Genomic DNA, 69,370 nt, shown 5'->3' with positions numbered 1-69,370 from the left:
GCCTCCTCGCTCAGCTCCGTGAGCTCCGTGGCCTCATCCGTGAGCAGCAGGCCCAGCCACACGGGACTAGTAAGCAGCCCCCTCCCCGCCCTGTGCGATACTCAGGCCCCCACAGACTCCCAGGCCCCAGGGGCGAGAGGCGGAACAGGACCGGGTGGGCTGGGCAGCTCCGGGGGGCAGGCGAGTGGCTTCCCAGCCACCACCGGTGACAGGAGCAGGGATGGGCCTTTCCTCCGGTGCTCAGGGCTCGTCTCCGGCCCCAGGCTGCCGTAGCGATGAAGTGGGGAAGCTGAAGGGGGCGTCGGAGGGTCAGAGCGGGACCCAGGGACTCTGGGGAACGCTTGGCGCTTGGCGTTGCTTGTTTGCTCTCTCCGTCCCTCCCTGCTCCCTCCTGTCCCTCTGCACCCCTGTCGACACAGAGGGGCCTTGACTTCTGTCCATTGCGGGGCCGCAAGTCAAAGCTGGGGCCTCGTGGCTTCTCCCCTCACGTCTCTCTGAGTCCTAAACACTAAAGTGTGTCCGACTGTGCAAGGGTGTCCTGAGATATTGTCCACAGGGAAACGGGCCCACGATGGAGACGTGTCCCGGGGGGCTGGCTTTGCTGGGGGCTGCGCTTCCTGCCGCCCCCTCTGCTCCCTGCATTGACCCTCGATGCGGAAGAGGAGGGAGTGAGTGTGTGTGCAACGGAAGATACAAAACAGGTGACACGGGAACGGGAGCCAGGAGGCCGCGCGCCGTGGGCACAGGCCTGGGGCCAGTCCTGTCTTGCTTGACCACCACCAGGTTTCCCTGTCCTGCCTCCATCCTCACGTCCGACTCCTCCTTCCCCTCGCCTCGCCATTCAGGAGGGGAGCAGACTCAGAAGCCCCTCGCCTTCCCTCGCGAGCCAGCCCGTTTGTGGAATTCGGTTTTCTTTTTCTGCTTGACTGTGGGCCACACCCTGCAGTGCTTGAAGGGGCCGTTTGCAGTGCTGGGGTTGAGCCGGGGCCTCCCACATCCGAGCAAGAGCCCCACGCCTGAGCCGTATCTCCAGCCTCCCCCCGCTGTCTTGTTTTGTTCTGTTTTGGGGTCACACCTGGCAGAGCCCAGGGCTTTCTCCCGCCTCTGTGCTCGGGATTATTCCTGGCGGGCCTCCGGGATTGAGCCTGGGCAGCGCTGGGGCTTCGCTCTCCAGCTCTTTGGCCCCTGCCTTGCATATCTTTACGCAGGGTGGAGCTCACTCCTACACTGCACATCACCGTTAGCACATATGACAGGAATATAGAATGAGTCTGTGTGGCTTCATGGAAGTATACACCCACAACGTAATTCCATACGTGCACACACAAGCGTTCACACACACACAGGCACTCATACATGTACACGTAGTGCATACCGTATATACACAGGCTGATGGGTGTATACACACAGGCACGTACCTGCATAGACAGAACGCGCGCACGCACACAGCTGTGTGTAGACATGCCCACAGGAACGTACGTGCACGCATACATACATGCACACAGGTCCGTGCGTGCCCTGGGGGAGCCTCCCGGTTCGCGTGTTGGCTGAGTTGCTCTTCTGAGGTACCAGGCTCCCACAGAGGGTCCGGCCTTGCTGGCATGGAGCCTGGGGCCTCACACACCATGCGCAGGGCAGAGGCTTTGGCATCAACATCCTGAGTTCAGCTCGTGGCCCCGACCTTGCCCAGCCCCTCAGCACCGCCTCCCCCCATACCAGGGGTGCTGCTTTCTCCCTGCTCCGGCGCCTGAACCTCGCAGTCTCGTCTCCACGGTTGGCTGAAAGAAGCCGTTCGCTCCCGTGCTCGTTTCCTCAGGGAGCTGTCTCGGGCCCAGGAAGCGCGTGCGTCCAGCCGGCCCCACCCGCTCAGGCCAGGAGGCTCGGGGAACACCGCCGCCCACCTTTCCTAGTTTATTTTTGCTCTTTGGTTTTGGGGCTCACCTGGCAGTGCTCAGGGACTCCAGGCGTGGTGCTTGGGGGCTGCTCCCGGTGGAGGGGGTTTGAGCCCAGGTCTTGGTGGAGACCCCCAAGGCTGTCAAGCTCTTCCCAGCCACCCCTTGAAATCAGAGTTGACTGCAGTTCCCGGCAGCACTGCACATGGCTGGGCCCGAGAGCTCGTGTGCTCCTAGAAATTTTATTTATTTATTATTTGGTTTTGGGGCCACACTCAGGGGTGCTCAGGGCTTATTCCTGGCTCTCTGCTCTTGGGGTCACTCCTGACAGTGCTGGATCTTGAACCTCTGAAAGCACCTTCCATCCCCCAAAAAAGAAATCTCTTTGGCCCTGGGGAGAGCATTTAATCTGACCAATATACTTTAAGTGTATTGGGGAGTCACGGCCAGATCCTTACGCAGAGGCAAGGATGACCCGCTCCCCGGACAGAACCAGGTAGCTCGAGAGTTCGCAGCAGGCAAAGCAGCAGTGGACAGCCTGGGCCCTGCTGGGCCTGTCAGTCAGCAGGCAATTGGCAGCAGCTCAGATGATGCAGGGAAGCGGCAAGAGCAGGGCGATGGGTCAGGCGTGGCCGGGCAGAAGGAGCAGACGTCCTCGGCCACCCCCGCCCCAGCGCCCGCCACCGTGTGCCTGAAGAATGAAGACCAGGTCCCGCTGTGTCCCCGCCTGCAGGGGCCGTTGTGCCGCAAGGAAACTGGTCTGCAGAGCGACCATGAGTGACCACGAGCCCAGGACAGAACGGACAGGACCCCCGGTCCCCGCGGCCCTCCAGCCCACTCCCCTCCCCTCCTCACTGTCTTTGCCTCTTCTCTCCTTCCCTTTGTGCTTGGTCTTCCCCTGAGCTGCCCTTGCTGTCCTGCTCGCTGGGCGTGAGCCCTCACACATGCTCACCCACCACTTGTTCCTTTTTTTCCTGGATTTTGGGCCACACCCCAGCAATGCTCAGGACTTACTCCGGGCTCTGCACTCAGGAGTCACTCCTGGTGGGCTCGGGACCCTATGGGGTGGGTACCTGGGATCCAGTTCGGGCAGCGGCGTGCAAGGCCAGCGCCTTCCCCGCAACTTTACCATTCTAGCCTCTCATCCCCCCTTTCGAAGGCAGATGGCACAGGGGTCTTTTATGGGGTCACACCCAGTGACCCTCAGGGGCACGGGGCCATTCCCAGAGACAAGAGTCTCTGGTTACTGCTATTCAGGCCTGGGGCGGGTGCTGGGGAGAGCGAGGTGAGCTGGAAGGAAGAGGAAGAGAGAAGGGCCAGGCTGCCCTGGGAGACCCTGACGGACCTGCAAGGCTGAAGATGCTGGAGCCGGCCTCAAGCTCATGCCAAGGGCTCAGCCTTAAGGAAGCTCAGGCCAGAGCGGGCTGTGGAGGGGGCTGCCTCCGGCTCTGCAGAAGAGTCTCTGGATTCCCACGAGGCCCGAGGTCAGTGGAGCCCAGGTCCCGTCCAAGGACCTTCGGGAAGGTTTCAAGACGCTTCTGCTGAGAGTCGCTGGCCCATATGCACGGATGCAGCGCTGCTCCATCTGCTTTGCTGAGGATAGCCGTGTGCATGCCCGCGTCCGCCACCCCCACCCCCTTCACGTCTCTTTTTCCTTTGCAGTTGCCAGAAACCTCCTCTCGCTATGCCTGCAAGATCTCCAGCACAACCGCCCTCCAGGAGGCGCTGAAGGAGAAGCAGCAGCACATTGAGCAGCTGCTGGCCGAGCGAGACCTGGAGCGGGTGGAGGTGGCCAAGGCCACGAGCCATGTGGGGGAGATAGAGCAGGAGCTGGCCCTGGCTGGGACGGGCACGACCAGGTGACGTCTGTGCAGACGGCAGTGCCGGGGCCAAGAGACGCTTGCGGCAAATGCTGGGCGCGACCTTGGTGCAGGCGGTGCAGGGAGAGGCCGTGGGTCCCCGTCTGCCGTCGTTGCGGTGGCATCCGGCGCGTGGTTTGATCGCATGCACCTTCTGCTCACCCCGTGGGGGTTCAGGGAGCGCCGAGTTATCCCCGCTGGTGCTTTCGTGGTGTGGTTCCCCCCCGGCCTTCCAGAAACGCTGCGGCTTAGGTGGGAGACGTGTTCAGCATGCCGCGGTGGCAGGTGGCGGTGCCAGCCCACAGAGGGCTGTCGGGGGTGGGCGAGGACACTCACGCGCAGTTGCCTCCACAGCACGTCCTGGAGCTGGAGGCCAAGATGGACGAGCTGCGGGCCATGCTGGAAGCGACCGACTGGGAGAAGGTGGAGCTGCTGAACCAGCTGGAGGAGGAGAAGAGGTGAGGCCGTGCCAGGAGCTGGGGGGCTGCCTCGGGTGGGGTGCTCCTGGCCTTCCAGGGCTGTGAGAACCACAAACTAGCGGGTGCCCAGTCCTGAGAGTGGCCTCATTGGGGGGGATGGGGGGAGCTCACTGGAGCCCAGCCACCCCCGGCCCTCCCTGCTGTGTCCACGTGGCCTGGTGTTCAGGAGACCTGTGCTGGCTGGCCGGGAACTGTCGTATCCCAGTGGGGCCCTGTGGGAGTCCCTGGGGTTAAGTCCTGGGCGGGAGGAAACCCGCAGCACCCATGGGGCACGGCAGCAGACAGGCAGGGCTCAGGCCAGGCTGCAGACAGACGGACACGGGGTGCCGGCCAAGACGGTCTTCTCAGATGGGCTCCCGGCAGTGTGGTGCCCAGGGGCACTGCCAGTGCCCGGCTCAGCCCCTCAGCTCCACATGCCGAACTCGCCACGTCCCCTGGGAGCCCCTCCTGCCCCCCCGCCCTGGCCCCGAGTCATTTGCTGCTTCTCCCCCAGGGGCTCAGTTGTTGTCCCGATGTGGGGACAGGCGCTGGCTGGGAGGGACTGGCACGCGCACCTGGTCAGTCTCTAACCACCTCTGTTAGCTGCGAGGCAGAAAAGGCTGATATGGCACTGCGCCTGGCGTTGGCTCGACAGAGCTTCCTCCTGTAGCCTGCGGGTCCTACCCAGTGCTCGCAGCCGAGGGGACTCGCTGACTTTTTTTTTTTTCTTTTTGGGTCAATCCAGCGATGCTCCCTGCCTCGGCACTCAGGAATTACTCCTGGCATTGCCCAGGGGACCATAATGGGATGCTGGGAATTGAACCCGGGACGGCCACGTGCCAAGACAAATGCCCTGTCCGCTGTACTCTCGCTCTGGCCCTCGCTGACTCTCTCAGCCCTCCTGTGTGTGGAGGCGGGGGCTGGGTCAGGCGCGCATCTAGAGGATGGTGGCCCTCATGGGGGGCAGCAGTGACGCCCCTCACAACTCTCCCTCTCCCCCACAGGAAAGTGGAGGACCTCCAGTTCCGAGTCGAAGAGGAGTCCATCACCAAAGGCGACCTGGAGGTAAAGCCCGGGCAGGTCCCAGAGGCTTGCAGGGTGCAGGCAAGGATGCGGGGTGGCCTGGCCGACCCCGCCGGGACCACTTCTGCTGGAGACTCAGAATCAGACAGGGATACCAGGGGTCATGCACCTGGCAGGGCCCGGCGGAGGCACCTCTGCTCCTTGGGGCCGGAGGCTGCTGTTGATGAGCGTTTTCCTCTCGTTCTGACAGTTGGGTCTACGCCTTTGCCTCAGCTTTGATTTTCAGTCGAGCAGCACAAATCAAATCCTTTAGAACCCCAGTTTATTGGAAGGTATTCCTTAAAACAAGAAAAAGCAAACAGTCAGTTTGCAAAAGAATAATTTCTATTTCTGCTTCTTTTCCTTCCTGTTTTAAGTTCATGGAAATTTTGTTTTCCCACCAGAAGGAGGTGAAGGCCCTGCAGGCGGCCTCCGAGAAGCTCGCCAAGGAGAACGAGGGGCTGAGAACTAAGCTGGACCATGCCAACGAGGAAAACACGGACGTGATCGCCCCGTGGAAGTCCAAGCTGGAGACGGCCATCGCCCCGCACCAACAGGCCATGGGCGAGCCGAAGGCGTCCGTGAGCCGGGGCGTGGGCGCCGAGGCGGCCGAGCTGGCCGAGCTCAAGATGCAGATGGAGAGGCTGCAGTTCGAGTACCAGCAGGAGGTAGAGAACTCGAAGGCCCAGCAGGTGGCTGAGCGTGCAGCGCACGCCTTTGAGCTGCAGACGCTCAGGTCGCGGCTGGTCAGGACAGCCCAGGAGCAGAAGAACAGCCTGGAGGCCGCGCGGGCCAAGCTCGACCAGACCGAGGACCAGCACCTGGTGGAGATGGAGGACGCCCTGAACAAGCTGCAGGAGGCCGAGACGAAGGTAACGCACCTGGAGGGGTTGCGGGCCATGTGTAGGCAGCAAGCCCAGGCCCTGGCCGACGCCACGGCGCAGCTGGAGGCCACCCAGCAGAAGCTCTTGCAGCTCGATGGGCTCCGAAAGGCCAGTTCCGAGGTCAATTGGGAATGGAGAAGCTCAGGCAGCAGCTCCAGGTGGCTGAGCAGCAGATTCAGGAGTTAGAGAATGCAAAGCGGGCCGAGAGTGGCAGGTTGGTACCCGGGTGCCCTCGCCCACTTCCACGCTCGCTCCCTGCATGCTGTGTGTCTGTCTGCTCGCCGCCGTGTTCCGGCTTGGTGCTGACAGGTCTCCCGGTCACGTCCCGTGCGGTTCCCTCTGATGGGACTGAGAACGTGTCGGCACGATTCTGGGACTGTCATTGGTCCCCAGCACCCAGATGCCGTGCAAGCCTTGGCCCCGGCTAATTGGGCCCGTCTGGGGTCTTTCTGAAACTGAGAACTCTTCACAAGGCCAGTGAGAAAACAAGATAGGAGCCCCCAAAGCAAACCTCTGCCCCCCCCCCCCCTTGGGCCCCCTGCGTACTCGCCGAGTCCGCCCAGACCCTTGGGCTCGAGTCTGGCCGCAGGGTTCTTTCCCTGACCTTGCTGACCACCTGCTCGTGTGACTGGCTTTGCCAACCTCTCCCCGAGGCGCCTCAGTTTCCAGCTGGTGCTCAATGCCTCTGAGCCTCTGAGCTCCCTCAGGGCTGGTGACGTGGCCCATCTTGGTATTTCTCATTGCCGGCCCCTCCCTGCCTGCAGCACAAGCCCCTGCCCAGCCCTGCAGAGATTTCATCCCTTTCAGCCTCTAAGGGGTGCTTGGGCCAAGTCCGCCTTCCAGCATGGCCTCCTGCTGGCCACGGACATGGACTCTCATGGTAGCCCTGACCCTGGGGAAGGACAAGACAGTGAGATCTGGGCCAAGCCGAGGAAGCTGCAGTTCTCACCCAGGAGCCCCTTGGAAAAATGCCCTTTAACTCCTATAGGATTGTGGTGGCAGGACGCACCCTCCCAGCCGCCCCCCACCGACCCCCATGGCGCTGTGCGCTTTGTTGAAGAAACTTCTCTGTTGGCCAAGATGGAAGGGCTGTGGGATTTGTAGACAGGACTGACAGACATAACAGAAGGACCCAGAGACCCCCGGGAGTTCCTCTCAGGACTCAGGACTCCTTAGCTGACATTCCAGAAACAAACAGAATCAATTCCTAGGACACAGCAGGGCATAGTTGAACCACTTGTTCGCATCAAGATGTAACAAACGTCACGTTCTGCTGTCTAGTGGATTAGAGGTTCTTCAATTTAAATTTCATATTGAAACCCCTCAAACTTTTAAAGTCACAGACAAGAAACTACAAGAAAGTAAATCTTGGGGGCCAGAGTGATAGTACAGTGGGAAGGGCATTTGCCTTGCACACGGCCTACGTGAGTTCGATCTCCAGCATCCCATAGGGTCACTGTCATTGTCACTGTCCTCCCTTTGTTCATCAATTAGCTCAAGCGGGCCAAAAAAAAAAAAAAAGATAACATTTTCTTCCCTCCCTTCCCTCCCTTTCCCTTTCTTCCCTGTTTCCTCCCTCCCTCCTTCGTATCCTTAGCCTCCCTCCTCCCTTGCTTACGTCCTTCTTCCTCGCCAAGCCATGCTCTCGGCTCTGGGGTCCTCCCGCCCAGCAGTAGTGGGTCTTTCAGCTTGTGGACCGATCTCAGGCTCGCCCAGTGGTGCTGCAGTTCCAACTCGGGCCTGGTGTGTACTCCAGCCCTTTGTGCCGTCTCCCCGCCCCTGGAAAGTCAGTCTTTCTCATAGGCTTTCTTATTTTCTGGTCACTCCAAATGTAGGTCTAGAAAACGCCTCTGTTTGAGCCGTTTTCAGTAACCACTAGACAGTCATCACCAGAACTGACGGCGCCAAGGCCTTGGCTTTGAGAACTTCAGGCAATCGCACTCACCTCACGCCTCTGTTTTTCGGGGTTGTGTTGGGTCATGGGCTTCTCATACGTGCTTTCTGTTTTGTTTTCCCCTTCCTGTTCCTGTTCGTCCCCTTGGTCCATTCACTCCATCCTTGTCTCTCTGGTAGGCCGAGAGCCTGGCCGAGGAGCTGCAGGGGAAGGAGCTAGCGCTTCGTAGTCTTCAGGAGAACTTGAACGAAGTCAGTCGAGTGAAGGAGGCTTTGGAGAAAGAGCTTCGGAGTTTGGTGAGTACCAGGGGAGTCGGACGCTGATCTTTACATTGCTGAGGGCAAAGCGAAGCCTCCTCAGGCGAGCTCGGCCCTATCGCCTCTGAGGCTCACATTGTGTGTGTGTATGTGCTGGTGAGCAGAGTCGCCGTGTGTGTGCGGGTATGTTTGTGTGTTTGTGTGTTTGTGTGCATTGTATGCGTTGTGTGTGTGTGTGCGCGCGCGTGTGTGCTGGGGGCAGGCAGGGGGCCCACAGCTGATGGTGGCCCCCGGCTCCCCGCAGGGGGAGAAGGTGGACGTGAGCCGCAGCCAGTCCCAGGCTCTGCAGGCCGAGCACGCCAAGCCCACCACGGAGAGCCAGGCGCAGCACGAGGAGGCGCTGCAGGCCCTGCAGAAGCTGCTGCTGCAGGCGGAGGAGAAGCTGCAGGCGGTGCAGGCGGAGAACGGGAGCCTGCTGCGGGAGGTGGCCAAGCTGAAGACGCAAGCCGACAAGGCCAAGGTGTGTGGGCGCAGGGCCGCCGTCTCGGGGTCGGGCTCTGTTGGGGGCCTCGGCCTGCAGCCTCAGACACTTCCTCCGTCCGTCGGCGCCTGTGAGAGCCAGAAGGGGGTTGCTCCCAGGGCGCCCGGCAGAGCACATAGAAGCCCAGGGACCCCAGCTTGGGTTGTCTGTTTTGTTTTTAGCTTGCTCAGTAAGTTCAGGCCTTCGTGTTTTCACTTGACTGCTCAAAGGCATTTTTTCATGTATCAAAGAAATGTTAAGGTTCGAAGCTCAGTGGGGAGAAATAAAGCGGCTGGAACTAGTGCAGTGAGAGGGCACTTGCTGTGCACGTGACCCACCGGGGGATCCCCAGCATCCCCCATGGTCCCCCAAGCACCCAGGAGGAAGCCGTGACCTCTGCCGGGTGTGAACCCCAAAACAAGAAGGAAAATAATGTACACACACATATATGTGTGTACATACATAACATGTACATATGTGTACATCTTTATATCCATATAATAAGTGTATTTTAATTCATATGTACATATTTTGATACATTTTCAGTTTTACACACTTGGTCCCATGTATAGTTTATACATATATGTGTATGCCTATACATATATGTGCTTGTATGTATATGTGTGTGTATACATATCTATAAGCCAGTGGAAAGAAAACGGAACCGAGCTTACATCAGAGGAAACCAGGGCTGCTGAGCGGCGGCCATGGCCCGCGTGTGTGTTGGTGCCCGGCCTCTTTCCACCACGCACCAGAGCCAGGGCTACGTCTCCTCCCTGGACCACCTGCACGGCCCAGTTCTGTGGCCAGCAGCCTCGTGTGCATGCTCAGGTCAGTCCCATTCCAGTAACCTGACCGTCAGCGGTCAGCTGCCCAGCGCAGCGCACGCCAGTAGCCTGCTGCGGCTCATGGCTGCTGAGCTGGACAGAGAAGATAGCCCTTGCTGCAGAAAGTTCTGGAAAGTACATGGCGGTTAAACTATGGTGTGCATTGAGACTCAGAAACGAAGACGCACAACCCGTTGCTGACGGGCAGGGAGAGCAGGTGAGGGAGACTCTGGCCCGTGTGCGGCCACTCCTCCTGGAGCCCCTGGGCCCCTCCCAAATTTCTGCAAACACTGCCCTCCCATTGTTCATCGATTTGCTCGAGCGGGCCCACTAATGTCTCCATTTTGAGACTTGTTGTTACTGTGTTTGGCAAGCAAAACCTGTTGGCTTCAGTCTCCAAAGCTTGGTGGATTAGTCTGGATTTTCTATAAAGTGTAAAACTTTTGGGACTAAGTCCATTTCCTGCCTCTGTTTGTCCCTGTGAAAGTCGTTTTGCAAGCAATGGTTGCTTTTCCCTTCCCCTCCTGCACAAAGTTCAACAACAAAATACTTTTTGTAGTTCTTTGAATTGTACTGGAAACTAGTTTTTTAATGCATCCCTTCTATGACAGAGTGATGGATTTTGTAATGGAATAATTGAAGTGGGGGGAAAAATCTTATGCCCCAATGTCAAGATCCAACTGTACTTAAAACTTCCGGGGAGCTGTCAGGAATAATTTCAGACGGCATTTCAAAAATAAAATGGCTGATAGTAGAATGGGTAGTGCTGCCTTGTACTTGGCCAACCCGGGTTGATCCCCAGCATCCCGTATGGTCCTCCGGCCCTGCCAGCAGTGATCCCTGAGCACAGAACCCTGAGCGAGACCCGAACACCACCAGGTGTGGGGCCCCCATCCACAAAATAGGCAGGTAGATATGTTGACCCTGTGAAGCTAACTGCGTTTGAGCCTCTCCATCCTGCGAGTGTGTGTGTGTGTGTGTGCGTGTGTGTGCGTTTGTGTGCGCGCACGTGTTTGTGTGTTTGTGTGTGCATGCACGTATGCACGCGTGTGCAGGTAAGACTACTCTGCCATTTTCATTTCTGGTGTTTAGGCCACATTAAGTGCTTGGCTTGCTTGTGCCTGCTTGATCTCATTCTTGTTTCCGTTCTTGCCCGCTTTTGTTTCTGTAGTCATTAACTTACCTAATAACATCAGAGGAAATTGAGCTGATGTCGGAGGATCGCAGGGCCCTGAGGTCAGAGAATCAATTACTGGCGAAGGAGAAGCTCTCTCTGAAGTCAGAGAGAGAGTCATTGCTATTGAAGTTGAAGGAAGCGGAGGCCAAAAACTCTTCGCTGCGGGAAGAGCAGAGGAAGCTCTGGCTGTTGAACCAAGCGATTCTTTTCGATAAAGAGAAGGTCATCGAGGCCAGGCGGGCCGCAGAGAAGCTCTGGCAGGAGGAGCAGCTCGGCCGAGAAGCCCTCGAGGCAGAGAAAGAGAAAGTGCTGGAAGAAGCCAGGGCGGTGCAGGAGGAGCTCCAGAGGGTGGGCGCGGAGAACGACACCCTGCAGGTCGCCAAGGTGGGGCTGCAGGCCCTGGTGGAGGAGCTGCAGATGAGCAAGAGCAGCCTGGTGGCTGAGTGTAAGAAGGGCCTGGAGGAGAGGGGCCAGCTGGAGGAGCATGTCAAGAAGCTGGTTCTGGAGAACCTATCCCTGGCCAAGGACAAGGACAACATCATCCAGAAGCTGCAGTGCTCCTATCATGAGCTGGCTTGGGATCAGAAGTCGCTGGCGCAAGAGATCGAGGAGCTCACGGCCGAGAAAGAGTCGGCCCTCGAGAAGCAGTTGGAGCTCGACAGCCTGTGCCTGGCCCTGAAGCTGGAGCGTGACGGCCTGGCTCAGAGGAACAAGGAGCTGCAGCTCGAGAAGGACCTGCTGCGCCAGGAGCAGGAGAAGCTGGGCGCCAGCCTGGAGGCGGCGCTGCAGGCCAAGGAGCTGCTGGGCACCGAGGCCAGCTGCCTGCGCACGCAGCTGGACGAGGCCACCAAGACCGTGCACAAGGCCGAGCTGGAGGCGCTGCAGCAGGAGCTCCAGGGGCTGGCGGCCAGCCAGGGCGCCCTCGAGGCGGCGCTGCAGGAGGCCAGGGACGCAGCCCGCAGCCTGGAGAAGACACACGCCAGCGTGCTGCAGGCCAAGGAGGCGCTCGACGCCGAGCGGCAGGAGGAGTGCCGGCGGCTGGCGGAGGACAGGCTCGCGGCACAGCAGGCCCTGGTGCAGGAGCGGGAGGCCCGCGCCCAGGAGACCCAGGCGGCCGCCCACAAGGCCAGCCAGCTGCGAGGCCGCCTGGTGCTGCTGGAGCAGGAGGTGGAGGAGCTGCGGGCGCGTGCCCAGGGGCTGCAGGCCGAGCACCTGGACCTGCTGGAGGAGAAGGCGCGGTCAGAAGAGAAGGTGGCCGAGATCCTGCGGGAGAAGGAGCAGCTGGCCGGCAGTTACTTCCTCCTCCAGAAGGAGGTCAGTCGGCTGGCCCAGACCAGCAGCCACGTCTCGGCCAACCTCCTGGAGGCCCAGAAGGAGAACCGCATACTGAGGAAGGACAAGATCAGGCTCACCTTCAAGATCAGAGAGCTCAAGACGCTGCACTCTTTTACGGTAAAGTGGAGCAGGCCCGACCCCCGTTGGCCCCGGGCACCCCCTTTTAGCGGTTAAGAGGATTGCTCTTCGTCGGCACAAGGAGCGGTGGATCCCCACGGAACCCGTGTGTCACGGGCTGTTTGCTGCGGGCGCAGGGACAGCTCGTCACCACGTGCCTGCTGACCTCTAGGACAAGGCATAAGCTGTGAATAAAACCAAGAAAGGACAGTATGTTCATTTCCGGGGGGAGTTCTCACGGAAGATTGCACTGTGGCTCTTCAAGACGTAAGGGAAGGCATGAGAGAGGCACTAAGTTGTAAAGCAAAGCATTGTCTTCCGGGGGGACTTTGAGCGGTTGCCCTGAGTCTGCTCACTTGGGTCTCGGGGGTGCCCTGTGCCACCAGCAGTGTGCCCGGTGCAGGGCAGCCTGGACTCGAGGGTGCCTGGTGCCGGGCAGGTGTTCTCTCTTCCCACCTCACTCAGGGTTTACCTTTCTCCCATTCCCACACCTGTGCTCACTGCTCACATCTCCTCTCCTTCCCCCCCCCCCCCCACGCTTTCCACCCAGGCCTGCTTAGCTGTCCGCTCATGTCATTTTTATTCTGTGTGAGGAATGGAGGCTCTTGGGAGCCCTGGGCTGTTTCTGGGTGTCAGTCTTGCTGCTGAGCGGCTCAGACGTGAGTCCCCGCAGGATGAACCGGCGGCCAGCGGGGCCGGAGCCACTGTGGCAGGTGTGGGTGGTTTGTGGGGCGTTTCGCGCTGTGTTGTGCCACTGTTGCCAACCCCTCCCTGCCCCCCCCCCCCCCCGGCGTGGCTCAACGAGGTTTCTCTCTCCAGGCTGTGCAGACAGCGGAAGATGCCAGGCATTTTATGCAGCAACTGTCCCAGGAGAAGACAGAGACCCTGGCCTCCCTGGAGGACACCAGGAACACCAATGCAAACTTGCAGAATGAGGTGGGTGATGGTGGTGACCAGGGCGTGTAGGCCCGGCCTCAGCCTTGAGAGAAACTATATCCTGGGCCAGAGCGATAGCACAGCGGGGAGGGCGTTTGACTTACACACGCCAGACCCAGGTTCAATCCCCGGCATCCTATCTGGTCCCCTGAGCACTGCCAGGAGTAATTGGTCCCTGGTTCTCGCATGGGACAGGAGGGGAAGTGTACCCCTGCATGACCCCTGTATGACCCCTGGGGAGGTGCTGCGCGGAGTGACCACACAGAATCTGGGGGACATGGGGCGGCCTGGCGAGATCACTGAACAGCTGACCACTCCCAGACTGCTCGGCGGAGCAAGGAGCCCGGCAGGGACTGGACGCCCCAGTTAGCTCGCCCAGAGCCTGGGCCGGGACAGGAAGAGAAGCCACATGTGTTGACATACGCAGCATTTCAAGGCTCTTTGATGACCGTGAGAAGGCGAGCCAGTGCCCTCTGACCACACAGCCCCACTTTCCCGGGCTCGAGTGACTGCTGACGGCCTGGGCTGCTCCTCCCTCGCCAGGAGTGATCCCTGAGCACAGAGCCAGGGCATAGTCCCCACCGCACCAAACAAACCAAACTGACTACCCACAAAGGTTATAGATGAGCGTGTATACATACACAGACATGTACATATGTATATATGTGTGTATGCTTCAAAAGAGTCGGGGAATACCTACCATTTAAAATATCCGAGAGTGGGGCCGGAGCTACAGCACAGCAGGTAGGGTGTTTGCCTTGCACGTGGCCAAGCCAGGTTCCATCTCCGGCATCCCATATGGTCCCTGAGTGCAGAGCCAGGAGTCACTCCTGAGCAACGATGGCTTGTAACCCAAAAGCCCCCCCCCCCAAATGAATTCATTAATCACAATAAAAGAAGCCAAAAAGAAGGAAGCTGAGGAAGAAGGGGCGGTGCTCACCTGGCGCGCGTGAGAACCAGGGGCTGGGCACACGCTGCCGGAACCCCATCCCCACATGCTCCCAGCACAAGAGGTGATGCTTACGGAGTGAAAGGCCCCATGGACAAGGACACATCCCTTCAGTCAAGGGGTCACGTCCTTGCCAGAGCCGAGAAGCCAGACCCCTCCACAGCCCTTACTCCTGCTGCTCTCCCAGAACCTGGGCTTCGGGCTCCCATAAAATTGGCAAATCTTCACTTTGCCAGAGTCGAACACCACTTTGGAGGGCCTCCTTCCCATCAGGAAGGTCCGGTCGCAAACGGAAACGTCCACCAACATGTGGCTGTCCCGGCCACGTTGTGCATGCTCTGGGCGCAGAGCTGGGGAGTCTGGTCCTCTGGGCCGCCTTCCTGCTTCTTGCTCCTGTCGAGGGAGACAGCTGGGTGGGGTCTTCTGGGGTGTGCACACTTGGCTGCAGACCCCAGTGCCCGCACCTACCATCACCAGGCTTGCGTCTGGCCTGCGGCAGGAGTCAGCCTTGGGGCCTCCTTGATGTCTCTCCTTCCCAAACCCCCTTCCATCCCACCTGGCCTGCAACACTTTATAATTTGAATCCTCTCCAAGGAAGGGGACCATCTGGGTCCCAGTGCCCTGTGGAGTTCCCGCACACCCTCACTTCCTGCACTTCTGTACTTAACAGCCGTTGTCCTGGACAGCACATGTGGGCTGAAGTGAACTTTGCATGTGGGCTGTGGAGGTGGACCCTGCATGGGCTTGTTGGGAACTGAACATTTCCATGTTTTTTTGTGTTTGTTTTCTTCACCTGGAGGAAGAGAGATCTGTGTTTCTTGGCTCCAGTGTGGGAGGGCCTGGGCACTCTCAGAGACTCCTCATCAGAACTTGCCCCGAGGGAGAAAAAGAATCAGTCAGCTTTATGGTTTTCTTTCTTCTTTCTTTGGGGGCCACACCTGGCGATACTCCGGGCTTCCTCCTGGCTCTGCACTCAGGAATCACTCCTGGCTGCTCTCCAGTGGCCCCTATGGGATGCCAGGGATCAAACCTGGGTTGGCTGCGTGCGAGGCAAGCACCTTTCCCGCTGTGCTATCACTCAGACCCAAACCTGCCAGTTTTTAAGTGAAACATGAATGTTTGTGCCTATAGTCATGCTTACCTTTGTAAAGTGGGATTCCCCCCCCCCCCGCCCCGTGGATTTTAAAGAAGTGAGTCTGTCTTTGTAGGAGAGGGAAGGCCCTCTTGACTCCCTGCTCTGAGAGGAACCGAGGGGGCCCAGCATGTCCTCCTGGGGTCTTCCCTGGGGCACCCGGGAGCTTGCGCTCAGGAAGGGAAAGGGGAGCTCTGGCTGCCTCCAACCCTGGGGCGGGGACTGGAAGCGGGGCCCAGCCTCCTCTGTGGTGGGCTCCGATGGCTCCCGCAGATGGCTCACCGTCTCACGCTCTCCTTTAACACAGATCGATTTCCTGAATTCCGTGATCGTGGACCTCCAAAGAAAGAATCAGGACCTCAAGATGAAAGTGGAGATGATATCCGAGGTGGCTCTCGACGGGAACGGGGACGACTCAACAATTACGACGACAACTTCGGCCCGGCCACCCCATTCTCTGCACTGTGCAGCAATCACCAGCACTTGAAGGATGACATAACCAGCTATTTGTGAAACACCTAGAATAACCATTTTACTGTCTTTACAAGGTTTACATTTTTCACTGTGGTTTTAGATGAATGTATGATGAGAAATTCAACATTACTAATTTTGGATTTTCTTACCACAAAAAGATTGAATGAAGGACCTCAACCATCAGAAGTTTATCATCCAGTTTCAATCTATTTTTCTTTATTTGAATGTTTTCTAGTTCTGTCAAAAGTGATAATGTACCATCCAGGCTACATGTATAATAAGAACTTCTATAATTATATGTATGATTTTGATGTATTTTCCTCTGGAGATTATCAGCTGTCTGACAAGTGAAAGATCTGGATCCATTGAAATTTTTAGTAATGACCATTATTGAAATTGTTTCACAAACTATGTAAAGCAGTATTAAAATTTGAGCAAGCAAGTGTTCTATATCTACTTTAATAAAATTATTTATTTTTTGCCAGTGATAACTGATTATTCTCAGGTTTCTTTAGAAAAGATTTTTGGCTAGCAGTGAAGAACTATAGAGTCAAATGAGTCAAACAGTTTCTACAATGGAATTCTGATACACCAATTTCTTTTTGTTTCTTTATGTTTGTGCCACCCCTGGTGATGTCTTAGGGCTTATTCATGGCTCTGCACTCAGGAATCACTCCTGACAGTGCTTGGGCAGACTATATGGAATTACAGGGATTGAAGCCAGATTGGCCAAAGCAAATGCCCTACCAGCTGCACTATTGCTCTGGGCCTGTAAACCATTTTCTTAAAAGCGTTTATCTTGGGCTAAAGAGATAGTGCAGTGAGTAGGGTACTTGCATGTGGCTGATCTGGGTTCAATGGCAGGAATCCCATCCAGTCATCTGTGTCCTGGCAGGAGCAATCTCTAAGTGCAGAGGCAGGAGTAAACCCTAAGAAGCACTGGGTTGGGGGTATGGTGCCACCAGCAGGTCAGTCTGTACCTGTGAGGCGAGTGCATCAGCAGCCTGATGGCGCCTTCAGACTTCCAGGTACCCCCAAATTGCTGCCGTGCGTTTGGCCAGACCCCAAAAACTTGAGGCAGAGTTGACCAAGAAAGTAAACAGGTAAAAGATATGTGGGAGATATACCCACAAACCACCTCCAGTTCAGCTATATAATTGGAGACATGGCCTCTCTGGTTCCTGATTGAACTGCTTAACAGCCATGATCCCAGAGACTCAGAAACAAATCTCAAAACCCAATGTTTTTTGGCAGAGATGTGTCCAGTCCCTGCAGTAGGTTAGAGGCGCTGGGCCACCCCAGGTGGGAATAGATTTCGTGCCCTGGCCTGTTCTCCCTGGCAGCCCACTGGTCGCCATCCTCCAGAGGCCACAGGACAATCAGGTTTGGGCCCAAAGTGACAAGACACGTAGAGCCTCATGGGATGGGGGTGGAGCTGGCCCTTTTCTCCCCAACAAGACCCCCAAGTCGTCACCCACAAACGGCCTCTCTGGCTTCTGATCGAGCTGTTTTACGGCCATGATCTCAGAGACTCAGAAACAAATCTCGAAACTCAGCAACTTTTGGCAGAAATGCGTCCAGATCGCACAATAGGTTACTGTTGCCGGGCCACCCCGGGGGGGGAAAGGGTGCTCTCCCTCCGCCTGCTCTCCCGTGGTGGCTCATTGGCCACCATCCGCCAGAGGCCATTGGACAGTCAGGTTTGGGCCCACAGTGACGAGACACGTAGGGCCTCATGGGATGGGGGTGGAGCTAGCCCTTTCCTAAACAAAAAGACCCCAAGTTGTCACCCACAAACGGCCTCTCTGGCTTCTGATCAAGCTGTTTAACGGCCATGATCCCAGAGACTTAGACACAAATCTCGGAATCCAGTGGCTTTTGGCAGAAATGCATCTGGACCCTGCAGTAGTTTACTGTCGCTGGGCCATTCCAGGGAGGAAAGGGTGCTGTCCCTCCACCTGCTCCCCCTTGGCGGCTCTGTGGCCACCATCCTCCAGAGGCCATTGGACAGTCAGGTTTGGGCCCTCAGTGATGAGACAAGGGGGACCTCATGGGATGGGGGTGGAGCCAGCCTTTTCCTCCCCGTCTCAACGTGACATCAAGTCGCCGCCCATGAACGGCCTCTCTGGGTCCTGATTAAGGTGCTGAATGACTATGATCCCAGAGACTCAGACACAAATCTCGGAATCCAGTGGCTTTTGGCAGAAATGCATCTGGACCCTGCAGTAGGTTACTGTCGCTGGGCCATTCCAGGGAGGAAAGGGTGCTGTCCCTCCACCTGCTCCCCCTTGGCGGCTCGGTGGCCGCCATCCTCCAGAGGCCATTGGACAGTCAGGTTTGGGCCCTCAGTGATGAGACATGTGGGGCCTCATGGGATGGGGGTGGGACCAGCCCTTTCCTCCCCATCCCAGCAAGACCCCTAGTCACCGCCCACTAATGGCCTTTCTGGCTCCCGATCAATCTGCTTAACGGCCATGATCCCACAGACTCAGGAACAAATCTTGGAACCCAGCAGGTTTTGGCAAGAAATCCCTCCAGATTTAATTGTTAAAATTTTGGAATTTCAAAATCGCGCAGCCACTACTACAACCACGCGACATCATATGTTATTCATAACCAGGAATAGAAAACAAATTGTCTACTGTTGCCTTTTCAGCAGCTCTGTGTGTTGGGGTAAAATCCCAAATAATAATGGTGGGTCCAGTGTCAAAATATTGAATGTGATCAAAGTAGAGAGAGTGTAATGTGAAAATCATCTCTCCACAGGTAGGGGGAGGGTGTGGGATGGGGGCATACTGGGGTTTTGGGTGGTGGAGAATGGCACTGGTGAAGGTACGGGTCTTTCATTTTATAACCAAGATTTAAACCCGAAAGCTTCGTAACTGCTCTCATGGTGATTCAATAAATAAAATTATAAAAGATGAAAAATAATAGAACCACTGGGTGAGGTTTAATGGCAAAAAAAACCCAAAACAAATAAAACCTTTATTGCATTATTGCAAAGCTTCCTAACCAATGTAGCCTAAAATGAATACCTTCAGTGATTCTCCATAGCTATTTGACAAGACGAAAATAAAGGGACACCATGCAGTACAGACACCATCAATCCATAAAGTCTGGGAAAGAAACTGGAAGTTGCTATATTATTAACCCAAAATTAACAGAACCAACGATGTTTATAAGCACCAACTCCTGTACGTTTGAAGCACACGTGTCCTCAGGTTGATTTTTCCTGAAAAAGAGCTTGAGCAAGAACGTTACTTTTAGCCTACATAAGCCCCAATAGCAGTCCTTGACTTTAGAATCTATGGTAGGGAATTCAAACGGTCTATACGTGAATCATGGTTACTTGGCAGGATATCCAAATATTACATCGTACTGTGAATATTCTGTAATACTAGGTTGTAAGTCAGTAAACTGTAGATTGGAGAGAGAGCCCTGGGGCAAGGCTGATGCCTAGCAAGCAGCAAACCCAGAGTCTTTTCCCTGGCACTTCCTATGGTCCCCAGCATCCCCTCCAGGAGTGATGCCTGCGCAGTTAGGAGGAGCCTCAGCACTGCTGGATATGGTTCCCAACTCCCTTGACAAATACAAGCACCCATTTCGTGGAATATAATATGTATGGTCACGGTCCTCCTGTTGTTCATCGATTTGCTCGAGCGGGCCCAGTAACGTCTCCATAGTGAGACTTCTTGTTACTGCGTTGGGCATATCGAAAATGCCACGGGTAGCTTGCCAGGCTTTACGTGCGAGCGAGATACTCTCCGTAGCTTGCCGGGCTCTCCGAGAGGGGCAGAGGAATCGAACTTGGGTCGGCCATGTTGGCTGCGTGCAAGCAAACACCCTACCCGCTGTGCTATTGCTCCAGCCCATAATATATACACACACACACACACACACACACACACACACACACACAGAGAGATATACAGGGGATTGATATCCAAGGCTAGGAAAATGGAGGCCAGGAGGACTGGTCAATGGTTGGAAGCTCCCACAAGCATTGGGGACAGAGTAGGGACCAGTCTGGCAATAATGCTTGGAAATGGTTGGAAATCACTTTGGACGGGAACTGGGTGTTGAAAGTAGGTAAAGAGATACACATAATAACCTTTCCATATCTGTATTGTAAACCGAAAGGCGTGTGTCAGAGAGAGGGGGAGACAGAAAACAGGGAGAGAGGGAGGAGAGAGAGAGCACTGCAGAAAGGAGGAGGGAGAGAGAGGTGCCTTGCCTGCCTGGGGGAGTAGGGAGACCGGGAAGATTCGTGGTGAGCGATGTACACTGGTGAAGGGACAGGTGTTGGGACATGATATGACTGAAATCCAACAATCATGATCAACTCCGTGTATTTCACTAGGATTGAAAAAATTCACAAAGAAAACAACATTTCTAAAAAGACAAAACAAATTTCAGTCGACCTTGAAATTTTGAGCGAGCAGCAGTGCAGTGGGCTGGTGAGCGGTGCTAGCAGAGCCTCACCTGGCAGCGGTGGTGGAGTCAGCTCCCAGGCTCCAGAAGCTTCCGAAGCTGGGCGCCTCTCCCTGGCCAACACTGAGCCTTACTCATCAGCGTTCTTTGGGGGGCTGCAGGGGCTGGAGCACAGGAAGCACATCCCTCCTGCAGGCAAATGCCTCCATCCCGGAGCTATCTCCGGCCCCGAAGGTGAGACTTTCCAGCAGGCCGAGGACCAATTTTGTCCTTAGTCACTTTGCGTCTTTTATTTATTTATTTTGCTTTTGGGGTCACATCGAGGGGTGCTCGGGGGTTCCTCCTGGCTCTGCACTCGGGAACCAGGCCTGGCGGTGCTCGGGGGACCCTAGGGAACGCTGGGGATCGAACCCGGGTCGGCCGTGTGCCAGGTGACCGTCCGGACCCCTGCGCTGCCCCTCGGTCCCTTCGCTTTATTTTATCTCGACCAAAGGGACAAACAAAACCAACGTTCTGGCCCCACGCGGCGGTGTCCAGGGGCTGCCCAGGGAGGGGTCGCCCCGACGGCTTAGCACCACCACTGCCGGCTCTAAGGCCAGTCTCGGCGCCCGGGGGCTCCCGGGCCGCGCCGGGGCCACGCGAGACCCTCGGACCCGGGCGGGATGCTCGGGGCTGGGCGGAACCAAGAGGCGGAACCCGGACCGGAAAGAGGCGCGGGGTCCCCGGCCGCTTCGGCTTCCGGCGGCGGCGTGACGTCACGGTGTTCACGTGACCCGCGCGTCACGTGGCGGCGGGCCTGAGCGGCGCCGAGGCCGCAGCTGTCCCCTGCGCCGGAGACCCTGGACTCCCTGCGCGATTCCCGGGCGATTCCCGGGCAGCGAGGGGAGGGCCGGGGCGGGCGGCGGCCTCTGGAGCCGGGGGCGCCCCCAGTGCAGGCCGAGCGAGGGGGCGTTGCGCTCCCGCCCTGCGGCCCGGCCCTGGGAGGGAAACGGGGCGACTCGAGTCCGTCTGGCAGGCCGAGCGCAGCCCCGCGTCCAGGCCCTCCCCGCTGTCCCGCGTGCGGGTGTCGCCGCCTGCGACCCTGGAGCCACTTTCCCAGCTGCCTGCTCCTCCACGGTCTCCTTGGCAGTTCACCCGGGGGTTCATGACCCCAGTCTGACCCCAGGACCCTGCAGACACACTCTTTGTGGAGGACAGTGATTGCTTCCGTGGCCAGTCGCGCCCCTTGCCCTGATGCTGTTTTTCTTCAGGCCCCGGAATATGAGTGTGTCAGCTGTTGCTCACTGCAAGCTTTGTTTGTCCGGAGTTTGCAAATGACTGTTGTTTGCTGCTGGCCGTTATTGAAATTCCTTTCACTCAAATAACGGGATGCTTCTCCCTCCCGCAGGCAGTAGTTTGGGATGAGCATCTCACAGGACCGTTTGGCGTTCGCCTTACAAGCGGCCAACGTGGCCGACCCGAGTTCGATTCCTCCGCCCTCTCGGAGAGCCCGGCAAGCTACCGAGAGTATTCGATATGCCAGACACAGTAACAACCAAGTCTCCAATGGAGACGTTACTGGGCCCGCTCGAGCAAATCGATGATCAACGGGAGGGCCTTTACTTACTTACTTACTTACACTTCTAAAGGTAAAAGGGTTTTGGTTATTATTATTTTTTTTGAAACTGTCCTTCTGGACTCTAGCAAGAGTAATATGATGTTCCACTTCTGGAGTAACTGGTGTGCAGAGCTGTCTGGCTTTTAGAATCACTGACGCTGTTAGGAGTGGTAAATGTTTTATCTTCTGTGGACCTTTTGTTTATTTATTTGAAGGAAAAAACCTTTTATTTGGTGACTTTTAGGAAGAGGACGAGCGGAGAGAGAGAAACATTTCAAGAGAGACCGTGGGCTTCTCCAAAGGCAGAGAGAGCCCCTACACACATCCCAAGATTAGGAAAGCACAAAAGCCCCCATGTCAAGGAGAGCTGCGGGCACCGCATTGGCTCGGCTACCTGGGCACAGGCAGCTCAGGGGCTCGGGCAGCATCGGAGCCTTCAGTGGACCTTTCAAGGGTGGGTGTGCTCCCCCCTCTTCTCCTCGACGGAGTGGCATGTCTTCTGATTGTTACTTAATGTGGCTCAAAGTTTTTCAGACACAGGATTGGTTACTTCAGCCTGAATTTATAGACCTGGCTTTGGGGAATCTAAATTTTTGTACTAAAGTGGTTTTGAATTTTATTTGGAGGCTCGTGCCAGGCAGTGCTCAGGACTTACTCCTGGCTTTGCACTCAGGATCACTCCTGGCAGTGCTCAGTGGACAGTATGGGGTGCTGGGGATAGAACCCCGGGTCAGCTGAATGCAAAGCCAGCACCTTCCCCGCTCTACTTTCTCCCTGGCCCCGGGTCTCCTGAGCACTGCCCCAGGGCACCTCCTGGTGGTGATTCTTAGCAGTTCGATGGTGCTTGGTGCTGTGGTGGCAGGGATATCCCAGGCCACTCCAGTGGCCTCTCTTGGGATGCACATGGCAATGCTTGAGACCCTGGTGGTGCCAGGGGGCAAAGTTGGCAGTCATGTGTCAGGCATGTACCTTAACCCCTGCACTCTCTGACTCAACACTAAAGTATACTGTGCTTTGGAGTGGGAGTGTTACAACACCTGAGTTTTTGTTGTTGGTCTGTTTTGTTTGGGCCTCCCCTGGCAGTGCTCAGTCTTACCCCTGGCTCTGCACTCACGATTGACTCCTGGTGGTGTTTGGGGACGGTGTGGGACGCCAGCAGTCCAACCCAGGTTGGCTGCCTGCAGTGATGCCCAAGGTTGGGTCGGCTGGTAAGTTTTAGGGGTTCTGTTCACCATTTGTATGTGTGCTTTCCTAGGAACATGAGGTGGAGAAAATGTTCACACTCAAAGGAAGCCTCTTGCCAGCAGCCGATGTCAAAAATATCAATTTTTTCGTCAGACCCCGGCTAGAACTGATGGATATAATGGCTGAAAATGTGCTTAGGTATCTCAGAGCTGATGCTGGGTCCATACGGAATCATTCCTCTAGTGGTTTGAGTGCTCATCAGGACACCTTTGCTTGCCAGCGCTTTAGGAAGTGGATCTTTGGACAGATGTGAGAGTGTGTCGGAGGAGAATGGGGGGTCAGGAGCAGGATACTCTACAGTCAGCCAAGGATAGATCCTCGGAACCCAGTGCGGTCCCCAAGTCTCCCGGGAGTGACTTCTGAGTGCATAGCCAGGAGTTATCCCTGAGCACCTGCCGGGGTGGCCCAAAAACTATAAATAGAGAATGGGAAACTTTGTGTATTGGGGCTTGGGGAGGCAGGGCAAACCACATAAACCCCCTGTCTCAGGACAGTAGAAAGCTCCGGCCTGTCTCAGTAGAAGGACCCAAATTTCTTTATAAAAAGAAAAACAGCTAATGGTTCTTTTTCAAGTACTGAATACCATATGCTCAAACTTCATAAGCAAAGTCAGGAGAAGCTGATTAAAATTTAATGCTGCAGCGTCTATGGAGGAAGTGCACCAGTCCAGTCTGCATTACGTTTGATCGACGTGGCCCCTAAGGACTTAAAAGCATGCGAGGTATTTGCGCAAGATCAGGCACAGTGTGGAGCAAACTTTTATTTTCCTAGAGACATCGCTTGATTAAATAGAAACATTATTTTTTCTGCAAGAAACAGATGTTCGTTGCAATAACCCTGAGAGGTTTTTCTTTTTTTCTTTCCTCTTTTTGGGTGACACCCGGCAATGCACAGGGGTTACTCCTGGCTCTGTACTCAGGAATTACCCCCGGTGGTGCTCACGGGACCATATGGGATGTTGGGAACTAGGATTCCAACCCGGGTCGGCCACGTGCAAGGCAAACGCCCTACCCGCTGTGCTGTTGCTCCAGACCCAACCCTGAGAGTTTTCATGTCCCATCAATGGCCCATGAGAAAGTAACACTGCCCCTTGGCAGAGCACAGGTCAGCGGTTTCCAGAAAAGGCATCAAAATCAAGAGAGCAAGAAAACTAGAATCTTGGGCCGAGTCAGTGGTGGGGGCTTAGCTCATAAGCGTCTCTTTAGAGCCCACTGTGTGTCAGGCACAGGGGGGGCCCTGGGGAGCAGTCCTCGCCTCGGGGCCTCGGGCTAACGCACGGTCCTTCTCTTGCAGTGAAGAGAGACGTGGCCTCACAAGAGATTTCCACATCTTGTTTGTACCCCGGCGTAGCCTGCTGTGTGAGCAGAGGCTGAAGGACCTGGGCGTCCTGGGCTCCTTCATCCACAGGGAGGAGTACAGCCTGGACCTCTTTCCCTTCGACGGGGACCTTCTCTCCATGGAGCCGGAGGGCGCCTTCCGAGTAAGTTCAGTGTTTGCCCTTTGAACTTGACGCTCGTTTCTGCCTCGTTTGTGATGGTGACACTGACACTGGCATTTCAGTGATTCCTGGAAGCCTCCAGTTTCTTCCTTTTGGGGAGAGACGGGAGTTGGGCCACACCCAGCAGTGCTCAAGGTTTACTCCTGGTTCTGTGCTCAAGGATCACTCCTGCCCATGCTCGGGGACCATATGTGCTGCCAGGGATAGAACCCAGGTTGGCTGCGTGCAAGACCAGCGCCTTCCCCTGTGCTGTCTCTCGGGCCTCTGCTCCTCTTGCTTATGGAGACCCTCCTGTTTCAACGAATTTGCTTAAAATTGTTAATGCCGTTAATGAATTCTCAAAACTCAGTTGTCCTTAAATGTGTTTATTTCTGGTGTTTCTCTGCTGCTGGTCGATCTTTGTCCTTGTGCCCGTCCCACCCTGACTTGACTGTGGCTGTGGAGGAAGCTTCGAGAGTGGAAGGCAGGGCCGCTCCAGCCAGAAATAGTCAAGTCTGTCACTGCGTTTTTCCAGTTAGCCACTTGTGAGGGATTTTGTTTTAGTGACCGCCTTTCCCCTTGATTGAGTCTTGGCAAGACCTGAAGACTCTAATCTTACATTCTCATTTTCTAGAAATACAATTGCCTACATTTTTCATTCAAACTCTTGAGGTTCTGCAGTGTGACCTCAGGGCTGGGTGCAGGGTGTGCGGGAAATTCTGTTTCTCCCACACGCCCATCCCAGCCTGTTTCCTACTGGTTATTTTCAGCACATATTTATTTGTTTGCTTTGCTTTGGTTTTTGCTTGGAGCCTCACCTGGTGATGCTCAGGGATTACTCTTGGGGGTCCTCAGGGGTCCATATTTGACTCTTTGATGCCAGGGAAGCACCTTCGCACTGAACTATATATCTGACCACCCGGACTATTTCTTTTTTAAATGTTGTCTTTTTCTGAAAGGTGGTTTTTTGTTTGCAAATATGATTTTATATGTTTTGTTTACTATCTTTATGACAGGGAGCACTTCTGAAATATTTCTCTTTCAAAGTGTCAGCTTGGCTCTTAGGGGCGCCCGGGCCAGATCTCTGGCTCTTTCTTCTGTGCGGTGAGGTTTCTCCATGCTTAGTCCCTTAAGACAATCTGTAGACCCCAAAGCATTGATTTATGTGAGTTTTCAACCAGATGCTTTTCCTATGACGTACTTTTTACTGGAAATAGGGAAAATTGGGCATGGCTGTAGTTCTGGCAGGCCGAGTGAGACCCCCCCCCCGCCCCCAAGTGGGTAACCACCACCTAGAGTGTGCGACCCTCAGCCTCAGCGAGAAAGGGAGGGAAAGGGAAAATAAATACTGGAATGAAGGGGAAGATGCAAGGGGAAACACATCAGCTTGATAATGTCCTCTAAAAACGGCGTACCAGGGCCAGAGAGATAGTAAGGTGGGTAGGGCACTTGCCTTGCCCCTGGCCGACCCGGGTTCGTTCCCTGGCACCCCATATGGTCCTCCAAGCCCCGACTGGTGTGACCCCCAGTGCCAAGCCCGGGAGTCAGCTTGAACCTGTGCACGGCCCCAGCGCTCCCGGTGCCTGTCTGCGCCCTCTGCGCCTTCTGCCGTTCGTTGGAAGCTTGTGCAGGTGTGTTTGAGACGCGATCACATTTCCCTGAGTTCTTGGGCATGTGAGTTGATTTGTGGTACTGCTGCTGGTCTCAAGACACGACCTTTCGAGAACGCAGGTGCATCACCAGATTTCCAGGCCCCCTTTCCCCTCAGCATGTTGGTCTCAGCAGCACCTTAAGAGAAAGAACCTGGGGCTCGCTTGGTTTCTGGGCTGCTGTCACCCAGCTCCCCGTGGGTTTGCTCACGTCCCTGGGCTTCGGCCTGTGGAATCCAGAACTTTCCTGGGCTCCCCCGATGGTCTCTCCCCACCCCAGTCTTGGAGCAGGAAAGGGCTTGCATGCCATGTGTGGTGACAGGACAGGGGCCTGCCCGGCCCTGTGTGGTGACAGGACTCGGGGTTCACCTTCCATACGAGTCACTGCGGGTCTGGGAGAGGCCTCTCTGCTCCTTCTGTTCCCAGTCAGCAGTGCATAAGCTTTGAGGAAGCGGCTTGGTCACCCCAGCTGAGGGTAGGGGCCGTCTCGGTCACACCCAGGGTCGCTCCTGGCCCTGTGCGGGCGGGGTGGGGCCATCCCAACAGGCAGACCCGACACAGGTCAGAACCAAGGGCCCCACATCCCCCCACATCCACCCATAATTCCGTATTAAAAAAATACAGAATTATGGGTGGTGGGGATATAGCTTAGAGGGCTAGAGCCCCAGCATCACCTGGGGAGCCCCGAGTTCAGGACAGGAGGGACCCACACACCACCAGATATGACCCTAGGGGCTTTTAAAGAGGAATTACAAGGGCTGGAGCAATATACATTGGGAGGGCATTTGCCTTGCACGCAGCTGACCCAGGTTCAATCCCCGGCATTCCATATGGTCCCCAAAGCACCACCAGAATAATTCCTGAGTGCAGAGCCTATCCCTTGAGCCTCGCCGGGTGGGAGTTGTTAGAGGTGTCTCTGTAGTAATACGCCGTTTTTAAACATGAATGTTTTGTTTGGGTGCTCGGGGCTGGGCAGGGCCGGGCAGGAGCCGGCTTAGCTGTCCGCAGGCAGACACAGTTCCCGCTCTGAACCGTCACCTGGGCCCCTGAGCAGTTCGAAAGAGGCCCCCTAATGCTTTCCTTCCCCTGCATCATCCTCTTTGGTCTGCTCCAATGCGGAGTTTCCGGTTCTTTTCTGAGGACTCTTTGGACATCCTGACCAGGGTGGCTTAGACTCAAGTGTGAGGCTGCACCCCAGACCTGGCGGAGCCATCCTACGGGGTCTTTGGGGATGTTATGCTCACTCTGGGCCAGGCTCTCTGGGAGGTCTCCCTCTGCACCCCGCCCCCAGTCTGCACACCTCCACGGTGTTATCTTTTTATTGTTAATTTTTTCACCCGGAGAGGCACGGGGGTTACTCCTGGCTGTGCAGTCAGGATTTACTCCTGGCGGTGCTCAGGGGACCATATGGGATGCCGGGATTTGAACCCAGGTTGGCTGCATGCAAGGCAAATGCCCTCCCCGCTGTACTATCGTTCCAGCCCCGACACTAGAAGCTTCGACCTGGGGATCCTTGTTCCTTCAGCTCTTTTGCATGGAAGGGCGGGTGTGAGTCAGACCTGAGCAGCTGTGAGCGTTGGAGGGATTCCATGGCATGTGGGGTGTCCGTGAGTTTTCCGAGGCATGTGGGGTGTCCCCTGGTGGGTTCTGCAGGGCAGCTGGGGCTGGGACCCGGGTTAGGCCAGAGACCGGCCTCACCTCCGCTCACCTTCTCTTAGTCCTGTTTGCCGGCTTGCTCTTCTCTTCGAGCTCTTGCTAACTCTGATTTTCCCCCCTGACACATAAAAATTTCCTCTATCTGGATATTTTGAAGTTGAATGCCAGCATGAGACGGGTGACGGGGCTCGCTGATGACAGTGAATAGATGCCGTTTGCATATGTCCTGTGCCTTCAGGCTGTATATAGTCTTGAACTGTGTCTACAGCTCCTGAAATTTTGTTTCAAACGGAAGACTGATTTTTATGTAACTTCCTGATAGAATGCCGTGCGGCGCTGCCCGAGGGGTAAGGGGTCCTCGGAGTCCTAAGGGGGGAAAATGACCCAAATTGAGGTGCTTCCTGTGTGCCAGTGTCCCATCACGCCACACCTCCCAGGGCTGGTGTTTCCCTGTCCAGAAGACGCTGGACAGACGTGAGCCAAAGCTCTAGCAGGGAGGAAGCATTTGTGCTGCGGGATGAAATAGAACTGCCTTCGGAAACCCCAGCTTTGAGTCAAACTGACATTTTCAAGAAATCCAAAACAGACTTTTTTTCCCCCATTTTTAGTACCAGAGTAGATAATCCCCTAAGGTTATTTGCTTCCCTGAGAGATATTTAGCTTACCCTTTCAAGGTTCGTTTAGAGCAGATCTTGGCGTTAAATCAGAGTTGGGTGCTAACCGAGTTCAGAGTGTTTGCCTATTTGCGGCCTTCTTTGTCTCTTAAGAGGAGCCGTAGTTAGAGGCCTCCAGAGAAAACAAAACACAAGCACCCACTTCCTCCAGGCTTGGTTCCTCTGTTCTCAACCCCTGGCCACTTGTCTACGCATCGTCCCCAGAGCAGGCGGGGGACAGAGGCAGAGAAGGTCTGAGCAGCCCCTGTATGGTGCTCCCCGAGCAGTGCTCCCCATCTTTGTGGCTTCTGTTGAGGTTCTGAAGTGAGTCATCAGGTTCTAGTGACAAATGTCTCACGTACGGCGTGACACAAAGATGGAGTTTGTGCCATCAGTCCCCGGGGTGGGAGGAGGGAGCGTCGCGTTTTGGGGGCCAGTGGCAGGAGGATGTGACCCATAGCATGTCGGCTTTATCTCGGGTGGGGGAAAATGGATCGTTTGGGGAGGAGTGCGCTTGGGGTACAGATTTGCTGTGTTTTTCTGGATTTCTCTCTCTCTCTTTTTTTTTTTATTTAGGAGTACTGCTATTTATCCAGCCACTGATTAGCTGATTGAATTGTGCATGAACTCCACCTTACTTTTTTTTCATTTTTTATGATTTTATTTATTGAGTCACCATGAGAGCAGTTACAAAGCTTTCGGGTCTAAATCTCGGTCATACAATGAAACAACCGTACCTTCACCAGTGCCCATTCTCCACCACCAACAACCCCAGTATATCCCCATCCCACACCCTCCCCCTACGTGTGGGGCAGATGATTTCCAAATTATTTTCTCTCGACTTTGATCACATTCGATATTTTGACACCAGACCCACAATTATTGTTTGAGATTTTACCCCAACACTCAGATCTGCTGAAAAGGCAACAGTAGACAGTTTGTTTTCTATTGCTGGTTATGAATAACCTATGATGTTGTGTGGCTGCAGTAGTGGCCACGTGATTTTGAAATTCCAAATTTGAACACTTCAATCTGGAGGGATTTCTGCCCAAACCTGCTGGGTTCCGAGATTTGCTCCTGAGTCTCTGGCATCCTGGTCATTAAGCAGCTTGATCAGGAGTCAGAGAGGCTGTTCATGGACGATGACTTGGGGTCTCGTTGGGACGGGGAGGACAGGACTGGCTCCACCCCCATCCTGTGAGGCCCAACAAGTTTTGTCACTGAGGGCCCAAGCCTGACTGTCCAGTGACCTCTGGAGGATGGCGGCCACCTGGCCGCCAGGGGGAACAGGCCAAGGCATGAAACCATGGGCCCAGCGCTGCAGGGACCAGACGCCTTTCTGCCAAAAGCCACTGGGTTTCGCGATGTGTTTCTGAGTCTCTGGGATCATGGCCGTTAAGCAGTTCAATCAGGAACCAGAGAGGCCATGCCTCCAAGGATATAGCTGAGCCGGAGGTGGCTTGTGGGTGTGTTTCCCACATACCTAACTTTTGGCCATTTACTTTTTTGGTAAACTTTGCCCAAGTTTTTGGGGTCTGGCCAAAGGCACAGCAGCAATTTTGGGTATCTGGAGTCTGAAGGTGCCATCAGGCTGCTGATGCACTCGCCTCACAAGTACAGTGTTTTTCGTTTGTTTGTTTGTTTGTTTGTTTCTTTTTAATGTAGGAGTACTGCTATTTATTCAGCCACTGATTAGCTGATTGAATTGGGCTTGAACTCCACCTTACTTTTTTTTTGTTTTTCATAATTTTATTTATTTATTTATTTTTTCTTCTTCTATTTATTTATTGAATCACCGTGGGAAAAGTTACAAAGCTTTCAGATTTAAGTCTCGGTCATGCAATGATCAAACACCTTTCCCTTCACCCTTCACCAGTGCTCATTTTTCACCACCAAGAACCCCAATATACCCCAGCTCCCACCCACCCAATGCCTGTGAGGCAGATGATTTCTCCTTAACTATCCTCTACATTGATTGCATTCATTATTTCAACAAAAGATGCACCATGATTGTTTAGAATTTACCCCCCAACAATCAGAATGGCTGAAAAGGCATTGTGAAATACGTTGTTTTCTATATAAAGTTTGGAGTTCCGGGGCTGGAGAGATACACAGTGGGTAGGGCGTGTGTCTTTCACGTGGCCATCCCGGGTTTGAGTCCCAGCATCCATATGGTCTCCTGAGTGCAGAGCCAGGAGTAACCCCTGTGAGTGCAGAGCCAGGAATAACCCTTGTGCATCGCCAGGTGTGATCCAAAAAGCCAAAAAAAAAAGTTTGGTGTTCCTCCCCTCCAAACACAGGTGTGAGGTGCTGCGTCTCACTGAGCAAGCAGAAGGAAAGCAGAGAGCTCGGGCCCAGTGGTTGATGCAGATTGCTGGGCCGGGCCGTCGAGCAAGGGAAATTTGGGGATCTCTGGGACCCTTCCTCGGGCCCAGTGCTCTCCGGGGCCCCTAGCTTGGTCGTGTCCTACGAGTTGGGGGCGAGCCTGGCTTTGTGCTTGCTTTGCGTTTGGACGGGCAGGTGGGGTGTTCAGGGCCCAGCTGCTGACACCTGATCCCGCCCTGGCCAGGTGGGAGGACGGAGATTGGCGGCTGGCCCCTGAGATGCCCAAGATAACCAGTCAAGGAGATAACCAGAGTCAATCCCAGTCGAGTTGGGTGATAGGCTGAGATAACGCACCGAGCCGCTGAGGCAGATCCTGTCTGGAGACGCTCGGGCACCTTGATCCCAGGCCGGCCTGGCCTGGCAGGGGGCGGAGGCGAGTGGGCACCAACCAACCTCGGCGTTTCCGTGGCTCAGAGCTTCCGGGCCCTTCCGCTTGCTCTGCTGTTGTTTTGATTTTGGGTCACACCTGGACATGTTCCGGGGTCACTCCTGGCTCTGCACTCAGGACTTACTCCTGGAGGTGCTCTGGGGTCCCTATGGGATGCCGGGATTGAAGCCAGGTCAGTTGTGTGCAAGGCAAACGCCCTCCCCGCTGTACTAGAGTTCTGGCCCCGTGGCCCAAAACTTAAAGAAAAATCCTTGCTGGGGTTGCCCCGTCGCTGGCGCCCTGTCAGCCTCGTGGGTCTGCACACGGCCTCGAGTGGCCAGTGACAAGGTGCGCCCTCCTGGCCTCCTGCTCCCCAGGGCTGCTCTCTGCCCGGTGCTCCCGGCCCTGCAGCCCTCAACTCCTGCCCTGTGTTCCCTCCTCCTTTCTGTGGTGTCCCCCTCCTCTCTCGGTGGCCCTCCCCCTGGGGTCACCCCCCTTCCTGCGTGGTGCTGGGACAGCAGAGCTGCCTGGTTTGTGCCGGCTTTGTGCCAGGTGCACATGTGACCCCTGGGACTTGGACTCAGGACCTCATGCTTGTGAGGCAGTGCTCAAAACCCCCTCTCGGACATTCCTCCCCTCCAGGCTGAAGGAACGTACTTGACCCACGTTCAGGCTCACACCTCTGCTTCCTGCCAAATCACTGCCGGCCACTAGCAGGCCAGGACCCGTGTGCCACGCCTGTGTGAAGCAGGGACGTTCTGGGGCGTGAGCCTGCTAGCGTCTTTGTCATGGACACATGTGGTCCCATCACAGGATTTAGGGTCACGGTCCAAACACAGGAGCATGGGGGTGAGGGGGTCGGGGCATGTTTAGGCCGGAGACTCTACTGGGCTCACACACGGCACTGAGTGCTCAAGTCTCAGGGAGACAGTGAGGCTCAAACACATTTTCTTTCGCGCTGTTTTTTTCTTTTTTTTGGCTTTTTGGGTCACACTCAGGGATGCTCAGGAATTACTCCTGGCAGTGCTCAGGACTGGTGATCGAATCTTGGTCAGCCGAGAGCAAGGCAAAACCCTCCCCACTGTGCTCTCACTTCAGCCCCTCCTTTTGCATCTTTTTGTGTTTTTTTCAGAATTGATTGACTTCCTCGTAGCGTTTGCTGGCCCTGACGTTCTCTGTAGAGTCCCTTGTTGCACACTGTGTTTCGTGGGCACCTTGGCATCAAGACTTGGCGCTTGCCTGGTGCATGGCTCACCCCATAGGTCCCCCTGAGCACCGCCAGGAGTGATTCCCGAGAGCAGACCCAGGAGTAACCCTGAGCACTGCCGGGTGTCCCATAAAACAAAAGGAAAGAAAGAAAATAGGTATCCTTGACTGGAAAGGTAGCCCAGGGCCAAGGAGCCTGCCTTGCCTGCGGCTGACCCCACCCCACCCTGTACGTCACCCCCCCCCCCCAGGTCCTGCCAGCATGAGCCCCGATGACTGGATCAAAGTCGGCCCTGAGCACGGCCAGGTGTCCCGTCCAAGTGTCCCGACCTGAGCCCCCAGGTTAGGTCACTCCACCCTCCCCACCTCCCCACCACTCCCCCGTTCCTGCTCACTCATCCTCGAGGGGACCCGCACTCATTCAGCTTGTGCTCCCATCCGAGCAGGCCAGGCCAGACTCCTCTGTACAGCTCTCAGGCCTTAGTGGGCTGGGCCACTCCCTGGCCACGGTGCGGCAGGTGTTGCTCACAGCACTGGGGTCACAGAGAGCAGGGCTATCAGGGTCGGGCTCAGGGCCTCTGCCCTGTTGCTCTGCCCCTCCACCCCCGCCCCCGCCCGCCCATAGATTTTATGGCCCAGCTCCTGAGGAGGGCCCTGGGCACAGTCACTGGGTCCAGGTCACACTCGGGGGACGCCGAATGACCTCAGTTGGAGATCTGTAACTGCCAAACATTTGTCAAACGTTTTCTGAAACCACTTTCTCAGGGCCCAGGAGTCCAGAACTGGGCCCCGCAGGGACCAGAGGCACATTGGCCAGCTAGTGCTGGCATCTGCAGGGCAGCCCTCCGGAGCCTCAGCCGGACCCTGGCATCACGAAGGGTGGCGCCTGCCCCTTTAAGAAGGGCCCATGATGCCCTCCTCCTTGCGGAATTCTCATTCTACCTTGGAACATTCTAGACTCCAAGTGCCATTTTCAGTCTCTGTAGGAGACTGGCACGAGCCTGTTTGGCAGAGCTCAGTTCTTTAAGCTGCGAGTGCAGTGTGACACAGGTGAATCTGAGTCTCTGGGCTTTTTGCCCGCGTGCGGGTGGCTTTTTTCTCTAACAGTTCTTTAGTGTATGATAGTTTTTAATCTGTAGTTCGTTTAAGTTTTTTTAGTAGTTATATATATATTTTTGGGGGGTGGGGGTGGGGTGGGGTGGGGTGGCCATACCTGGCTGTGCCCAGGGGTCACCCTGGCCGGCTAACGTCCCTGTGCTGACGGAGATCGAGCCCAGGACAACTGGATAGAAGGCAAGTGCCCTCCCCACTGTCCTGCCTCTCTGCCCCCTGCGGACTTTTCTATTAAATACGGAATGACTCTGAAGTCAGTGGGCCCTCATGGGGGGCTGATGAGAAGCAGAGGAGAAGATGTCACTCCCCCGGGACTGGCTGGAGCGCTGGCACTGATGAGCGCGACGAGCCCTACCAGCCACACGACACCCACTAGGCCTTCCCAGGGTCTCGGGCCGGAGTGAGGGGTTGCCCTTTTCAGGGAAAGGGAGTCGATCCTCGACCTCCTCAGGCCCCCGGGCCTTTGTCCTTCTCGCAGAAAATCATTTCAGGAGATGAGCATGAAGCAGGAACATTTTATTTGGAGGCTTTTAGGAAGGGGAAATGAGGGAGGGAGTAACACGCTCGAGAGAGAGTGCGGCTTCTCCAGAGGCGCAGAAAGCCACTGAACACGTTAGGTTGCCTGGTTGCGTTCGGTCCGAAAGTCCACACCTCAGGAGGGGAGAAGCCCGTGACATGACCGACCTCGTAGGCAAGAGCAGTCCCTGGGCTCGGGCACACATGAGCGCCCTCCCTTGGTTCAAGGGGGCTAATCTCGGGTTTTCCCCAGGCTGCCCCTGGTGGGAGTTTCTAGCTACCTAGAGTCCGTTGCTAGGGTGGTTGCCAAGGGGGTAGAGTTGAGTGGTCCAAGGTCCTCTTAGAAATTCCTTTCCTGGCCTTTGTTCCTATTCCCTCGGGGGGTCCAGCCTGCTCTGGGCCTCCTAATGTGGGTTAATTTTGACCAGACCTTGGGTCCCGTGCCCTCAGGTGGTCTTTTGGTGGCCATGAAGCTATTGTTGACTTCCTCGGAGTTCCATTGCCATGACGACGCTTCCCCCATCCACATGTCTGCCTCAGTTCTGTGGGTTAAGAAATGCAGTTAATACTGGCTTGTGGTTATCAAACTTGGGCACCGTCACAAGGAACGAAGGAAACGCCAAAACCTCCTTCGCTCCCCTTTGGCGCAATTTTTTTTCTTTTTGGGTCGCACCTGGTGATGCACAGGATTTACTCCTGGGTCTGCACTCAGGAATCAGTCCTGGCAGTGCTCAGGGGACCATATGGGATGCTGGGAATCGAACCTGGGTCGGCCACGTGCAAGGCAAACGCCCTACCCACTGTGCTATCGCTCTCCAGCCCCCCTTTGGCGCAGTCTTGCTGGGCCCTTTTCCCTGGCACTTCTCAGCCCATAGAAAAAAGTGTGCCTGTTGCTTGCCTTAGCTTCTGTGTGTAACCCCGGGCCTCTCACACACATACATACGCACACATGCACACACAAGACCAGCCATCACTGCTGAGTCGCCTCCCGGCTAGTCAGTGTCTGGACGGGAAGGTGGTCAGTGGCACTCACAGTGCACAGGGACGATTTCTGGCTCCTGAATGTGTTTGGGGGTGGGTGTGATGCCAGGGAGGGCGTGAGGGTCAGCTGCCCGCAGGGCAAGTACCTGTCCCCTCTGCCCTCTGGCCCTGAATCTGCTGTTGTTTGTTTGTCTGTTTGGGATTGAGTTTTTGTGCAGGAATGACACTTGGTGGGCTCAGGGGGCTGTGCGGGAGGCTGGGGGTCGCACTCGGGGTGGCGAGTCTCAGACTGGCAGCTCTCTGGGCTCCGGAAGCTGCTGTGGTCGCTCCCGTGAGACAGACTCTCTCCTCTGCTCTTCAGAGATTTATCCCTGAGAACGAGTGCGCCTCAGAAGGCCCCACAGTGGGCTCGACAGTCAGGGCCCGGTAGTGGCCGCGGCAGCGTCTGACCACCTGACCATGAGTCTGCTGAGGCCCAGCGGGCTGAAGGCCCCCACCAAGATCCTCAAGCATGGGAGCTGGGCCCTGAAGGTGCCCTCGGCCGGTAAGTGCGCTCAGCCCGGGCCAGGGGAGACTCATTTCCACCCGGGAACCCCCTCCCGAGTCCTCGCCCGGGAAGGGCTCCCTGAGCTGTAGGCACGTTCATGGCTCTGGGGACAGCTCTCACACACGAGTGTCACGTTCTGTGACTTTAGTGTCACGGCAACTGGTGACAGCTGAGGCGACCAACACGCTCCCTCCTAACTGCTAGCCCCCTCGCCCGGGCTTGGGGACAGGCTGAGGGAGGTGGACTCACCTGGACTAAAGGGCCTCATTGCCGGCCGTAGCCACAGTACAGTGGGGAGGGCAACCGGCACCCCATGGGACTCTCCAGCCTCAACCTCACATGAGTGACCCTGAGCGCAGAGCCAGAAATAGGCCCTGCGGACTGGCTGGAGTGCTCCCCCCCTAAAAGAAAAAGAAGATGGGCCAGTGGACACAGCAGAAATAAGACACTGTGTTGGAGCTTTCTCCTGGCTTGGTCCGTAGCATCACGGGGTGTGTCCAAAGATTTCCCCTCAGCTGCCCAAATATGACTGTGGCCTGGGATGCTGCAGTAGGTAGGCACGTCCCCTTCACGGCGGGCCCGGCCAGGCTTCACCACAAGCAGCCCCCGGCATTGGCTGGGAGTAGTCCCAAGCACTGCTGGGTGTGGCCACCCCCAACCACACTTTAACTGGACCTGGACAGGCCCTTCCTGACCCTTCTGACCCTTCTGACCCTTTCTGCTGTTCCAGCGGCTGCTCCCGTTGAGAAGTCCGTGCCTGGGGAGAAAACCCCCAGCGCCCCCTCCTCGGAGACGCAGGAGGAGTTTGTGGACGACTTCCAGGTCGGGGAACGAGTCTGGGTGAAGGGGAACAAGCCTGGATTCATCCAGTTCCTCGGGGAGACCCAGTTTGCCCCTGGTCAGTGGGCCGGGATCGTCTTGGACGAGCCCATCGGCAAGAACGACGGCTCAGTGGCGGGTGTGCGCTACTTCCAGTGCGAGCCGCTGAAGGGCATCTTCATCCGGCCGTCCAAGCTGAGCAGGAGCTGGCAGGCCGACGATGAGACCAACGGCCTGCAGCCAGCGCCTGCTGCCCAGGCCACACCGCCCCTGTCGGCCGCCCCGGCCCCTGCGGCCGCCCCGAAGGCACCCCAGCCCTCCGCGAAGGAGGCACCGGCCACCCCTCACATCAGCAACCTGACCAGGACGGCCAGCGAGTCCATCTCCAACCTCTCGGAGGCTGGCTCCCTCAAGAACGGGGAGCAGGAGCTGAAGCTCGGGGACCGGGTGCTGGTGAGTGCCGAGGGCAGCGGTCGCGGGTGGGTGTCCATTCGCCTGTCTGGTCCATCAGCTTTCCCAGACTCGCGGTTTGGGTGGAAGCACGAGCAGCCAGGACACCTGGTCCTGCACTTTCCAGCGTGATGGATGCGTGCGGGGATGCTGCCAGTTTTACCAGTTTAGCCAAAACAGGGTGGAGGGGTCATGCCGTGGGGAGGCCGTGTGCTTTGGATGCCTCTGACCCGGGGTTTAAGTCTTGGTCCCATGTACAGTCCCCCAAGCACATCCCGGAGTGATCCCTGAGCACCAAGCCAGAAGTAAGCCCTGAGCACTCTGACTGTGACTCAAAAAACAAACCAATGAACAAAGTTGGAAATCGGTTCCATTGCTCTGGTTTGTGATGTTTGTGTTTGGGGCGTCACAGGGCTCACCCCGAGCCGCTCCAGGCCATTCCGTGCGCAAGCCCTGAGCCGTCTCTCCAGACGTGTGTGGTTTGGTGTTTGGGCCACACCTGGCCATGCTCAGGGCTTCCTCCTGGTGCTGAACTCAGGGATCTGGTAGGGCTCAGGGGACCATCTGGGGTGTCGGGGATGGACCCTGGGTAGGCCACGGGTAGGGACCCGTCTCCGGAACATTCTCAGGAGTATGTTTTGCTGTCTTGGTTGCTCGATCTTCAGACTCAGCACCTGCTCTTGGGTTTCTCTGAGCAGCTCCTGGAAGGCCTTCGGTGGGGGCGAGGGGGCACCCTTTGTGAGATGAGTTTCTGGTGGGGGTCACCAGGTCCCTGCACATGGCATCCTCAGTCCACCCCAAGCCCATTCCTCTGCACAGCTCCCCTAAGCAGAGGCGCTTGGCTGTAGACAACTGTTCTCCCCAGCAGAAGCACTCAATAACGCTTTCAGAACCCGTGGGAAGCGGCCGGGAAAAGTCACCTCGGGGACGTCTGAGGCGGGCGGCTCTGACCAGACAGACTGGGGGCTGGCCCGGAGCCAGTGGCTTCCCGGGGACCACAGGGATGGCCATCGCCAGGCCGGTGTCAGAGCTGTGGAGGCCGGAGAGGAGAGCTGTGCAGGCGCAGGGTGGCCCTCGGAGGGTCCTGGAGGGTCACGGTCAGGGTTCAGGGATGGCCAAAGAGTAACACGGGGAGGGAATTGGAGCTGGAGGAGACTCACGGTTTAAAGACTGTTTGGGGGGCTGGAGCAGTAGTACAGCAGAGAGGGCGTTTGCCTTGCACTCAGCAAACTGGGTTCCCCGGTATCCCATAGGGTCCCCTAAGCATCGCAGGAATGATTCCTGAATGCAGAGCCACGACTCACCCCTCAGCATCGCCAGGTGTGACCCAAAGACCCAAAGAAGAAAAAAGACTTTTTTTTTTTAACTTGCATTCACAACCGTCCACACCCGGACATAGGGACACCAGTGTCGTTGGAACAAGGGAGCGGGGACACTGCCACTGGCTCTGCGGTGAATAACTCTGATCAGTTATTCATTTATTGGTGGTGGTGCTCAGGGCTGAGTCCTGGCCCTGTGCTCAGGGACCACATCCGGGCAGGTGTGTGCAAGGCCAACGCCCTGCCCGCTGTGCTGTTCCATCGCTCCATACCTCAGCTCGAGCACGCCTTTCAAAATGAAGTTTTTGAGGGTTTTTTTGGGGGACCACAACCAGCATAATGGCTGTTTTCTGAAAGAAGAAGGGGGAAAAAAGAAAACCCAAACACTTTCTTTGGTCTTTTTCCTAATTCAAGGAAGGTTTGCTTGGCGCTCCACGGCCTAACGCAGCCGTGGTCAGGAGGCCGTGGCGAGTGGGGGCTGGCCTCGGGGCACCGAGGCGAAGCTCCCGTGCAGGGCTGGCGCCCTCCCGGCTCTCCAAAGGGCCTCCTGCCCTTTGCCCCATTCTTCCCTGCGCACAGGAAGTCCAGGTTCTGCGCCAGCTGGCCCCGATGTTTACGTGACTGACCTCGGAGGAGCCCTTCGGAGGCTCTGAGACGGCTGTTCCAGCCTTAGGCCTGTGGAAGGCGGTCCCCTGCCCCTGGCACTCCCTGTCACTGGCAGTGGACAGACTGCCCCCATGCTTGTGCTACTTTGGTTCTCTCTGGAGACTCAGGGACCCTCAGTGGGCTCACTGGAAATGCCCAGCTCTGACCTCAAGTCCCGTCTGTGCTCGCAAGTAGGCAGGGGTCGCAGAGCGGGACAGTCAGTCTTATGGTGTCTCAGAGCGGGAGGTCACTCTGTCCGTCCTGTGGCGTCTCAGAGCCCAACCGTGAAGAGCTTCTCCGGGCTGATGTGCGGTGGTTCTCCTGACCTTGGGAGATCACTTCCCTTCTCTCCAGCTGAGCTCTGACAGAATGTTCTGGAGACAGGCTTGCGGCAGTTTTGGGCAGATGATATTTCCAGGATATGAAGTCAGGGTCTTGAGAGACGTGACTGGCTTCCAGCTGTGCTGTTCCAGGAGGCTGTTTCCGGGTCAGGGACGGCATGTTCTGTGCCAAATTCTTCGCCGATGAACTTTGCAGCCTCTTCTCAGCCCAGGGCCGCCACCCCAGCCACCTGTCTCTTGTTCTTTTATTCCTTGTCACACTCACAGTGCCCAGGGCCCACGCCTGGCCACGGAGGCTGTGCCAGGGCCTTTGCACATGGCACTTCAGGACTCACAGAGACAGTCCTGGGTGACGCTGCTACCCCTCGTGCTGCGAGTGACCCCCGAGCACGTGAACCCAGTCCTGCCCCAGACCCGAAAAAAGAAAACCGCGCTCTCAGGCATTATTAGTTGAGGTCTCTCTCTCTCTCTCTCTCTCTCTCTCTCTCTCTCTCTCTCTCTCTCTCTCTCTCTCTCTCCCCTTTCTGTTTTGACTTTTTGGTTTTGGGGCCACTCCTGGCAGTGCTTATGGGTCACTCAGGCTTTGCACTCAGGAATCAGTCTTGGCGGGCTAGGGGGACCATCTTGGGTGCTGAAGATTGAACCCAGGGTGGCCACACACAAAGCCAGTGCCCTTCCCCCGGTGCTCTGGCCCTTTTTGTCAGCATTCCCGTCAGTGTCCAGCGCTGTGATTCTGTTTTGCTCTGCGTCCCGGGGGCCAAGCATCAAGCCAAGGCATAGTGAAGGAGAACTGGAAAATCGAACTCCGCTAAGATATGAGAACAGTCATTTTCCTCTAGCTGGTTTCTGGCTTAATTGTTCTCCAGCGGTGGGGTTGCCACGGCTCTGCTCCCACACCCACGGGGCAGCGACCCCCTCGCCACACCAGGTGGCTGGCCTGGGTCAGAGATTCCCAGGGGTGTGGTCAGCCAGGCCACCGGTGTAAGCGAGTGGGCGTGAACGCCGCTGCCTTGCATGGACACTGAGCAGCAGCGTCTGCTCACCCTGTAGGGGTTGCAGGGGGAAATGGCACCTTGACCTTTGGGGTTTCTTCCGGAAATCCCTACTCTGAAGCCAGAATGTTCCTTCGCGGGGGTGGGGGCGCTTTGCGCAGTCCAGAGTGCCTGACCCGCGTCCCTCTGGCAGGTGGGAGGCGTGGAGGCCGGTGTGGTGCGCTTCCTCGGGGAGACGAACTTCGCCAAGGGGGATTGGTGCGGCGTGGAGCTGGACAAGCCGCTGGGCAAGAACGATGGCGCCGTGGCCGGAACGAGGTGGGTCCTCCTGCCCCCCCCAGACAGCCTGGGGCAATGCACGGTGCCCGGGAGGCGCTGAGGAGACTGCAGGCCACTTCACTTGGTTCTTAGGCGGGGCCACTTCCGGTGGCACTCGGGGACCCTGCAGGGATGTGGGGACAGCCTGGGGCTCCCACATGCAGCTGTGCTTGCCCGCAGGAACCCCCGGGCCTGCTGTCGCCCTTCAGATGCCGGGGAGGCTGCTTGGAATCGCCCTTGGTTTGCGCGGTGGGGGTGGGAGGCGTGCGAGGGAGTGTGTGTGTGAATGTATGAATGTGTGTGCTTCGGAGTGTGGATATGTATGTAGGAGGGTGTGTGTATGTGAGCGTGTGAGTGTGGGGCTGTGAATGTTGGTGAGGGCATGAGCATGTGAGTGTTGTTGGGGGTGTGAGCATGTTTGTGAGGGAATGAGAGCATGTCATTGTTGGTTTGAGAGCGTGCAAGTGTTGGTTGGGTGTGTGTGTGTGTGACTGGGGCTGTGGGAGTGTGGGAGTGTTTGTTGGGGTTTGAGTGTAAGTGTGTTTTTGTTGGGGTGTGAGTGTGAGTGTGAGTGTGGGACGTTGGGAGTGTGGGAGTGTTGGTTGGGGTGTGAGTGTGTGGGAGTGTGGGAATATCGGTTGGGGTGTGAGTGTGTGTGTTAGTTGGGGTGTGAGTGTGTGAGTGTGGGGCTGTGGGAGTGTTGGTTGGTGTGTGAGTGTGTAGGAGTGTGGGAATATCGGTTGGGGTGTGAGTGTGTGTGTTAGTTGGGATGTGAGTGTGTGAGTGTGGGGCTGTGGGAGTGTTGGTTGGGGTGTGAGTGTGTAGGAGTGTGGGAATATCGGTTGGGGTGTGAGTGTGTGTGTTAGTTGGGGTGTGAGTGTGTGAGTGTGGGGCTGTGGGAGGGTATGAGTGCTTGTTGGGGAGTGAGTGTGTGTGAGTTTGGGGCTGTGGAAATGTGGGTGTGTTTGTTGTGCTCTGAGTGTGTGTATGTTGGGGTGGGAGTGTGAGAGTGTGGGAGTGTTGGTTGGGGTGTGAGTGTGTGTGTTTCTTGGGGTGAGTGTGGGAGTGTTTATTGGGGTGAGAGTGTTTGGGAGTGTTGGTTGGGGTGTAAGTGTGTGTTAGTTGGGGTTTGAGTATGTGTGAGTGTGGGGCTGTGGGAGGGTATGAGTGTTTGTTGGGGAGTGAGTGTGTGTGAGTGTGGGGCTCTGGAAATGTGGGAGTGTTTGTTGGGGTGTGAGTGTGTGTATTTGTTGGGGTGGAAGTGTGAGAGTGTGGGAGTATTGTTTGCGATGTCAGTGTGTGTGTTCCTTGGGGTGAGTCTGGGAGTGTTTGTTGGGGTGTGAGTGTGTGTTGGTTGGGGTGTGAGTGTGTGGGAGTGTTGGTTGTGTGTGAATGGGTGTTTCTAGGGGAGTGAGTGTGTGCGAGTGTGGGGCGGCTGTGAGCATGTGGGAGTGTTTGTTGGGGTGTGAGTGTGTGTGTGTGTTGGGGTTTGAGTTTGTGGGAGTGTGGGAGTGTTGGTTTGGGTGTGAATGTGAGTGTTTGTTTTGGTGGAAGTGTGAGAGTGTGGGAGTGTTGGTTGCGATGTGAGTGTGTGTGTTTCTTCGGGTGAGTCTGGGAGTGTTTGTTGGGGAGTGAGTGTATGTGAGTGTGGGGCTGTGGAAATGTGGGAGTGTTGGTTGGGGTGCGAGTGTGTTTGTTGGGGTGAGTGGGAGTGTGAGAGTGTGGGAGTGTTTGTTGGGGTGTGAGTGTGTGTGAGTGTGGGGCTGTGGAAATGTGGGAGTCTTGGTTGGGGTGTGAGTGTGAGTGTGTGTTGGTTGGCGTGAGTGTGTGGGAGTGTTGGTTGGGGTGTGTGAGTGTGTGTGTTTGTTGGGGAGTGAGTGTATGTGAGTGTGGGGCTGTGGAAATGTGGGAGTCTTGGTTGGGGTGTGAGTGTGTTTGTTGGTGTGAGAGTGTGGGAGAGTTGGTTGGGGTGTGACTGTGTGGGAGTGTGGGGCTGTGGGAGCGTGTTAGTTTGTGGGGGTGTGAGACTGTGGGACTCAGTGGACTCCGCGGTCGGCGCCTGTCTCTCTTGCCAAAGGTGTCTTTTGTCCCCCCCTCCTCGTTGTCCGCAGGTACTTCCAGTGTCAGCCCAAGTACGGCTTGTTTGCTCCCATTCACAAAGTCACCAAGATCGGCTTCCCCTCCACGACGCCGGCCAAGGCCAAGGCGGCCCCCGCGAGGCGTGTGATGGCCACCACCCCCGCCAGCCTGAAGCGCCGCCCGTCGGCCTCCTCGCTCAGCTCCGTGAGCTCCGTGGCCTCATCCGTGAGCAGCAGGCCCAGCCACACGGGACTAGTAAGCAGCCCCCTCCCCGCCCTGTGCGATACTCAGGCCCCCACAGACTCCCAGGCCCCAGGGGCGAGAGGCGGAACAGGACCGGGTGGGCTGGGCAGCTCCGGGGGGCAGGCGAGTGGCTTCCCAGCCACCACCGGTGACAGGAGCAGGGATGGGCCTTTCCTCCGGTGCTCAGGGCTCGTCTCCGGCCCCAGGCTGCCGTAGCGATGAAGTGGGGAAGCTGAAGGGGGCGTCGGAGGGTCAGAGCAGGACCCAGGGACTCTGGGGAACGCTTGGCGCTTGGCGTTGCTTGTTTGCTCTCTCCGTCCCTCCCTGCTCCCTCCTGTCCCTCTGCACCCCTGTCGACACAGAGGGGCCTTGACTTCTGTCCATTGCGGGGCCGCAAGTCAAAGCTGGGGCCTCGTGGCTTCTCCCCTCACGTCTCTCTGAGTCCTAAACACTAAAGTGTGTCCGACTGTGCAAGGGTGTCCTGAGATATTGTCCACAGGGAAACGGGCCCACGATGGAGACGTGTCCCGGGGGGCTGGCTTTGCTGGGGGCTGCGCTTCCTGCCGCCCCCTCTGCTCCCTGCATTGACCCTCGATGCGGAAGAGGAGGGAGTGAGTGTGTGTGCAACGGAAGATACAAAACAGGTGACACGGGAACGGGAGCCAGGAGGCCGCGCGCCGTGGGCACAGGCCTGGGGCCAGTCCTGTCTTGCTTGACCACCACCAGGTTTCTCTGCCCTGCCTCCATCCTCACGTCCGACTCCTCCTTCCCCTCGCCTCGCCATTCAGGAGGGGAGCAGACTCAGAAGCCCCTCGCCTTCCCTCGCGAGCCAGCCCGTTTGTGGAATTCGGTTTTCTTTTTCTGCTTGACTGTGGGCCACACCCTGCAGTGCTTGAAGGGGCCGTTTGCAGTGCTGGGGTTGAGCCGGGGCCTCCCACATCCGAGCAAGAGCCCCACGCCTGAGCCGTATCTCCAGCCTCCCCCCGCTGTCTTGTTTTGTTCTGTTCTGGGGTCACACCTGGCAGAGCCCAGGGCTTTCTCCCGCCTCTGTGCTCGGGATTATTCCTGGCGGGCCTCCGGGATTGAGCCTGGGCAGCGCTGGGGCTTCGCTCTCCAGCTCTTTGGCCCCTGCCTTGCATATCTTTACGCAGGGTGGAGCTCACTCCTACACTGCACATCACCGTTAGCACATATGACAGGATTATAGAATGAGTCTGTGTGGCTTCATGGAAGTATACCTCCACAACGTAATTCCATACGTGCACACACAAGCGTTCACACACACACAGGCACTCATACATGTACACGTAGTGCATACCGTATATACACAGGCTGATGGGTGTATACACACAGGCACGTACCTGCATAGACAGAACGCGCGCACGCACACAGCTGTGTGTAGACATGCCCACAGGAACGTACGTGCACGCATACATACATGCACACAGGTCCGTGCGTGCCCTGGGGGAGCCTCCCGGTTCGCGTGTTGGCTGAGTTGCTCTTCTGAGGTACCAGGCTCCCACAGAGGGTCCGGCCTTGCTGGCATGGAGCCTGGGGCCTCACACACCATGCGCAGGGCAGAGGCTTTGGCATCAACATCCTGAGTTCAGCTCGTGGCCCCGACCTTGCCCAGCCCCTCAGCACCGCCTCCCCCCATACCAGGGGTGCTGCTTTCTCCCTGCTCCGGCGCCTGAACCTCGCAGTCTCGTCTCCACGGTTGGCTGAAAGAAGCCGTTCGCTCCCGTGCTCGTTTCCTCAGGGAGCTGTCTCGGGCCCAGGAAGCGCGTGCGTCCAGCCGGCCCCACCCGCTCAGGCCAGGAGGCTCGGGGAACACCGCCGCCCACCTTTCCTAGTTTACTTTTGCTCTTTGGTTTTGGGGCTCACCTGGCAGTGCTCAGGGACTCCAGGCGTGGTGCTTGGGGGCTGCTCCCGGTGGAGGGGGTTTGAGCCCAGGTCTTGGTGGAGACCCCCAAGGCTGTCAAGCTCTTCCCAGCCACCCCTTGAAATCAGAGTTGACTGCAGTTCCCGGCAGCACTGCACATGGCTGGGCCCGAGAGCTCGTGTGCTCCTAGAAATTTTATTTATTTATTATTTGGTTTTGGGGCCACACTCAGGGGTGCTCAGGGCTTATTCCTGGCTCTCTGCTCTTGGGGTCACTCCTGACAGTGCTGGATCTTGAACCTCTGAAAGCACCTTCCATCCCCCAAAAAAGAAATCTCTTTGGCCCTGGGGAGAGCATTTAATCTGACCAATATACTTTAAGTGTATTGGGGAGTCACGGCCAGATCCTTACGCAGAGGCAAGGATGACCCGCTCCCCGGACAGAACCAGGTAGCTCGAGAGTTCGCAGCAGGCAAAGCAGCAGTGGACAGCCTGGGCCCTGCTGGGCCTGTCAGTCAGCAGGCAATTGGCAGCAGCTCAGATGATGCAGGGAAGCGGCAAGAGCAGGGCGATGGGTCAGGCGTGGCCGGGCAGAAGGAGCAGACGTCCTCGGCCACCCCCGCCCCAGCGCCCGCCACCGTGTGCCTGAAGAATGAAGACCAGGTCCCGCTGTGTCCCCGCCTGCAGGGGCCGTTGTGCCGCAAGGAAACTGGTCTGCAGAGCGACCATGAGTGACCACGAGCCCAGGACAGAACGGACAGGACCCCCGGTCCCCGCGGCCCTCCAGCCCACTCCCCTCCCCTCCTCACTGTCTTTGCCTCTTCTCTCCTTCCCTTTGTGCTTGGTCTTCCCCTGAGCTGCCCTTGCTGTCCTGCTCGCTGGGCGTGAGCCTTCACACATGCTCACCCACCACTTGTTCCTTTTTTTCCTGGATTTTGGGCCACACCCCAGCAATGCTCAGGACTTACTCCGGGCTCTGCACTCAGGAGTCACTCCTGGTGGGCTCGGGACCCTATGGGGTGGGTACCTGGGATCCAGTTCGGGCAGCGGCGTGCAAGGCCAGCGCCTTCCCCGCAACTTTACCATTCTAGCCTCTCATCCCCCCTTTCGAAGGCAGATGGCACAGGGGTCTTTTATGGGGTCACACCCAGTGACCCTCAGGGGCACGGGGCCATTCCCAGAGACAAGAGTCTCTGGTTACTGCTATTCAGGCCTGGGGCGGGTGCTGGGGAGAGCGAGGTGAGCTGGAAGGAAGAGGAAGAGAGAAGGGCCAGGCTGCCCTGGGAGACCCTGACGGACCTGCAAGGCTGAAGATGCTGGAGCCGGCCTCAAGCTCATGCCAAGGGCTCAGCCTTAAGGAAGCTCAGGCCAGAGCGGGCTGTGGAGGGGGCTGCCTCCGGCTCTGCAGAAGAGTCTCTGGATTCCCACGAGGCCCGAGGTCAGTGGAGCCCAGGTCCCGTCCAAGGACCTTCGGGAAGGTTTCAAGACGCTTCTGCTGAGAGTCGCTGGCCCATATGCACGGATGCAGCGCTGCTCCATCTGCTTTGCTGAGGATAGCCGTGTGCATGCCCGCGTCCGCCACCCCCACCCCCTTCACGTCTCTTTTTCCTTTGCAGTTGCCAGAAACCTCCTCTCGCTATGCCTGCAAGATCTCCAGCACAACCGCCCTCCAGGAGGTGCTGAAGGAGAAGCAGCAGCACATTGAGCAGCTGCTGGCCGAGCGAGACCTGGAGCGGGTGGAGGTGGCCAAGGCCACGAGCCATGTGGGGGAGATAGAGCAGGAGCTGGCCCTGGCTGGGACGGGCACGACCAGGTGACGTCTGTGCAGACGGCAGTGCCGGGGCCAAGAGACGCTTGCGGCAAATGCTGGGCGCGACCTTGGTGCAGGCGGTGCAGGGAGAGGCCGTGGGTCCCCGTCTGCCGTCGTTGCGGTGGCATCCGGCGCGTGGTTTGATCGCATGCACCTTCTGCTCACCCCGTGGGGGTTCAGGGAGCGCCGAGTTATCCCCGCTGGTGCTTTCGTGGTGTGGTTCCCCCCCGGCCTTCCAGAAACGCTGCGGCTTAGGTGGGAGACGTGTTCAGCATGCCGCGGTGGCAGGTGGCGGTGCCAGCCCACAGAGGGCTGTCGGGGGTGGGCGAGGACACTCACGCGCAGTTGCCTCCACAGCACGTCCTGGAGCTGGAGGCCAAGATGGACGAGCTGCGGGCCATGCTGGAAGCGACCGACTGGGAGAAGGTGGAGCTGCTGAACCAGCTGGAGGAGGAGAAGAGGTGAGGCCGTGCCAGGAGCTGGGGGGCTGCCTCGGGTGGGGTGCTCCTGGCCTTCCAGGGCTGTGAGAACCACAAACTAGCGGGTGCCCAGTCCTGAGAGTGGCCTCATTGGGGGGGATGGGGGGAGCTCACTGGAGCCCAGCCACCCCCGGCCCTCCCTGCTGTGTCCACGTGGCCTGGTGTTCAGGAGACCTGTGCTGGCTGGCCGGGAACTGTCGTATCCCAGTGGGGCCCTGTGGGAGTCCCTGGGGTTAAGTCCTGGGCGGGAGGAAACCCGCAGCACCCATGGGGCACGGCAGCAGACAGGCAGGTCTCAGGCCAGGCTGTAGACAGACGGACACGGGGTGCCGGCCAAGACCGTCTTCTCAGATGGGCTCCCGGCAGTGTGGGCACTGCCAGTGCCCGGCTCAGCCCCTCAGCTCCACATGCCGAACTCGCCACGTCCCCTGGGAGCCCCTCCTGCCCCCCCGCCCTGGCCCCGAGTCATTTGCTGCTTCTCCCCCAGGGGCTCAGTTGTTGTCCCGATGCGGGGACAGGCGCTGGCTGGGAGGGACTGGCACGCGCACCTGGTCAGTCTCTAACCACCTCTGTTAGCTGCGAGGCAGAAAAGGCTGATATGGCACTGCGCCTGGCGTTGGCTCGACAGAGCTTCCTCCTGTAGCCTGCGGGTCCTACCCAGTGCTCGCAGCCGAGGGGACTCGCTGACTTTTTTTTTTTTCTTTTTGGGTCAATCCAGCGATGCTCCCTGCCTCGGCACTCAGGAATTACTCCTGGCATTGCCCAGGGGACCATAATGGGATGCTGGGAATTGAACCCGGGACGGCCACGTGCCAAGACAAATGCCCTGCCCGCTGTACTCTCGCTCTGGCCCTCGCTGACTCTCTCAGCCCTCCTGTGTGTGGAGGCGGGGGCTGGGTCAGGCGCGCATCTAGAGGATGGTGGCCCTCATGGGGGGCAGCAGTGACGCCCCTCACAACTCTCCCTCTCCCCCACAGGAAAGTGGAGGACCTCCAGTTCCGAGTCGAAGAGGAGTCCATCACCAAAGGCGACCTGGAGGTAAAGCCCGGGCAGGTCCCAGAGGCTTGCAGGGTGCAGGCAAGGATGCGGGGTGGCCTGGCCGACCCCGCCGGGACCACTTCTGCTGGAGACTCAGAATCAGACAGGGATACCAGGGGTCATGCACCTGGCAGGGCCCGGCGGAGGCACCTCTGCTCCTTGGGGCCGGAGGCTGCTGTTGATGAGCGTTTTCCTCTCGTTCTGACAGTTGGGTCTACGCCTTTGCCTCAGCTTTGATTTTCAGTCGAGCAGCACAAATCAAATCCTTTAGAACCCCAGTTTATTGGAAGGTATTCCTTAAAACAAGAAAAAGCAAACAGTCAGTTTGCAAAAGAATAATTTCTATTTCTGCTTCTTTTCCTTCCTGTTTTAAGTTCATGGAAATTTTGTTTTCCCACCAGAAGGAGGTGAAGGCCCTGCAGGCGGCCTCCGAGAAGCTCGCCAAGGAGAACGAGGGGCTGAGAACTAAGCTGGACCATGCCAACGAGGAAAACACGGACGTGATCGCCCCGTGGAAGTCCAAGCTGGAGACGGCCATCGCCCCGCACCAACAGGCCATGGGCGAGCCGAAGGCGTCCGTGAGCCGGGGCGTGGGCGCCGAGGCGGCCGAGCTGGCCGAGCTCAAGATGCAGATGGAGAGGCTGCAGTTCGAGTACCAGCAGGAGGTAGAGAACTCGAAGGCCCAGCAGGTGGCTGAGCGTGCAGCGCACGCCTTTGAGCTGCAGACGCTCAGGTCGCGGCTGGTCAGGACAGCCCAGGAGCAGAAGAACAGCCTGGAGGCCGCGCGGGCCAAGCTCGACCAGACCGAGGACCAGCACCTGGTGGAGATGGAGGACGCCCTGAACAAGCTGCAGGAGGCCGAGACGAAGGTAACGCACCTGGAGGGGTTGCGGGCCATGTGTAGGCAGCAAGCCCAGGCCCTGGCCGACGCCACGGCGCAGCTGGAGGCCACCCAGCAGAAGCTCTTGCAGCTCGATGGGCTCCGAAAGGCCAGTTCCGAGGTCAATTGGGAATGGAGAAGCTCAGGCAGCAGCTCCAGGTGGCTGAGCAGCAGATTCAGGAGTTAGAGAATGCAAAGCGGGCCGAGAGTGGCAGGTTGGTACCCGGGTGCCCTCGCCCACTTCCACGCTCGCTCCCTGCATGCTGTGTGTCTGTCTGCTCGCCGCCGTGTTCCGGCTTGGTGCTGACAGGTCTCCCGGTCACGTCCCGTGCGGTTCCCTCTGATGGGACTGAGAACGTGTCGGCACGATTCTGGGACTGTCATTGGTCCCCAGCACCCAGATGCCGTGCAAGCCTTGGCCCCGGCTAATTGGGCCCGTCTGGGGTCTTTCTGAAACTGAGAACTCTTCACAAGGCCAGTGAGAAAACAAGATAGGAGCCCCCAAAGCAAACCTCTGCCCCCCCCCCCTTGGGCCCCCTGCGTACTCGCCGAGTCCGCCCAGACCCTTGGGCTCGAGTCTGGCCGCAGGGTTCTTTCCCTGACCTTGCTGACCACCTGCTCGTGTGACTGGCTTTGCCAACCTCTCCCCGAGGCGCCTCAGTTTCCAGCTGGTGCTCAATGCCTCTGAGCCTCTGAGCTCCCTCAGGGCTGGTGACGTGGCCCATCTTGGTATTTCTCATTGCCGGCCCCTCCCTGCCTGCAGCACAAGCCCCTGCCCAGCCCTGCAGAGATTTCATCCCTTTCAGCCTCTAAGGGGTGCTTGGGCCAAGTCCGCCTTCCAGCATGGCCTCCTGCTGGCCACGGACATGGACTCTCATGGTAGCCCTGACCCTGGGGAAGGACAAGACAGTGAGATCTGGGCCAAGCCAAGGAAGCTGCAGTTCTCACCCAGGAGCCCCTTGGAAAAATGCCCTTTAACTCCTATAGGATTGTGGTGGCAGGACGCACCCTCCCAGCCGCCCCCCACCGACCCCCATGGCGCTGTGCGCTTTGTTGAAGAAACTTCTCTGTTGGCCAAGATGGAAGGGCTGTGGGATTTGTAGACAGGACTGACAGACATAACAGAAGGACCCAGAGACCCCCGGGAGTTCCTCTCAGGACTCAGGACTCCTTAGCTGACATTCCAGAAACAAACAGAATCAATTCCTAGGACACAGCAGGGCATAGTTGAACCACTTGTTCGCATCAAGATGTAACAAACGTCACGTTCTGCTGTCTAGTGGATTAGAGGTTCTTCAATTTAAATTTCATATTGAAACCCCTCAAACTTTTAAAGTCACAGACAAGAAACTACAAGAAAGTAAATCTTGGGGGCCAGAGTGATAGTACAGTGGGAAGGGCATTTGCCTTGCACACGGCCTACGTGAGTTCGATCTCCAGCATCCCATAGGGTCACTGTCATTGTCACTGTCCTCCCTTTGTTCACCAATTAGCTCAAGCGGGCCAAAAAAAAAAAAAAGATAACATTTTCTTCCCTCCCTTCCCTCCCTTTCCCTTTCTTCCCTGTTTCCTCCCTCCCTCCTTCGTATCCTTAGCCTCCCTCCTCCCTTGCTTACGTCCTTCTTCCTCGCCAAGCCATGCTCTCGGCTCTGGGGTCCTCCCGCCCAGCAGTAGTGGGTCTTTCAGCTTGTGGACCGATCTCAGGCTCGCCCAGTGGTGCTGCAGTTCCAACTCGGGCCTGGTGTGTACTCCAGCCCTTTGTGCCGTCTCCCCGCCCCTGGAAAGTCAGTCTTTCTCATAGGCTTTCTTATTTTCTGGTCACTCCAAATGTAGGTCTAGAAAACGCCTCTGTTTGAGCTGTTTTCAGTAACCACTAGACAGTCATCACCAGAACTGACGGCGCCAAGGCCTTGGCTTTGAGAACTTCAGGCAATCGCACTCACCTCACGCCTCTGTTTTTCGGGGTTGTGTTGGGTCATGGGCTTCTCATACGTGCTTTCTGTTTTGTTTTCCCCTTCCTGTTCCTGTTCGTCCCCTTGGTCCATTCACTCCATCCTTGTCTCTCTGGTAGGCCGAGAGCCTGGCCGAGGAGCTGCAGGGGAAGGAGCTAGCGCTTCGTAGTCTTCAGGAGAACTTGAACGAAGTCAGTCGAGTGAAGGAGGCTTTGGAGAAAGAGCTTCGGAGTTTGGTGAGTACCAGGGGAGTCGGACGCTGATCTTTACATTGCTGAGGGCAAAGCGAAGCCTCCTCAGGCGAGCTCGGCCCTATCGCCTCTGAGGCTCACATTGTGTGTGTGTATGTGCTGGTGAGCAGAGTCGCCGTGTGTGTGCGGGTATGTTTGTGTGTTTGTGTGTTTGTGTGCATTGTATGCGTTGTGTGTGTGTGTGCGCGCGTGTGTGCTGGGGGCAGGCAGGGGGCCCACAGCTGATGGTGGCCCCCGGCTCCCCGCAGGGGGAGAAGGTGGACGTGAGCCGCAGCCAGTCCCAGGCTCTGCAGGCCGAGCACGCCAAGTCCACCACGGAGAGCCAGGCGCAGCACGAGGAGGCGCTGCAGGCCCTGCAGAAGCTGCTGCTGCAGGCGGAGGAGAAGCTGCAGGCGGTGCAGGCGGAGAACGGGAGCCTGCTGCGGGAGGTGGCCGAGCTGAAGACGCAAGCCGACAAGGCCAAGGTGTGTGGGCGCAGGGCCGCCGTCTCGGGGTCGGGCTCTGTTGGGGGCCTCGGCCTGCAGCCTCAGACACTTCCTCCGTCCGTCGGCGCCTGTGAGAGCCAGAAGGGGGTTGCTCCCGGGGCGCCCGGCAGAGCACATAGAAGCCCAGGGACCCCAGCTTGGGTTGTCTGTTTTGTTTTTAGCTTGCTCAGTAAGTTCAGGCCTTCGTGTTTTCACTTGACTGCTCAAAGGCATTTTTTCATGTATCAAAGAAATGTTAAGGTTCGAAGCTCAGTGGGGAGAAATAAAGCGGCTGGAACTAGTGCAGTGAGAGGGCACTTGCTGTGCACGTGACCCACCGGGGGATCCCCAGCATCCCCCATGGTCCCCCAAGCACCCAGGAGGAAGCCGTGACCTCTGCCGGGTGTGAACCCCAAAACAAGAAGGAAAATAATGTACACACACATATATGTGTGTACATACATAACATGTACATATGTGTACATCTTTATATCCATATAATAAGTGTATTTTAATTCATATGTACATATTTTGATACATTTTCAGTTTTACACACTTGGTCCCATGTATAGTTTATACATATATGTGTATGCCTATACATATATGTGCTTGTATGTATATGTGTGTGTATACATATCTATAAGCCAGTGGAAAGAAAACGGAACCGAGCTTACATCAGAGGAAACCAGGGCTGCTGAGCGGCGGCCATGGCCCGCGTGTGTGTTGGTGCCCGGCCTCTTTCCACCACGCACCAGAGCCAGGGCTACGTCTCCTCTCTGGACCACCTGCACGGCCCAGTTCTGTGGCCAGCAGCCTCGTGTGCATGCTCAGGTCAGTCCCATTCCAGTAACCTGACCGTCAGCGGTCAGCTGCCCAGCGCAGCGCACGCCAGTAGCCTGCTGCGGCTCATGGCTGCTGAGCTGGACAGAGAAGATAGCCCTTGCTGCAGAAAGTTCTGGAAAGTACATGGCGGTTAAACTATGGTGTGCATTGAGACTCAGAAACGAAGACGCACAACCCGTTGCTGACGGGCAGGGAGAGCAGGTGAGGGAGACTCTGGCCCGTGTGCGGCCACTCCTCCTGGAGCCCCTGGGCCCCTCCCAAATTTCTGCAAACACTGCCCTCCCATTGTTCATCGATTTGCTCGAGCGGGCCCACTAATGTCTCCATTTTGAGACTTGTTGTTACTGTGTTTGGCAAGCAAAACCTGTTGGCTTCAGTCTCCAAAGCTTGGTGGATTAGTCTGGATTTTCTATAAAGTGTAAAACTTTTGGGACTAAGTCCATTTCCTGCCTCTGTTTGTCCCTGTGAAAATCGTTTTGCAAGCAATGGTTGCTTTTCCCTTCCCCTCCTGCACAAAGTTCAACAACAAAATACTTTTTGTAGTTCTTTGAATTGTACTGGAAACTAGTTTTTTAATGCATCCCTTCTATGACAGAGTGATGGATTTTGTAATGGAATAATTGAAGTGGGGGGAAAAATCTTATGCCCCAATGTCAAGATCCAACTGTACTTAAAACTTCCGGGGAGCTGTCAGGAATAATTTCAGACGGCATTTCAAAAATAAAATGGCTGATAGTAGAATGGGTAGTGCTGCCTTGTACTTGGCCAACTCGGGTTGATCCCCAGCATCCCGTATGGTCCTCCGGCCCTGCCAGCAGTGATCCCTGAGCACAGAACCCTGAGCGAGACCCGAACACCACCAGGTGTGGGGCCCCCATCCACAAAATAGGCAGGTAGATATGTTGACCCTGTGAAGTTAACTGTGTTTGAGCCTCTCCATCCTGCGAGTGTGTGTGTGTGTGTGCGTGTGTGTGCGTTTGTGTGCGCGCACGTGTTTGTGTGTTTGTGTGTGCATGCACGTATGCACGCGTGTGCAGGTAAGACTCCTCTGCCATTTTCATTTCTGGTGTTTAGGCCACATTAAGTGCTTGGCTTGCTTGTGCCTGCTTGATCTCATTCTTGTTTCCGTTCTTCCCCGCTTTTGTTTCTGTAGTCATTAACTTACCTAATAACATCAGAGGAAATTGAGCTGATGTCGGAGGATCTCAGGGCCCTGAGGTCAGAGAATCAATTGCTGGCGAAGGAGAAGCTCTCTCTGAAGTCAGAGAGAGAGTCATTGCTATTGAAGTTGAAGGAAGCGGAGGCCAAAAACTCTTCGCTGTGGGAAGAGCAGAGGAAACTCTGGCTGTTGAACCAAGCCATACGCTGCGACAAGGAGAAGGTCATCGAGGCCAGGCGGGCCGCAGAGAAGCTCTGGCAGGAGGAGCAGCTCGGCCGAGAAGCCCTCGAGGTGGAGAAAGAGAAAGTGCTGGAAGAAGCCAGGGCGGTGCAGGAGGAGCTCCAGAGGGTGGGCGCGGAGAACGACGCCCTGCAGGTCGCCAAGGTGGGGCTGCAGGCCCTGGTGGAGGAGCTGCAGATGAGCAAGAGCAGCCTGGTGGCTGAGTGTAAGAAGGGCCTGGAGGAGAGGGGCCAGCTGGAGGAGCATGTCAAGAAGCTGGTTCTGGAGAACCTATCCCTGGCCAAGGACAAGGACAACATCATCCAGAAGCTGCAGTGCTCCTATCATGAGCTGGCTTGGGATCAGAAGTCGCTGGTGCAAGAGATCGAGGAGCTCACGGCCGAGAAAGAGTCGGCCCTCGAGAAGCAGTTGGAGCTCGACAGCCTGTGCGTGGCCCTGAAGCTGGAGCGTGACGGCCTGGCTCAGAGGAACAAGGAGCTGCAGCTCGAGAAGGACCTGCTGCGCCAGGAGCAGGAGAAGCTGGGCGCCAGCCTGGAGGCGGCGCTGCAGGCCAAGGAGCTGCTGGGCACCGAGGCCAGCTGCCTGCGCACACAGCTGGACGAGGCCACCAAGACCGTGCACAAGGCCGAGCTGGAGGCGCTGCAGCAGGAGCTCCAGGGGCTGGCGGCCAGCCAGGGCGCCCTCGAGGCGGCGCTGCAGGAGGCCAGGGACGCAGCCCGCAGCCTGGAGAAGACACACGCCAGCGTGCTGCAGGCCAAGGAGGCGCTTGACGCCGAGCGGCAGGAGGAGTGCCGGCGGCTGGCGGAGGACAGGCTCGCAGCACAGCAGGCCCTGGCGCAGGAGCGGGAGGCCCGCGCCAAGGAGACCCAGGCGGCCGCCCACGAGGCCAGCCAGCTGCGAGGCCGCCTGGGGCTGCTGGAGCAGGAGGCGGAGGAGCTGCGGGCGCGTGCCCAGGGGCTGCAGGCCGAGCACCTGGACCTGCTGGAGGAGAAGGCGCGGTCACAACAGAAGGTGGCCGAGATCCTGCGGGAGAAGGAGCAGCTGGCCGGCAGTTACTTCCTCCTCCAGAAGGAGGTCAGTCGGCTGGCCCAGACCAGCAGCCACGTCTCGGCCAACCTCCTGGAGGCCCAGAAGGAGAACCGCATACTGAGGAAGGACAAGATCAGGCTCACCTTCAAGATCAGAGAGCTCAAGACGCTGCACTCTTTTACGGTAAAGTGGAGCAGGCCCGACCCCCGTTGGCCCCGGGCACCCCCTTTTAGCGGTTAAGAGGATTGCTCTTCGTCGGCACAAGGAGCGGTGGATCCCCACGGAACCCGTGTGTCACGGGCTGTTTGCTGCGGGCGCAGGGACAGCTCGTCACCACGTGCCTGCTGACCTCTAGGACAAGGCATAAGCTGTGAATAAAACCAAGAAAGGACAGTATGTTCATTTCCGGGGGGAGTTCTCACGGAAGATTGCACTGTGGCTCTTCAAGACGTAAGGGAAGGCATGAGAGAGGCACTAAGTTGTAAAGCAAAGCATTGTCTTCCGGGGGGACTTTGAGCGGTTGCCCTGAGTCTGCTCACTTGGGTCTCGGGGGTGCCCTGTGCCACCAGCAGTGTGCCCGGTGCAGGGCAGCCTGGACTCGAGGGTGCCTGGTGCCGGGCAGGTGTTCTCTCTTCCCACCTCACTCAGGGTTTACCTTTCTCCCATTCCCACACCTGTGCTCACTGCTCACATCTCCTCTCCTTCCCCCCCCCCCCCACGCTTTCCACCCAGGCCTGCTTAGCTGTCCGCTCATGTCATTTTTATTCTGTGTGAGGAATGGAGGCTCTTGGGAGCCCTGGGCTGTTTCTGGGTGTCAGTCTTGCTGCTGAGCGGCTCAGACGTGAGTCCCCGCAGGATGAACCGGCGGCCAGCGGGGCCGGAGCCACTGTGGCAGGTGTGGGTGGTTTGTGCGGCGTTTCGCGCTGTGTTGTGCCACTGTTGCCAACCCCTCCCTGCCCCCCCCCCCCCCGGCGTGGCTCAACGAGGTTTCTCTCTCCAGGCTGTGCAGACAGCGGAAGATGCCAGGCATTTTATGCAGCAACTGTCCCAGGAGAAGACAGAGACCCTGGCCTCCCTGGAGGACACCAGGAACACCAATGCAAACTTGCAGAATGAGGTGGGTGATGGTGGTGACCAGGGCGTGTAGGCCCGGCCTCAGCCTTGAGAGAAACTATATCCTGGGCCAGAGCGATAGCACAGCGGGGAGGGCGTTTGACTTACACACGCCAGACCCAGGTTCAATCCCCGGCATCCTATCTGGTCCCCTGAGCACTGCCAGGAGTAATTGGTCCCTGGTTCTCGCATGGGACAGGAGGGGAAGTGTACCCCTGCATGACCCCTGTATGACCCCTGGGGAGGTGCTGCGCAGAGTGACCACACAGAATCTGGGGGACATGGGGCGGCCTGGCGAGATCACTGAACAGCTGACCACTCCCAGACTGCTCGGCGGAGCAAGGAGCCCAGCAGGGACTGGACGCCCCAGTTAGCTCGCCCAGAGCCTGGGCCGGGACAGGAAGAGAAGCCACATGTGTTGACATACGCAGCATTTCAAGGCTCTTTGATGACCGTGAGAAGGCGAGCCAGTGCCCTCTGACCACACAGCCCCACTTTCCCGGGCTCGAGTGACTGCTGACGGCCTGGGCTGCTCCTCCCTCGCCAGGAGTGATCCCTGAGCACAGAGCCAGGGCATAGTCCCCACCGCACCAAACAAACCAAACTGACTACCCACAAAGGTTATAGATGAGCGTGTATACATACACAGACATGTACATATGTATATATGTGTGTATGCTTCAAAAGAGTCGGGGAATACCTACCATTTAAAATATCCGAGAGTGGGGCCGGAGCTACAGCACAGCAGGTAGGGTGTTTGCCTTGCACGTGGCCAAGCCAGGTTCCATCTCCGGCATCCCATATGGTCCCTGAGTGCAGAGCCAGGAGTCACTCCTGAGCAACGATGGGTTGTAACCCAAAAGCCCCCCCCCCCCCAAATGAATTCATTAATCACAATAAAAGAAGCCAAAAAGAAGGAAGCTGAGGAAGAAGGGGCGGTGCTCACCTGGCGCGCGTGAGAACCAGGGGCTGGGCACACACTGCCGGAACCCCATCCCCACATGCTCCCAGCACAAGAGGTGATGCTTACGGAGTGAAAGGCCCCATGGACAAGGACACATCCCTTCAGTCAAGGGGTCACGTCCTTGCCAGAGCCGAGAAGCCAGACCCCTCCACAGCCCTTACTCCTGCTGCTCTCCCAGAACCTGGGCTTCGGGCTCCCATAAAATTGGCAAATCTTCACTTTGCCAGAGTCGAACACCACTTTGGAGGGCCTCCTTCCCATCAGGAAGGTCCGGTCGCAAACGGAAACGTCCACCAACATGTGGCTGTCCCGGCCACGTTGTGCATGCTCTGGGCGCAGAGCTGGGGAGTCTGGTCCTCTGGGCCGCCTTCCTGCTTCTTGCTCCTGTCGAGGGAGACAGCTGGGTGGGGTCTTCTGGGGTGTGCACACTTGGCTGCAGACCCCAGTGCCCGCACCTACCATCACCAGGCTTGCGTCTGGCCTGCGGCAGGAGTCAGCCTTGGGGCCTCCTTGATGTCTCTCCTTCCCAAACCCCCTTCCATCCCACCTGGCCTGCAACACTTTATAATTTGAATCCTCTCCAAGGAAGGGGACCATCTGGGTCCCAGTGCCCTGTGGAGTTCCCGCACACCCTCACTTCCTGCACTTCTGTACTTAACAGCCGTTGTCCTGGACGGCACATGTGGGCTGAAGTGAACTTTGCATGTGGGCTGTGGAGGTGGACCCTGCATGGGCTTGTTGGGAACTGAACATTTCCATGTTTTTTTTTTGTTTGTTTTCTTCACCTGGAGGAAGAGAGATCTGTGTTTCTTGACTCCAGTGTGGGAGGGCCTGGGCACTCTCAGAGACTCCTCATCAGAACTTGCCCCGAGGGAGAAAAAGAATCAGTCAGCTTTATGGTTTTCTTTCTTCTTTCTTTGGGGGCCACACCTGGCGATACTCCGGGCTTCCTCCTGGCTCTGCACTCAGGAATCACTCCTGGCTGCTCTCCAGTGGCCCCTATGGGATGCCAGGGATCAAACCTGGGTTGGCTGCGTGCGAGGCAAGCACCTTTCCTGCTGTGCTATCACTCAGACCCAAACCTGCCAGTTTTTAAGTGAAACATGAATGTTTGTGCCTATAGTCATGCTTACCTTTGTAAAGTGGGATTTCCCCCCCCCCCCGCCCCGTGGATTTTAAAGAAGTGAGTCTGTCTTTGTAGGAGAGGGAAGGCCCTCTTGACTCCCTGCTCTGAGAGGAACCGAGGGGGCCCAGCATGTCCTCCTGGGGTCTTCCCTGGGGCACCCGGGAGCTTGCGCTCAGGAAGGGAAAGGGGAGCTCTGGCTGCCTCCAACCCTGGGGCGGGGACTGGAAGCGGGGCCCAGCCTCCTCTGTGGCGGGCTCCGATGGCTCCCGCAGATGGCTCACCGTCTCACGCTCTCCTTTAACACAGATCGATTTCCTGAATTCCGTGATCGTGGACCTCCAAAGAAAGAATCAGGACCTCAAGATGAAAGTGGAGATGATATCCGAGGTGGCTCTCGACGGGAACGGGGACGACTCAACAATTACGACGACAACGTCGGCCCGGCCACCCCATTCTCTGCACTGTGCAGCAATCACCAGCACTTGAAGGATGACATAACCAGCTATTTGTGAAACACCTAGAATAACCATTTTACTGTCTTTACAAGGTTTACATTTTTCACTGTGGTTTTAGATGAATGTATGATGAGAAATTCAACATTACTAATTTTAGATTTTCTTACCACAAAAAGATTGAATGAAGGACCTCAACCATCAGAAGTTTATCATCCAGTTTCAATCTATTTTTCTTTATTTGAATGTTTTCTAGTTCTGTCAAAAGTGATAATGTACCATCCAGGCTACATGTATAATGAGAACTTCTATAATTGTATGTATGATTTTGATGTATTTTCCTCTGGAGATTATCAGCTGTCTGACAAGTGAAAGATCTGGATCCATTGAAATTTTTAGTAATGACCATTATTGAAATTGTTTCACAAACTATGTAAAGCAGTATTAAAATTTGAGCAAACAAGTGTTCTATATCTACTTTAATAAAATTATTTATTTTTTGCCAGTGGTAACTGATTATTCTCAGGTTTATTTAGAAAAGATTTTTGGCTAGCAGTGAAGAACTATAGAGTCAAATGAGTCAAACAGTTTCTACAATGGAATTCTGATACACCAATTTCTTTTTGTTTCTTTATGTTTGTGCCACCCCTGGTGATGTCTTAGGGCTTATTCATGGCTCTGCACTCAGGAATCACTCCTGACAGTGCTTGGGCAGACTATATGGAATTACAGGGATTGAAGCCAGATTGGCCAAAGCAAATGCCCTACCAGCTGCACTATTGCTCTGGGCCTGTAAACCATTTTCTTAAAAGCGTTTATCTTGGGCTAAAGAGATAGTGCAGTGAGTAGGGTACTTGCATGTGGCTGATCTGGGTTCAATGGCAGGAATCCCATCCAGTCATCTGTGTCCTGGCAGGAGCAATCTCTAAGTGCAGAGGCAGGAGTAAACCCTAAGAAGCACTGGGTTGGGGGTATGGTGCCACCAGCAGGTCAGTCTGTACCTGTGAGGCGAGTGCATCAGCAGCCTGATGGCGCCTTCAGACTTCCAGGTACCCCCAAATTGCTGCCGTGCGTTTGGCCAGACCCCAAAAACTTGAGGCAGAGTTGACCAAGAAAGTAAACAGGTAAAAGATATGTGGGAGATATACCCACAAACCACCTCCAGTTCAGCTATATAATTGGAGACATGGCCTCTCTGGTTCCTGATTGAACTGCTTAACAGCCATGATCCCAGAGACTCAGAAACAAATCTCAAAACCCAATGTTTTTTGGCAGAGATGTGTCCAGTCCCTGCAGTAGGTTAGAGGCGCTGGGCCACCCCAGGTGGGAATAGATTTCGTGCCCTGGCCTGTTCTCCCTGGCAGCCCACTGGTCGCCATCCTCCAGAGGCCACAGGACAATCAGGTTTGGGCCCAAAGTGACAAGACACGTAGAGCCTCATGGGATGGGGGTGGAGCTGGCCCTTTTCTCCCCAACAAGACCCCCAAGTCGTCACCCACAAACGGCCTCTCTGGCTTCTGATCGAGCTGTTTTACGGCCATGATCTCAGAGACTCAGAAACAAATCTCGAAACTCAGCAACTTTTGGCAGAAATGCGTCCAGATCGCACAATAGGTTACTGTTGCCGGGCCACCCCGGGGGGGGAAAGGGTGCTCTCCCTCCGCCTGCTCTCCCGTGGTGGCTCATTGGCCACCATCCGCCAGAGGCCATTGGACAGTCAGGTTTGGGCCCACAGTGACGAGACACGTAGGGCCTCATGGGATGGGGGTGGAGCTAGCCCTTTCCTAAACAAAAAGACCCCAAGTTGTCACCCACAAACGGCCTCTCTGGCTTCTGATCAAGCTGTTTAACGGCCATGATCCCAGAGACTTAGACACAAATCTCGGAATCCAGTGGCTTTTGGCAGAAATGCATCTGGACCCTGCAGTAGTTTACTGTCGCTGGGCCATTCCAGGGAGGAAAGGGTGCTGTCCCTCCACCTGCTCCCCCTTGGCGGCTCTGTGGCCACCATCCTCCAGAGGCCATTGGACAGTCAGGTTTGGGCCCTCAGTGATGAGACAAGGGGGACCTCATGGGATGGGGGTGGAGCCAGCCTTTTCCTCCCCGTCTCAACGTGACATCAAGTCGCCGCCCATGAACGGCCTCTCTGGGTCCTGATTAAGGTGCTGAATGACTATGATCCCAGAGACTCAGACACAAATCTCGGAATCCAGTGGCTTTTGGCAGAAATGCATCTGGACCCTGCAGTAGGTTACTGTCGCTGGGCCATTCCAGGGAGGAAAGGGTGCTGTCCCTCCACCTGCTCCCCCTTGGCGGCTCGGTGGCCGCCATCCTCCAGAGGCCATTGGACAGTCAGGTTTGGGCCCTCAGTGATGAGACATGTGGGGCCTCATGGGATGGGGGTGGGACCAGTCCTTTCCTCCCCATCCCAGCAAGACCCCTAGTCACCGCCCAATAATGGCCTTTCTGGCTCCCGATCAATCTGCTTAACGGCCATGATCCCACAGACTCAGGAACAAATCTTGGAACCCAGCAGGTTTTGGCAAGAAATCCCTCCAGATTTAATTGTTAAAATTTTGGAATTTCAAAATCGCGCAGCCACTACTACAACCACGCGACATCATATGTTATTCATAACCAGGAATAGAAAACAAATTGTCTACTGTTGCCTTTTCAGCAGCTCTGTGTGTTGGGGTAAAATCCCAAATAATAATGGTGGGTCCAGTGTCAAAATATTGAATGTGATCAAAGTAGAGAGAGTGTAATGTGAAAATCATCTCTCCACAGGTAGGGGGAGGGTGTGGGATGGGGGCATACTGGGGTTTTGGGTGGTGGAGAATGGCACTGGTGAAGGTACGGGTCTTTCATTTTATAACCAAGATTTAAACCCGAAAGCTTCGTAACTGCTCTCATGGTGATTCAATAAATAAAATTATAAAAGATGAAAAATAATAGAACCACTGGGTGAGGTTTAATGGCAAAAAAAACCCAAAACAAATAAAACCTTTATTGCATTATTGCAAAGCTTCCTAACCAATGTAGCCTAAAATGAATACCTTCAGTGATTCTCCATAGCTATTTGACAAGACGAAAATAAAGGGACACCATGCAGTACAGACACCATCAATCCATAAAGTCTGGGAAAGAAACTGGAAGTTGCTATATTATTAACCCAAAATTAACAGAACCAACGATGTTTATAAGCACCAACTCCTGTACGTTTGAAGCACACGTGTCCTCAGGTTGATTTTTCCTGAAAAAGAGCTTGAGCAAGAACGTTACTTTTAGCCTACATAAGCCCCAATAGCAGTCCTTGACTTTAGAATCTATGGTAGGGAATTCAAACGGTCTATACACGAATCATGGTTACTTGGCAGGATATCCAAATATTACATCGTACTGTGAATATTCTGTAATACTAGGTTGTAAGTCAGTAAACTGTAGATTGGAGAGAGAGCCCTGGGGCAAGGCTGATGCCTAGCAAGCAGCAAACCCAGAGTCTTTTCCCTGGCACTTCCTATGGTCCCCAGCATCCCCTCCAGGAGTGATGCCTGCGCAGTTAGGAGGAGCCTCAGCACTGCTGGATATGGTTCCCAACTCCCTTGACAAATACAAGCACCCATTTCGTGGAATATAATATGTATGGTCACGGTGCTCCTGTTGTTCATCGATTTGCTCGAGCGGGCCCAGTAACGTCTCCATAGTGAGACTTCTTGTTACTGCGTTGGGCATATCGAAAATGCCACGGGTAGCTTGCCAGGCTTTACGTGCGAGCGAGATACTCTCCGTAGCTTGCCGGGCTCTCCGAGAGGGGCAGAGGAATCGAACTTGGGTCGGCCATGTTGGCTGCGTGCAAGCAAACACCCTACCCGCTGTGCTATTGCTCCAGCCCATAATATATACACACACACACACACACACACACACACACACACACACAGAGAGAGATATACAGGGGATTGATATCCAAGGCTAGGAAAATGGAGGCCAGGAGGACTGGTCAATGGTTGGAAGCTCCCACAAGCATTGGGGACAGAGTAGGGACCAGTCTGGCAATAATGCTTGGAAATGGTTGGAAATCACTTTGGACGGGAACTGGGTGTTGAAAGTAGGTAAAGAGATACACATAATAACCTTTCCATATCTGTATTGTAAACCGAAAGGCGTGTGTCAGAGAGAGGGGGAGACAGAAAACAGGGAGAGAGGGAGGAGAGAGAGAGCACTGCAGAAAGGAGGAGGGAGAGAGAGGTGCCTTGCCTGCCTGGGGGAGTAGGGAGACCGGGAAGATTCGTGGTGAGCGATGTACACTGGTGAAGGGACAGGTGTTGGGACATGATATGACTGAAATCCAACAATCATGATCAACTCCGTGTATTTCACTAGGATTGAAAAAATTCACAAAGAAAACAACATTTCTAAAAAGACAAAACAAATTTCAGTCGACCTTGAAATTTTGAGCGAGCAGCAGTGCAGTGGGCTGGTGAGCGGTGCTAGCAGAGCCTCACCTGGCAGCGGTGGTGGAGTCAGCTCCCAGGCTCCAGAAGCTTCCGAAGCTGGGCGCCTCTCCCTGGCCAACACTGAGCCTTACTCATCAGCGTTCTTTGGGGGGCTGCAGGGGCTGGAGCACAGGAAGCACATCCCTCCTGCAGGCAAATGCCTCCATCCCGGAGCTATCTCCGGCCCCGAAGGTGAGACTTTCCAGCAGGCCGAGGACCAATTTTGTCCTTAGTCACTTTGCGTCTTTTATTTATTTATTTTGCTTTTGGGGTCACATCGAGGGGTGCTCGGGGGTTCCTCCTGGCTCTGCACTCGGGAACCAGGCCTGGCGGTGCTCGGGGGACCCTAGGGAACGCTGGGGATCGAACCCGGGTTGGCCGTGTGCCAGGTGACCGTCCGGACCCCTGCGCTGCCCCTCGGTCCCTTCGCTTTATTTTATCTCGACCAAAGGGACAAACAAAACCAACGTTCTGGCCCCACGCGGCGGTGTCCAGGGGCTGCCCAGGGAGGGGTCGCCCCGACGGCTTAGCACCACCACTGCCGGCTCTAAGGCCAGTCTCGGCGCCCGGGGGCTCCCGGGCCGCGCCGGGGCCACGCGAGACCCTCGGACCCGGGCGGGATGCTCGGGGCTGGGCGGAACCAAGAGGCGGAACCCGGACCGGAAAGAGGCGCGGGGTCCCCGGCCGCTTCGGCTTCCGGCGGCGGCGTGACGTCACGGTGTTCACGTGACCCGCGCGTCACGTGGCGGCGGGCCTGAGCGGCGCCGAGGCCGCAGCTGTCCCCTGCGCCGGAGACCCTGGACTCCCTGCGCGATTCCCGGGCGATTCCCGGGCAGCGAGGGGAGGGCCGGGGCGGGCGGCGGCCTCTGGAGCCGGGGGCGCCCCCAGTGCAGGCCGAGCGAGGGGGCGTTGCGCTCCCGCCCTGTGGCCCGGCCCTGGGAGGGAAACGGGGCGACTCGAGTCCGTCTGGCAGGCCGAGCGCAGCCCCGCGTCCAGGCCCTCCCCGCTGTCCCGCGTGCGGGTGTCGCCGCCTGCGACCCTGGAGCCACTTTCCCAGCTGCCTGCTCCTCCACGGTCTCCTTGGCAGTTCACCCGGGGGTTCATGACCCCAGTCTGACCCCAGGACCCTGCAGACACACTCTTTGTGGAGGACAGTGATTGCTTCCGTGGCCAGTCGCGCCCCTTGCCCTGATGCTGTTTTTCTTCAGGCCCCGGAATATGAGTGTGTCAGCTGTTGCTCACTGCAAGCTTTGTTTGTCCGGAGTTTGCAAATGACTGTTGTTTGCTGCTGGCCGTTATTGAAATTCCTTTCACTCAAAGGACGGGATGCTTCTCCCTCCCGCAGGCAGTAGTTTGGGATGAGCATCTCACAGGACCGTTTGGCGTTCGCCTTACAAGCGGCCAACGTGGCCGACCCGAGTTCGATTCCTCCGCCCTCTCGGAGAGCCCGGCAAGCTACCGAGAGTATTCGATATGCCAGACACAGTAACAACAAAGTCTCCAATGGAGACGTTACTGGGCCCGCTCGAGCAAATCGATGATCAACGGGAGGGCCTTTACTTACTTACTTACTTACACTTCTAAAGGTAAAAGGGTTTTGGTTATTATTATTTTTTTTGAAACTGTCCTTCTGGACTCTAGCAAGAGTAATATGATGTTCCACTTCTGGAGTAACTGGTGTGCAGAGCTGTCTGGCTTTTAGAATCACTGACGCTGTTAGGAGTGGTAAATGTTTTATCTTCTGTGGACCTTTTGTTTATTTATTTGAAGGAAAAAACCTTTTATTTGGTGACTTTTAGGAAGAGGACGAGCGGAGAGAGAGAAACATTTCAAGAGAGACTGTGGGCTTCTCCAAAGGCAGAGAGAGCCCCTACACACATCCCAAGATTAGGAAAGCACAAAAGCCCCCATGTCAAGGAGAGCTGCGGGCACCGCATTGGCTCGGCTACCTGGGCACAGGCAGCTCAGGGGCTCGGGCAGCATAGGAGCCTTCAGTGGACCTTTCAAGGGTGGGTGTGCTCCCCCCTCTTCTCCTCGACGGAGTGGCATGTCTTCTGATTGTTACTTAATGTGGCTCAAAGTTTTTCAGACACAGGATTGGTTACTTCAGCCTGAATTTATAGACCTGGCTTTGGGGAATCTAAATTTTTGTACTAAAGTGGTTTTGAATTTTATTTGGAGGCTCGTGCCAGGCAGTGCTCAGGACTTACTCCTGGCTTTGCACTCAGGATCACTCCTGGCAGTGCTCAGTGGACAGTGTGGGGTGCTGGGGATAGAACCCCGGGTCAGCTGAATGCAAAGCCAGCACCTTCCCCGCTCTACTTTCTCCCTGGCCCCGGGTCTCCTGAGCACTGCCCCAGGGCACCTCCTGGTGGTGATTCTTAGCAGTTCGATGGTGCTTGGTGCTGTGGTGGCAGGGATATCCCAGGCCACTCCAGTGGCCTCTCTTGGGATGCACATGGCAATGCTTGAGACCCTGGTGGTGCCAGGGGGCAAAGTTGGCAGTCATGTGTCAGGCATGTACCTTAACCCCTGCACTCTCTGACTCAACACTAAAGTATACTGTGCTTTGGAGTGGGAGTGTTACAACACCTGAGTTTTTGTTGTTGGTCTGTTTTGTTTGGGCCTCCCCTGGCAGTGCTCAGTCTTACCCCTGGCTCTGCACTCACGATTGACTCCTGGTGGTGTTTGGGGACGGTGTGGGACGCCAGCAGTCCAACCCAGGTTGGCTGCCTGCAGTGATGCCCAAGGTTGGGTCGGCTGGTAAGTTTTAGGGGTTCTGTTCACCATTTGTATGTGTGCTTTCCTAGGAACATGAGGTGGAGAAAATGTTCACACTCAAAGGAAGCCTCTTGCCAGCAGCCGATGTCAAAAATATCAATTTTTTCGTCAGACCCCGGCTAGAACTGATGGATATAATGGCTGAAAATGTGCTTAGGTATCTCAGAGCTGATGCTGGGTCCATACGGAATCATTCCTCTAGTGGTTTGAGTGCTCATCAGGACACCTTTGCTTGCCAGCGCTTTAGGAAGTGGATCTTTGGACAGATGTGAGAGTGTGTCGGAGGAGAATGGGGGGTCAGGAGCAGGATACTCTACAGTCAGCCAAGGATAGATCCTCGGAACCCAGTGCGGTCCCCAAGTCTCCCGGGAGTGACTTCTGAGTGCATAGCCAGGAGTTATCCCTGAGCACCTGCCGGGGTGGCCCAAAAACTATAAATAGAGAATGGGAAACTTTGTGTATTGGGGCTTGGGGAGGCAGGGCAAACCACATAAACCCCCTGTCTCAGGACAGTAGAAAGCTCCGGCCTGTCTCAGTAGAAGGACCCAAATTTCTTTATAAAAAGAAAAACAGCTAATGGTTCTTTTTCAAGTACTGAATACCATATGCTCAAACTTCATAAGCAAAGTCAGGAGAAGCTGATTAAAATTTAATGCTGCAGCGTCTATGGAGGAAGTGCACCAGTCCAGTCTGCATTACGTTTGATCGACGTGGCCCCTAAGGACTTAAAAGCATGCGAGGTATTTGCGCAAGATCAGGCACAGTGTGGAGCAAACTTTTATTTTCCTAGAGACATCGCTTGATTAAATAGAAACATTATTTTTTCTGCAAGAAACAGATGTTCGTTGCAATAACCCTGAGAGGTTTTTCTTTTTTTCTTTCCTCTTTTTGGGTGACACCCGGCAATGCACAGGGGTTACTCCTGGCTCTGTACTCAGGAATTACCCCCTGTGGTGCTCACGGGACCATATGGGATGCTGGGAACTAGGATTCCAACCCGGGTCGGCCGCGTGCAAGGCAAACGCCCTACCCGCTGTGCTGTTGCTCCAGCCCCAACCCTGAGAGTTTTCATGTCCCATCAATGGCCCAAGAGAAAGCAACACTGCCCCTTGGCAGAGCACAGGTCAGCGGTTTCCAGAAAAGGCATCAAAATCAAGAGAGCAAGAAAACTAGAATCTTGGGCCGAGTCAGTGGTGGGGGCTTAGCTCATAAGCGTCTCTTTAGAGCCCACTGTGTGTCAGGCACAGGGGGGGCCCTGGGGAGCAGTACTCGCCTCGGGGCCTCGGGCTAACGCACGGTCCTTCTCTTGCAGTGAAGAGAGACGTGGCCTCACAAGAGATTTCCACATCTTGTTTGTACCCCAGCGTAGCCTGCTGTGTGAGCAGCGGCTGAAGGACCTGGGCGTCCTGGGCTCCTTCATCCACAGGGAGGAGTACAGCCTGGACCTCTTTCCCTTCGACGGGGACCTTCTCTCCATGGAGCCGGAGGGCGCCTTCCGAGTAAGTTCAGTGTTTGCCCTTTGAACTTGACGCTCGTTTCTGCCTCGTTTGTGATGGTGACACTGACACTGGCATTTCAGTGATTCCTGGAAGCCTCCAGTTTCTTCCTTTTGGGGAGAGACGGGAGTTGGGCCACACCCAGCAGTGCTCAAGGTTTACTCCTGGTTCTGTGCTCAAGGATCACTCCTGCCCATGCTCGGGGACCATATGTGCTGCCAGGGATAGAACCCAGGTTGGCTGCGTGCAAGACCAGCGCCTTCCCCTGTGCTGTCTCTCGGGCCTCTGCTCCTCTTGCTTATGGAGACCCTCCTGTTTCAACGAATTTGCTTAAAATTGTTAATGCCGTTAATGAATTCTCAAAACTCAGTTGTCCTTAAATGTGTTTATTTCTGGTGTTTCTCTGCTGCTGGTCGATCTTTGTCCTTGTGCCCGTCCCACCCTGACTTGACTGTGGCTGTGGAGGAAGCTTCGAGAGTGGAAGGCAGGGCCGCTCCAGCCAGAAATAGTCAAGTCTGTCACTGCGTTTTTCCAGTTAGCCACTTGTGAGGGATTTTGTTTTAGTGACCGCCTTTCCCCTTGATTGAGTCTTGGCAAGACCTGAAGACTCTAATCTTACATTCTCATTTTCTAGAAATACAATTGCCTACATTTTTCATTCAAACTCTTGAGGTTCTGCAGTGTGACCTCAGGGCTGGGTGCAGGGTGTGCGGGAAATTCTGTTTCTCCCACACGCCCATCCCAGCCTGTTTCCTACTGGTTATTTTCAGCACATATTTATTTGTTTGCTTTGCTTTGGTTTTTGCTTGGAGCCTCACCTGGTGATGCTCAGGGATTACTCTTGGGGGTCCTCAGGGGTCCATATTTGACTCTTTGATGCCAGGGAAGCACCTTCGCACTGAACTATATATCTGACCACCCGGACTATTTCTTTTTTAAATGTTGTCTTTTTCTGAAAGGTGGTTTTTTGTTTGCAAATATGATTTTATATGTTTTGTTTACTATCTTTATGACAGGGAGCACTTCTGAAATATTTCTCTTTCAAAGTGTCAGCTTGGCTCTTAGGGGCGCCCGGGCCAGATCTCTGGCTCTTTCTTCTGTGCGGTGAGGTTTCTCCATGCTTAGTCCCTTAAGACAATCTGTAGACCCCAAAGCATTGATTTATGTGAGTTTTCAACCAGATGCTTTTCCTATGACGTACTTTTTACTGGAAATAGGGAAAATTGGGCATGGCTGGAGTTCTGGCAGGCCGAGTGAGACCCCCCCCCCCGCCCCCAAGTGGGTAACCACCACCTAGAGTGTGCGACCCTCAGCCTCAGCGAGAAAGGGAGGGAAAGGGAAAATAAATACTGGAATGAAGGGGAAGATGCAAGGGGAAACACATCAGCTTGATAATGTCCTCTAAAAACGGCGTACCAGGGCCAGAGAGATAGTAAGGTGGGTAGGGCACTTGCCTTGCCCCTGGCCGACCCGGGTTCGTTCCCTGGCACCCCATATGGTCCTCCAAGCCCCGACTGGTGTGACCCCCAGTGCCAAGCCCGGGAGTCAGCTTGAACCTGTGCACGGCCCCAGCGCTCCCGGTGCCTGTCTGCGCCCTCTGCGCCTTCTGCCGTTCGTTGGAAGCTTGTGCAGGTGTGTTTGAGACGCGATCACATTTCCCTGAGTTCTTGGGCATGTGAGTTGATTTGTGGTACTGCTGCTGGTCTCAAGACACGACCTTTCGAGAACGCAGGTGCATCACCAGATTTCCAGGCCCCCTTTCCCCTCAGCATGTTGGTCTCAGCAGCACCTTAAGAGAAAGAACCTGGGGCTCGCTTGGTTTCTGGGCTGCTGTCACCCAGCTCCCCATGGGTTTGCTCACGTCCCTGGGCTTCGGCCTGTGGAATCCAGAACTTTCCTGGGCTCCCCCGATGGTCTCTCCCCACCCCAGTCTTGGAGCAGGAAAGGGCTTGCATGCCATGTGTGGTGACAGGACAGGGGCCTGCCCGGCCCTGTGTGGTGACAGGACTCGGGGTTCACCTTCCATACGAGTCACTGCGGGTCTGGGAGAGGCCTCTCTGCTCCTTCTGTTCCCAGTCAGCAGTGCATAAGCTTTGAGGAAGCGGCTTGGTCAC

At 56.2% G+C, this 69,370-nt stretch overlaps 1 protein-coding gene and 1 pseudogene across 1 annotated transcript in view; both read left to right on the top strand.

Annotated features, from left to right (window-relative positions):
* Nucleotides 1-16,249, top strand: part of LOC130017649 (CAP-Gly domain-containing linker protein 1-like) — a 23,466-nt gene extending 7,217 nt beyond the window's left edge. The window contains 13 exon segments of the mRNA XM_056108372.1: nt 1-69; nt 3,555-3,732; nt 3,735-3,751; nt 4,106-4,209; nt 5,214-5,271; nt 5,673-6,270; nt 6,273-6,373; nt 8,229-8,333; nt 8,620-8,826; nt 10,825-11,736; nt 11,770-12,282; nt 13,102-13,218; nt 15,607-16,249. The exon segment at nt 1-69 is cut by the window's left edge and continues 154 nt beyond it. Of these exon segments, the coding sequence (XP_055964347.1) occupies nt 1-69; nt 3,555-3,732; nt 3,735-3,751; nt 4,106-4,209; nt 5,214-5,271; nt 5,673-6,270; nt 6,273-6,373; nt 8,229-8,333; nt 8,620-8,826; nt 10,825-11,736; nt 11,770-12,282; nt 13,102-13,218; nt 15,607-15,786 (3,159 nt within the window). The 3' untranslated portion in view covers nt 15,787-16,249.
* Nucleotides 16,250-35,508: 19,259 nt separating this feature from the next.
* LOC130017648 (CAP-Gly domain-containing linker protein 1-like) lies at nt 35,509-55,282 on the top strand (annotated as a pseudogene).
* Nucleotides 55,283-69,370: the final 14,088 nt, after the last annotated feature.

This window comes from Sorex fumeus, unplaced genomic scaffold, assembly GCF_029834395.1.
Source record: "Sorex fumeus unplaced genomic scaffold, SorFum_2.1 ptg000207l, whole genome shotgun sequence".
NCBI lineage: Eukaryota > Metazoa > Chordata > Mammalia > Eulipotyphla > Soricidae > Sorex > Sorex fumeus.
This window is presented reverse-complemented; position numbering and strand designations above follow the sequence as displayed.